General features: G+C 39.3%; 5 protein-coding genes across 13 annotated transcripts; 2 read left to right on the top strand and 3 right to left on the bottom strand.

Moving 5' to 3' along the window:
* Positions 1-10,768: 10,768 nt before the first annotated feature.
* tlx1 (T cell leukemia homeobox 1) lies at positions 10,769-14,018 on the top strand. The gene is made up of 3 exons (XM_077613440.1): positions 10,769-11,192; positions 11,739-11,940; positions 13,352-14,018. Exons 1-3 carry the CDS (start codon positions 10,769-10,771, stop codon positions 13,566-13,568), a joined length of 843 nt encoding a protein of 280 aa, XP_077469566.1. The 3' UTR covers positions 13,569-14,018.
* Positions 14,019-24,730: 10,712 nt separating this feature from the next.
* cep68 (centrosomal protein 68) lies at positions 24,731-40,458 on the top strand. Of its 9 annotated transcripts, none has more exons than XM_077614193.1 (12): positions 24,732-25,075; positions 27,768-27,874; positions 27,972-28,153; positions 29,169-29,287; positions 29,362-29,452; positions 29,685-29,771; positions 30,180-31,142; positions 31,295-31,469; positions 36,204-36,334; positions 39,522-39,644; positions 39,715-39,811; positions 39,887-40,458. In XM_077614193.1, the coding sequence occupies exons 6-12, from the start codon at positions 29,766-29,768 to the stop codon at positions 39,967-39,969; spliced, it is 1,578 nt and encodes a 525-aa protein (XP_077470319.1). In that variant the 5' UTR covers positions 24,732-25,075; positions 27,768-27,874; positions 27,972-28,153; positions 29,169-29,287; positions 29,362-29,452; positions 29,685-29,765; the 3' UTR covers positions 39,970-40,458. The 9 variants fall into 9 exon arrangements, with proteins under 9 accessions (XP_077470311.1, XP_077470313.1, XP_077470319.1 ...); XM_077614192.1 differs by having other exon boundaries at positions 29,169-29,291; XM_077614194.1 differs by having other exon boundaries at positions 24,733-25,075; positions 29,169-29,291; positions 29,685-29,832.
* Positions 40,421-54,612, bottom strand: LOC144085147 (ras-related protein ORAB-1-like). Its single transcript, XM_077614195.1, has 6 exons — positions 54,236-54,612; positions 50,803-50,875; positions 50,325-50,420; positions 48,337-48,432; positions 46,526-46,657; positions 40,421-41,789 (listed from the first exon to the last, which is right to left on the bottom strand). The coding sequence occupies exons 1-6, from the start codon at positions 54,247-54,249 to the stop codon at positions 41,589-41,591; spliced, it is 612 nt and encodes a 203-aa protein (XP_077470321.1). The 5' UTR covers positions 54,250-54,612; the 3' UTR covers positions 40,421-41,588.
* A 2,542-nt stretch (positions 54,613-57,154) lies between these two features.
* LOC144085014 (calcium homeostasis modulator protein 2-like) lies at positions 57,155-63,073 on the bottom strand. The gene is made up of 3 exons (XM_077613950.1): positions 62,874-63,073; positions 62,093-62,678; positions 57,155-61,869 (listed from the first exon to the last, which is right to left on the bottom strand). Exons 2-3 carry the CDS (start codon positions 62,642-62,644, stop codon positions 61,441-61,443), a joined length of 981 nt encoding a protein of 326 aa, XP_077470076.1. The 5' UTR covers positions 62,645-62,678; positions 62,874-63,073; the 3' UTR covers positions 57,155-61,440.
* Positions 63,074-67,684: 4,611 nt separating this feature from the next.
* Positions 67,685-70,272, bottom strand: calhm3 (calcium homeostasis modulator 3). The gene is made up of 4 exons (XM_077613632.1): positions 69,986-70,272; positions 69,703-69,830; positions 69,502-69,629; positions 67,685-68,119 (listed from the first exon to the last, which is right to left on the bottom strand). Exons 1-4 carry the CDS (start codon positions 70,270-70,272, stop codon positions 67,685-67,687), a joined length of 978 nt encoding a protein of 325 aa, XP_077469758.1.
* Positions 70,273-72,089: the final 1,817 nt, after the last annotated feature.

Raw genomic sequence — 72,089 nt, 5'->3', positions numbered from 1 at the left:
TAATAAAAATGTTGTTATTTCTGCCCAATGTTGCATATGATAGGCTCCAGCAACCCCATGACCCTTGTGAGGATAAACGGAACAGAAAATTTATGAATGCAATATTATCTAAAGTCCACACTTTTGCACGCAACTTTCCTACCTTTATTTTTTTAATCCTCGATAAAAATTTTATTAGAAATTAATCCACATAGTATCTCTTGTCTTTTTTATTTTAGAAAAGGTACTTATTACATTGACAAAGAACTTGTGAAAATAAATTATCAATTCCTTAAATTCATGTTCATATAGTATTGTAGGTACCTGTGGCAGGGAAGGCAGTTCTACTATTAAATGAGTCCTGCTGGCCTCTTTCTATCTGATTTATCTTCCGCTCACTTTTCCTTCAGTATCTCCCCCTCCGCAACTCTCCATGGTGTTCCCGAGTAAAAATAAATATAATTATATCAAGATTGCACTGCTACGTTTATAAGTAACGTGTGGGTCTTCATCTTCTTCTGCTTAGCCGAGGTCAGTCCCTTCATCCAGCTCTGCCGGGAGGATTCCAAGGTGTTCCCAGGCCAGCCGGGAGACATTGTCTCCCCAGTGTGACCTGGGTCGGACCCGTGGCCTCCTCCCGGTGGGACATGATTGGAACCCCTCACCAGGGAGGCATCCATGTGGCATCCACATCAGATGCCCAAGCCGATTGATCTGGCTCCTCTCGATCAGGAGGAGCAACGACTCTACTCCGACAAACCTGGATGGCCGATCTTCTCTCTTATAGAGAATCCGCACACACTGCAGAACACGGTGAGGAGATGAAAAATGGCGTAGGTCAGGGCACTGCCACCCAACTCAGCACCAAAGAAGCGAAATTTCACCATAGAAGAAGAATAACGCGCCAAATAATATAAAAGGCAGAGAAGGAGGAAGACGATGCCTTGCCTTTTCCTCTTTTGTTCGGATTGGATTTTGCATCATTCACATCACCTTGTGGACAAAGACTACACGATCCTATTCCATCTTTCTTTGTATTATGAATCACCCCTGAAAAGACCTCCCAAGCGTCCTGTGCCATCTAAAGCATCCAAAGAGCCCAAGAAAAAAACAAAACATGATGACAGTGACCGAAAAAGTGATGTTGCTAGATATGGTGAAAGCAGGCAGTAAGTATGCCCATGTAGCATGCCATTATGGCATAAATGAATCTATCTTGCGTTACATCAAGAAAGAAGAAGCGAACATTTGTAAAACGACAACAATATCCTTTACCAAGGACAGCAAGCGAGTGGTGACCACTAGGAATGAAAACATATTTAAGATTGAGAATGCCTTATCGGTCATGATCTCAAACTATACATTTTTGGCCGCAAAAAAAAATTTAACCAGCAGTATGAGGGATTTAAGGCGTAGATAAAGCTGTGAAGATGGCTCGGTTAATCTATAATCCTTATAAAGCATTACTTATCGGTGTGTGTGTGTGTGTGTGTGTGTGTGTGTGTGTGTGTGTGTGTGTGTGTGTGTGTGCGTGCGTGCGTGCGTGCGTGCGTGCGCGCGCGTGCGTACGTGCGTGCGTGTGTGTGTGTGTGTGTGTGTGTGCGCGCGCGCGCGCGCGTGCGTGCGTGCGCGTGTGTGCGCGTGTGCGCGTGTGCGTGTGTGCGTGTGTGCGTGTGTGCGTGTGTGCGTGTGTGCGTGTGTGCGTGTGTGCGTGTGTGCGTGTGTGTGTGTGTGTGTGTGTTTGTGCGTGCGTGCGTGCGTGTGTGCGTGTGTGTGTGTTAAGATTCTCTCACTACTTTCATCAAATTGATAATTGTAGACCCTAACTGTTGACTCGCCTAGATGGTGTTCATGATAACCAACACTTGCCCAGGACTGCAAAGCATTTCTGTTTTTTCTATTACTCTATCTAATTATCAACATGGTTTGCACTGCAGCAATGCTTCCATTAAAATTTAACGTCGGTAACTTGACCAATGTGAATCATTTTAAACAAATGAAATATTGATAATCTAATGCTTCCTGCTAAGTAATTAAGTCCCAGTGGCTGTTTGAGAAAGATATGATCAATGGATCACTTATATTTTATGTAGTTTTTGTGGTGTTGATCTTTTAATTTCTTGGTATTATTGGCACCTATTGAAATTAAAAATATTACTAATACTAATATTATAGGAAGTGCAATGAAGCAGAAATTATTTCTGTTAAAATGAATATCCATTTAATAGAAAGGCACACTTCATCATTGTTTACATTCATTAATATTAACACAACACTTACTAATGTATGCTCATGGTTTATTTCAACTGGAGAAACATTCCATGAAACAAAAACATTTGCATATTCAACCCACAATAACAAAATTTTAAAAAGCATTCATATCACTGCAATTCCTCTGAACATGAATTATTGATAGAAGCTGCTCCATAAAACAACCTCAGAAGCATCAGTCATTTTGCAGAGATTCACATTGTTGATTTTGCCCTTTGTATATCAGTTCAGTAATAGATTGGAATTATAATAACCAATACAAAGATATGTCCAAATAAACTTCACATCTGTTGAATAACTGATTCATAAGGTAAACTAGTATTTCCCATTCTTTGAAAAAAATAAAATATAATCAATCTCTTATTATTTCAAGTTTTTATATTTTACAAGCAGGTCCCACCTGAATGTTTAGAATTGTTGCGCTATTAAAGAAATTCTCTTTTGAAAAATGGATGTTCAACAAATAAAAGATTGAGTTTACACACTTAGAGAAGGTGAAGAAATTCAATTACTAGTCTATTAGGATCCGTTCACTGTGAAGTACCCTCTCGCACTACCTCCTTGTTTTTGCCTTCTCTGACCTTCGACCTCTTGTTTTTGCCCTAGGACCACAATTATAATCTTGACCACGATTACGACCATGACAACGTTTCTCGCCTCACGGATCCTGTACCTCTGTCTTGGACCTTTCCCACGGACTCCATGGCTCTCGACCCTTGCACCAACCTCCCCGACCTGCCCACTCTATTGCCCTTGTGCCTTCACTCTGTCAGGGTGAATTGCAATAAAGAGACATCACCATCAGTAAAGCTATCTTTATGCCTGCTTCGGGGCCCTACGTCTAAAACCAGAACACGTTCTGTCTCCCTACCAGAGAAAAAGTCCCATCCTCTCACAATCATGGGTCTGAGTCAAAAAGTAAATCCCATCTTCCATCCTGCTCCACGACAAAATTACTCACATGCCACTCCTGTTATTTTTCTTTTGGTGTGATGAGTAAGTAAAGTTAACCTTAAACCTTAAAGTTTTCAAATTGGCCCTAAAAAAGTAATTGCCTTTTACCTCAAATTGATGTGTACTTCTTTATCTGTGCACAATTATGACGGCTCTCTTTCATTGTAAAAAGGCAACACGGAATTTTGTAGGTAAGGCGGCTCTGTCGTACTTAGTCGATGATCATTTGGAAGCTTGGAAGCAGTTGTTGTACTTTTTCCTTCCCCAATCAGTCGTAGGGCACACAGAGAGACAAGCAACCATCCGCCCTCCCAATCATACCGCCACCAGCGGGAATCGAGCCCGTGAGTGAACCTCTACACAACAAGGCGGCCTGGCGGTTGAGTGGTTAGCACGTTGGCCTCACAGTGGGGGTCCTGGATTCAAATCCAGGTCGGTCCACCTGTGTGGAGTTTGGATGTTCTCCCGGAGCCTGCGTGGTTTTTCTCCGGGTAGTCCGGTTTCCTCCCACATTCCAAAGACACGTGTGTGCGTGAATGGTTGAATGGTGGGACTCCATTCACCAGCGCCAGCTTCTGCTCCTCATTCGACAGCGCCTGCCCCGTCGTCTCGCCAAGCCTCGGTCGAGTCAGCTCCGACGTCCCCAGCCAGTGCTGAAAGTTTTTTTATTTCGAAAGTATTCATTGGGTCACTATACCAATTTTGGAGGCCACATGCCTGAATTTTTCTCCAAGGGCATTGACCGAAATGGAAAAAGCATCCAGATGTGTGAGAGTTTGGAAAATGCTTTTGTATACTACTTATTGCAGCCTTTTCAAAATCAACAGTTATAGAACTAGGCTCCATAACACGGCTTTCTTTAATCTTAGAAGATATCATATCATATGTTCTTTGAGTTTTAGATTTTGTGATGCAGTATACCAGTGGAACAGTATGATTTTCTCAAAGGAGAGCATGGATGGTATATAGTTGATGGTTGGCAGGTGCACTATCGAACGTACCGTCACAAAACCAGTGCATACTTTTTGCCAATAAGTCGAGATTGGTGTCAGTTGCCATTAAAACAAAATCTACCTATTCGACTAAAACAAATCTCTCCCCTCTTAACGAAACCCTTAGTTCGTCTGTTATTTCGTTGCCATTTGTGAATGCCCTTTGCCTTTAATCATTCTGCCAAGACTTTCATTTTGGGGAAGAGATCCACTTGACACTTGAAAATTAGATGTGCAATTCTGAATTATACTACTCGTAATCTCTTCAGTATTGGAGGCCCGTGGAACACCTTGTAGAACATAATTCACTGTCTTAAGTCTCCCTCCACATCTTCCTCTTTCTTTGCATCTCCAATAGGTAATGCCTTCCTTCTTTTTGTCAACTGTATAAGCATACCCATTGTGGAGCAGCTTTGTTCCACCACGTTTAGTGACAGTGAACTCCATGGCCTGTAAGAAAATATACATTTTATAAAAAGAAAGCCTATATATATATATATATATATATATATATATATATATATATATATATATATATATATATATATATATATATTTATGTTGCACTTACACTTACTAAAAGCTTTACTGGGTATTAAGAAAATCTCCCGTGTTCGACAATGCAGTTTCTTTACTTTTCTGTATTGCCTGGAAGAGAAAATATGTTCACCCAATTAGCATGCAAAATTATATATATATATATATATATATATATATATATATATATATATATATATATATATATATATATATATATATATATATATATATATATATATATGTATACAGACGCTCCCCTACTTACGAACATTCAACTTACGAACAACGGTACATACGAACATGTCTGCAAATTGCGTTTAAGTCCAAAAATGTTCGCAAGTCCAATTTTGTATTTCGCGTCTTTTTCGGAGTAGTACTTCTTTCCGCCGCTAATACCGACGCCTGGCGCTGTGAGAGCTCAGCTCACCCAGCATCTACCTTCTTCTTCGTTGCAATGCGGAAGTGCGTGAATGTATCTCCAGTGTGCAAAGAACCTTTTTCATTTGTATCATTAAATATCTCATGCATCCAATATTGAATATGGTTGGTAAAAAGCTAAAGGCTTCTATTGAGGGAGTTGCAAGGAAGAGGCAAGCCATTTCATTTGAAACGAGTGGCAATAATAACGAAGCTTGATGCGCGTGAGAGTGGTGAGCGTTGCACATTCAGTACCATTTATAAACAGAAAGATCGAGCAGCAGGACCCAAATATTGAACGTTGCACAAAGTTTGCAAATCAATTGAATGATGCCATACAGTGCTACTGCATCATTTATGATGAAAAAAAGAAGAAAACTGTGCAATCGTCATTAGGTCGCTTCTTTTGGCCAGTTTCTAATACAGAAATCTATCTCTCTCTCTACAGTACTGTACATATTCTCTTCATTTTATTAAATGTTTTTTTTTCAGTACAAACCAATGCGTGTTACTTATACAAGCCTTAAACATACAAATGCACTTATATAAACCTTCAATATACTTATATAGGCCTTAAACATAAATTATAATACAAAATATAGCACTAAATCAACTTACCAACAAATTCAACTTATCAACAATCTATCAACAATCGCTCGGAACCAATTGCGTTCGTAAGTTGAGGAGTGTCTGTTTATGTACATTATATATATATATATATATATATATATATATATATATATATATATATATATATATGTATATATGTACATTATATATATATATATATATATATATATATATATATATATATATGTATATATGTACATTATATATATATATATATATATGTATATATGTACATTATATATATATATATATATATATATATTGCACTTACTAAAAGCTTTACTGTGGTATTAAGAAAATCTCCCGTGTTCGACAATGCAGCTTCTGTTCAGCATTGCCTGGAAGAGAAAATATGTTCAACCAATTAGCATGCAAAAATTTTCATATTCATTGAGTAAATAGGGTTAGGGTTAAACAAATGAAAGTCTCGTGACTCAGTTTAAACTTTTAGCGAGCCAGGCGGGCGCACGCGGCCGTTTCGATACCCCCCGGTCGTCGCTCGTAAAGATATTAACAAATAATTTATTTATTTAATATTTATTATATTAATAACACATTTTAAAAAATCCAAAATGGTGACGTTCGCGCGGGAGCCAGTGGGAGTAGCTCTGTACACTCTTATGTTTTTCGTGTTTTACAGCCCTTCTATCTTTTTTTGATTACATTTTAATATTTCGTAATACATCCCTTTTTACTTTACTTTGTAGTTTATACTTTTTACTTTAATGTTTTTACAACTTTCCTTGTTCTGTTAGCCTGGCTTCTTTCGGCTACTTCTTTTTTTGGAACCATTCAGCCATGCCTACGCTGTCACACACATGGGACTAGCTGTTACAATACGCAGCAGAAGGAGCAACACCTCGGTGCCGCCGGTGTTTCGGAGCTGGACAAAAGTGCCGGGAGGAGAGGCAATGCTTCTGACCAACCATTCCATCATGGGATAAGATGAAAGAGCTGTCGGCGCTTACCAGCAACGGAGTCGAGGAGTTCTGCCCTGCTGCTGTTTTCCGCAGCTCCAGACTACTGAGGAACTGTGTGGATAAGCTTGGAAGAGTGACTCTGCATATTCTCTACCTCGGTCACAGTCTGCATAAGTTCCCCATCTCGTGGAAGACTTCCTGTGTGTGGTTCCAGTTTTTGTCCAACTTTACGTCTTTTTGAGTCTATCCGTTTTTTCTACCGAAACTCGTAGCTCGTTTTGTGTTTTTGCTGCTTTTCTGTCTTAATGATTTGGTGATTTTTAATGATCCCATTGACTTTGATTTGCTTTGTACTTTGTGCTTTTTGCTTTTGCTTTGTTGTTCTGTGGCCTTTGACTGTACTGTCTAACTTATAACTATGCCTTTTCTTGCTACTGTCACAATGAAATTTCCCAAATACGGGATGAATAAAGTTATCCAATCCAATCCAAATATGTTCACCCAAATAGCATGCAAAATTTGTCATATACATTGAGTGAATAGAGTTAGGGTTAAACAAATGAAAGTCTTGTGACTCAGTTTAAACTTTTAGCGAGCCAGGCGCGCGTGCGGCCGTTTCGATACCCCCCGGTCGTCGTCGTCGCTCGTAAAGATATTAACAAATATGTTCACCCAATTAGCATGCAAATTTTTTCATATACATTGAGTGAATAGGGTTAGGGTTAAACAAATGAAAGTCTTGTGACTCAGTTTAAACGTTTAGCGAGCCAGGCGCGCGTGCGCGGCCGTTTCGATACCCCCCGGTCGTCGTCGTCGCTCGTAAAAAAATTAACAATTATGTCACACCGGCTAAATAGCCCCTGGGACTATTATGTACTACATAGACACTGCCATATTATTTGCTTCCAGAATGCAGCATGCAGCAGTTCAGAAAAACATTTTAGCTAGCAGCGTTTCAGTATAATGGCGACGCCAGGCACGACGGACACTTTGTCTTGGTCGTCGCCGAACGCTGCCATTATTTCCAGAATGCAGCATTACTGATATTAAGACAATCTCCCGTGTTATTTACAATTGGCTTCGAGAATGCAGCTTTGCTGGTATTAAGAAATTGAGCCACCGTTGTGATGAGTTATTCTCCGTGTCCGCACGCGGTTCAAAATGTAGATGCCCCCGCGGTAACCTGGCTGTAGATCTGGTGTGATACCCGGATGTCCGGTGGAAACATCCAATTGAAGAATCCCCACTTTTATTTGTTTAATAAAATAATAAATTAAACACTATTTTTTTCACACACACACAGTTTATGAGAAATTACAATTAATATATGTTGGATGAAATTATGATATGTTAGAGAAAAGACCTTGCTCTTAATGAACGGTTGAAAAAGCTCACGGATGACTACCATCTGGTAGGCAAACTTTTTGACTTGTGGGCCAGAATGGATACTAAAATTTGAAAGCATTTGGACACGCAATGTAATTTATCAAAGCTGGGGATTGAAATATAAGAAAAAAGACACAACTGAAGGTGAAAAATTATTTTCAAATTTACTTTCAACATTAAGAACATATTATTATTCAACGAAAGAGAGCAGTGTTTAAATTGAGAGTGATGAGCGGTAAGGGAAATGAATGAGGTCATTAATTTTTACTATAACTTGGACAACGCCGGCGGCGGGCCGGATTAAAAATCCTAACGGGGCGTACATGGCCCGCGGGCCGAGGTTGAAAAACTTGTACACACGATCTGGGGGCGGGGAAATGTCTGTTCGGCGAACTGTCCGGTCGCCTAAACGTACGTTCGGCGAACTGTCCGTCGCCCAAACGTCCGTCGACCAAACGTCTTTCGGCGAATCGTCCGGTCACGCTTCACAAAGAAGCCTATCCCAGCTAACTATAGGCACCAGATGCAAGACACACTAAATCAGTGGCCAGCCAATCGCCGGCAACAAGGAGACGGAAAACTATTCACGCTCACACTCATACGTAGGGCAATGTAGAGTGCTCAACCTCGCTATCATGCATATTTTTGGGATGTCGTAGTACCTAGAGAATCCCCACGCAAAGGCAAACTCAACTTAGTGAGGATAATAATATTAATAATAATAATTTATTTTAATTAGTGAATAATACTCCATTTTAATAGGTATGACATGCTAAAAAAACGGTCTAAGAAGAATAAGTTTTCATGTTTTTGGGGGGTTGGTGGTTGGGTGTTTTTTTCCTTGTGTGTACTATCCGCGTGACTGTTCATGAGTGTCACCTGCTGTGTCTTTTCTAGAACTCCTTCCCTTGAGTGACCCAGGTTTTCTTTATTGTGTTTGTGTGTCGGTGTGTAAGTATTTTCTCTCTTTCGTTAAGTCGCCCTTCGTCCATGTGCATCTCCCTTGTTTTTGTCACGTTTTCTTTGGGAGTTTGGTGGAGGTGTGTATGTGCGTGTTTTCCTCTGTGTGCTCTCTGGGTGATGTGTGTCCCTCTGGGCTCCCCTTCCTTATGTGACCAGGTGTGCTTGATTCGTAATTATCCCTTGTGTGTTTATTTATACGTTGCGTCCTGGTATGTTTTGCTGTTGGATTATTGCTTGCGTTTGGTCATGTCGTCTCCCTGTCAGTGTGTGTATGTCCTTTGCCTGTTAGGTTTGTTTCTTTATCTGATTTTTACTCATTCCTAAGTTTGTATGGCTTTTTCTGATCATTCCTATTATAGCCTTTAGTTTTGTGCACCAGCACTCATGTCTCGTTTTACCTCCTGCATCTTTGGGTCCGACTCCGCCGCACACCCAAGGTGCATTTATAACAGCTTTCCTCCTCCCTGGTTAAGTTTGTATTTTTTCCCAGTTTTATTGTTTGTTTAATTATTTTTGTACTTATTTTTTCCATTAAAACCTTAAATTGTGCACCAGCACTTCCCTTTGTTACCTACTTCCTTCTCCTGGGTTCCACTCTGCTCCGCACCCGAAGCGAGTCATAACATAAGTAGACTATCCAAATTATTTGAGTGTATTAGTGATACATCTCATCTCATCTCATTTTCTGAACCGCTTCATCCTCATTAGGGTCGCAGGAGGTTCTGTAGCCTATCCCAGCTGACTCCGGCTCCAGAGGCGGGTGACACCCTGAATCGGTGGCCAGCCGATCGCAGGGCACAAGGTGACGGACAACCATGGACTCTCACACCCATACCTAGGGGCCATTTAGAATGTCCAATCAGCCTACCATGCATGGTTTTGGAATGTGGGAGGAAACCCATGCAGGAGAACATGCAAACTCCTCACAGGTGGACGTGACCTGGATTTGAACCCAGAGCCCCTGAACCCCTGAGCTGTGAGGCCGACACGCTAACCACTCACTCCAACGGGCCGCCATGACATTTAGGTCATATTTAAAAAATAAAATTGGGTAAATTTTACCTAATCAAAATGTGTATCTCAATTTTATTGACTGAAATCTGTGGGATGATTTTTTTAAAATAGTGTACAATTGGCTGGCGACCAGTCCAAGCCACCTGCATGGCCCGAAGTCTGCTGGGAGAGGCTTCAGCTCACCTTCTCACATGCAATTAAGGACGACCAGCATACAAGTCCACAAATGGATTTTTGTTTTCTTTTTATGAACGTCTCAGAGGGTGTTTGTCAACATGTAAATTGGGATGTCTTATATTTCTGAGGCACTGTTATTTAGTCTCGCTGGAAGAGATGTTGTTTGCGGGGTTGGAGTGCACGCACACTTTTGCCACCTTGATATCTTCAAGCAGCTCCAAAGCGGAGAGGATGAATCGGGATGGGTTGGGGGTGCGCCGGAGGGTCGGCCCGATGCTCATGCATGCTTGGATGTTGCATTCGCACATATACAAACACACACACACGCACACGCACACGCACACACGCACACACGCACACATACACACACGCGCACACACACAAATACCCGCACGCACACGAACGCACACGTACACGCACTTCCATGCGCGCGCTCGAGCTCACTTGATCGAAGCAGGAGCGCCGGGCTGACTTTTGGAATTCGGTCGGATCGACGCGTGTTGTCCGCGCCCATGCGCGGAGGCCATGGAGCACATTGGTGGACTAGTGGGGGCACGTCTGCAACAACACATGCACGCGCAGGAGTCCATCAATTTCGGAATCGACCAGATTCTAGGCACCGTGGAGCAGAGTTGCATGCTGAGCACGAGGATGCACGAGTCGAATTATGGGCACTCGCTTTACAATTGTAACGCCAACACCGGCTTTTCATGCGGAAACGGCGGATATAACTGTAACGGGGCTTCGCTTGGCGGAACTTACCAAATGAACGTGGAAGTCAATGGGACTAATGGCGCCTCCGCCGGGGTCATACGCGTACCTGCGCACCGACCGGTGAGCGGGGGGAACCCTTGTATGACGCCCGTGACGGGAAGCATCAATAACCTGAATGCTTTCACCTTCCCCTGGATGGAGAGCAACAGACGATATACTAAAGACAGGTTCACAGGTATGACGCTGCACAGGTATGGCACAGCAGAATAGAATATTTAGACATATTTATGTTGAGGACCTAAAGTTACTGTAATAAAACTGACTTGGATGATAATGATTCTATTGAGCCATAAAAAACACAATCGCACAGCCAATGACATTTGCTGTGCATTTGCATTTTTTCCTTTCTTTAATACTGATTTTTGTTTAATTGCATTTTTCTAGGTTAAATAAGGGTCTTTGTTTAATTCATTTATGCATTACGGATTCTTTCAACCCACCTTCTTCTCCCAAATGTGACTATTTGGACAAATATTTTAAGGCTTTGGTTAAAATAACTGCCTAAAAAATGTCAAGTCATGGCCCCAAATGATGAACAAATCCCAAAGGGCTTCCAAGACAGACACACTTACAGTTCGCATTAAATTGTGAAAGAAAGAACTACGAGTAAATGACATAATTAATCATTATTACTGTTTCTTCTTTCACTTCTCTGTCTTGTCGTTCTTATTCTGGATTCTTCCAGTGTCTCTCTCACCCCTCACTGTAACACGTCGTGTAGGACACCCCTATCTTAACCGGACGCCGCCGAAGAAGAAGAAGCCGCGGACGTCGTTCACGCGACTACAAATCTGCGAGCTGGAGAAGCGCTTCCATCGCCAAAAGTACCTGGCTTCAGCCGAGCGGGCCAGCCTTGCCAAAGCTCTTAAAATGACAGACGCCCAGGTCAAAACCTGGTTCCAAAATAGACGGACTAAATGGAGGTGACGCATTCATTTTTTTCGTGTGCTTGTGTTTACGTGAGAGCGCAACACTTAATTGGTGAAGTGCTGAATACATTGGCCTAACTCAGTCCGTGTACTTCCTAATTTAGGCCTAAAACAATATTGGTCATGAGCCCTACCTCCAGGACGTGATTTAATTAGATTTTTTATGCACTCATCCAAATTTTTTCCATTGTGTTATTTTGTTACTTTTTGTCTGACAATTTACCAGTTTTTATATGAAATGTCAAATAGAGAAAATAGGTCTGTCCGCGTTTAAAAGATCTATTAGGTATAACGAAATTACTTGTAACTCAGTTTTTGCAGACACGTTTCCTGTATTAAGCGCAAAATATTTAGCTCTGTATCATCAATTTAAAGAAAAAAACTCATTTGCAGTATAATGACAAAAATAAATAACTACCACATGGGTTAAATAAATCCAAGTAGTTTCATTGGGTCAGAAAAGTAGTGACAACCACTCGAGGTGCATTTACCCAAATAGTTAAACTAACATTTTTTTAAATAAAACCCCGGGGTTGTTATTCCCATTTTCAAGATGGGTTATTTTTATATTCGTAATGTATATTTAATCTGAAAAGTATTATATTATTAATATTATACAATTTAACTTTTGCAAAGAATATTTCCTTTGATATATTAATTCATCCATTCATTTATTCGTTCGTTCATTCATTCATTCGTTCATTCATTCATCCATGCCGCGCATCCTCGAAAGCGGTGCGGGGGTTGCTGGAGCCTAACCCATCTGACTTTGGGCGAAAGGCAGACAACACCCTAGACTGGTCGCCAGTCAGCGATAGGGCACACAGAGAGACAAACGTCTATAGGCACTCACAATCATGCCGCCACCAGCGGGAATCGAGCCCGCGCATTCCCGTACCAAAGTGGGGCGAGTGAACCTCTATAATTTTTAAAGTATTATTCTTAAACATTATAACTATTGTTTTAATTATTTATTTTTATTGAAGCATAACAGTTTGGCAATTCGAGTATTATTGTTCTGCTTTGCAAAGGAGGTAACACTTAAAAACAATCGAAACCCTGATGATAAATACACAAAGTCCATAATGATTATCGAAATCTTGAATATTGTTATTAATTTGAGAGAAATTATATAACCCTTCAAAATGCAAATTGAATGGTCGCGATAACAAAGTTATATTGTAGTAAAATATATTTTTAAAACTGTTTATTCAAAAATATAAAAAGATTTGGGGAATTAACATTTTCTGTTATCCATCTTAACACAATCATTGTTATGCATGATTTAAAAAATAATAATAATAAATAAAAATAAACATTGACACCTGAACATTTGAAGACTAACACACGTTTAACGTGACACCGTGTCATTCAAATACGTATACGTATTGGCGTTTTTGTGCAGGCGGCAGACAGCAGAGGAGCGAGAGGCAGAGAGACAGCAAGCGAATCGGATCCTCATGCAATTGCAGCAGGAAGCTTTCCAGAAGTCCATCAACCAGACAGTGACGCCGGATCCGCTATGCTTACAGAACAGCTCTTTGTTCGCCCTGCAGAACTTGCAACCATGGACTGAGAACACCGCTAAGATCAGCAGCGTGTCCGCCTGTGAGTCGCTGTAGAGTTTCCGGGGAACCAGCGACATGCTTTTGGCGTGCTGGAGACTGTTTATCTCCCTTCGTGTTTCTGTGCCCGTGGCGTGTTATCTCTCACCTTTTGCCCGAGTGAGCGTGCCTCTGGACGGGACTTCATGCACAAAATCCATGCGTCATGAGGAAATGCATTTAGAAAGGCATCGAAGGCATCGTTCTCCTTGATGGACTTTAAATCCGATCAACTTTTTATCTGATTTACCAATACAGATACAAAGCACATGCAAACAAAATACGTATATAAATCTTACTTCGTTCATTGGAGAATTTACATGGGGCTAGAGGCCAACAAGCCTATTGTTTTTATTGAACCATACCAACCAGTATTTTCCATTGATATGCCTGCCATGTCTTTACTCGTAAACCCGCACGATTCTCCAAATTTGTTGAAGTGCACAAATAAAGATATTTTATACGGTGTGCTTTATGTTCCTTTTTACTTATAATGCAATCGCATTTTGTGTATCGTGAGTCGGTAACACTTGGTAACATTAGCGTGGGGAACACTACTGCTATTTCTTGTGCGTCAATGTTATATAAAACACAATTTACATATGTGTTTTGATTTGAATGCTTTTTACACCAAAGTATTGAGAGCATGTCTCCTGTAAACGACAAATTCTGTACGATTTTTTAAAAAACGTTTTTGGGGAAAATATATGAGTACGTGAAGATATTACTATTTTTCACGTTTCTTATACGTGTAAATATTCTGTGAAAATTAAAAAGGCTCAATTCATTTATGTTTTTGCAGTTAGTGAAAAAGGAATGGTCCACTTATACGATGCTTCAATCCAATCGCTTGAATTGTATCAATTCCACCTATATTATAACAAAGTGCAATTAGATAGCTTGATTGTTGAAGAGATGTTTAGAACATTTTCCGATGATGGGTCAACATTTCATTCAAAAATATTGCAATTCATGAAAAGTTATTGTGTGTGCATGTCAATGTGTGGAATCACTGGAATGTGATATTACCCAGGACTGTTTTCTTGAAGGTTAAAGACGAAATTCACTCTCTCGAAACTCTTTGTACCCGAAACACACACGGACACAAACGCATTCGCACAAAGGGATGGGGATCAAAAGTGGTGATAAAGAGATGAAAGATAGGCACTACTCGGAAATTAATGGTTTTCCCAGTGCCTACATTCTTTTGTAAACCAGAATTCTTAATTCAAGCAAAGAAAACAGTGCTCAAAATGTAAAAAGCTGACCTAAAGATAATGACAAAATTACATAATAGTGCTTTTATAGTGATGCATTTTATCATTTAAGCAGATCCCCCATTTGTGTGGTGGCTGGTAACTGCAGGAAACTGGTTTAAAACAAAAACAAATAATTCTGATAAAATACACAGAGGCGGTGCTGGTTAATTTGACGCTCGTCGGCAGGTATCACACATCCACATTTTTAGCAAAAAAAATATTTTAACCTAATAGAACTGTACAAATGTGCCAACATAGAAACACCAAAATAAATTGCACAAACATTGAATCATGAAAATGGAATAGAATATATTTAAATGAAACCTTTCATTAATCTGAATTCAGCGCATACAGTACTAGAGCAGATGTTTTAATATATTTTGCCCTTTTTACAAACATGACACTAACATTTACCGATGTAAAATGTTTAGAATAAACATTTAATTTTTAAGATTTAAGATTTGCGTCATATCAAAAGGGTTGGATGACAGGCAGGTGGCTGTTGTAAACAGGCCAGCGCCTATGTGATGGGCCATGGATCTCAAAGAAAAAAAGAGATAAATAACTGAGGGGAAGAGAAGATTCAACTTTTGTTGCACCGAATAATTTGCCTTGCTTGCTCTGTAGCGAGAAGTTGTCAAATAACAAAAGGAAAGTAATGTGGAACACCTGACCACACTTACAGCACTCCAGTGTGCTGCTGTACAGTGGTTGGGAAACACTACTCACTACAGGTCGCACTGCAGGGAAAATAAACATTTAATGATTAAGGGTCATTATGTATATTTGTAGACAACGTGGTCATTTTGATAGTAGGATAATATAGCTAATTCATAATAAGATGTATATAAGGCTTTTAATTTTCTACGGCTACAGACATTTGTTTTTTTGTTTTTTTGTTTTTTTGGGTCCAATGTAGCTCTTTTCACATTTTGGGTTGTCGACCCCTGGTCTAGACAGCTGAGAGTTCAACCCCAGGTTCGGACCTTCCTCTGTGGAGTTTGAATGTTTTCCCTGGGCTTGCGTGGGCTTTCTTTGGGTAATCCGGTTTCCTCCCACCCCCAAAAAACATGAATGGTAGGCTGGATGAACACTTTCAATTGCCCCTTGCGTGAATTGTTGTCCGCCTACTTGTATACTGCGATTGGCTGAGCCATGACCTCTGGTCGAGAGAATTGATTATATATTTTTAATTTTTTTAATGAGGGCTCTTGTTCATTTCACTACAGTACATGCATTCAAACAAAACATTTCTCTAAAGAAATGTCCAAAGATAATTGTAATTACGACGGATATTTCAATGTGAGACTGGAAGGATCTTTAACATGCTTCCTCAAAATGGATTGGAGGTTTAGAACTGAAATATGAGCATTCACTGTTAGTCTTCCCAATCGAAATGAACTGGACGTGTACTTCACTTCCTTTAGATGTTGCGGTTACAAGTTCTATACCTGTTGATAACGGGTCATTTGTCTCATTTCATCTCATCACATTTTTTTAACCGCTTTATCCTCATTAGGGTCGTGGGGGTGCTGGAGCTTATCCCAGCTGACTCCGGGCCAGAGGCGGGGACACCCTGTATTGGTGGCCAGCCGATCGCAGGGCACAAGGAAACGGAAAACCATGCACACTCACACCCATACCTAGGGGCAATTTAGAGTGTCCAATCAGCCTACCATGCATGTTTTTGGAATGTGGGAGGAAACCGGAGCATCCGGAAGAAACCCACGCAGGCCCAGAGAGAACATGCAAACTCCACACAGGTGGACGTGACCTGGATTTGAACACAGCACCCCAGAGCTGTGAGGCCGACGCGCTAACCACTCGCTCAACCGAGCCGCCCTTTTGTGAAAATGTGATTTTTCAAAATGTTTTTGAAAATAAATGACAATGGTATTCTCATAAAATCTGCGTTTTTTCAAATCGGGACAGTGTTCTGGCAGACATCCCTGCATGCAAATAAGCAGTGGCGGGCCGTCAGGGCCTTCAAGGCCTTCTCTGCTGGCCTAAGAAATATCTGAATCATATTATATTTTGTCCATCAATACTTATTATTCCAAATGGTCTGTTAGCTTCCTTTCATTGCTTTTCCCCCTGGTTGCACTGCTTCCAGATGTGTGTTTTCATATTGGAGCATTTAACCAATCACAATTCAGCCATTATTTGTTGCCAGATCAGATCTGCCTCAAAGCATTCACAATCAGTTCTGCGGGGTCTGCTGCATTAAACAAGACTGTTGCTTTTAACCAATCAGATTTCGAGTTGGCAACCCCACAAAGATTTTTCGTAGGCGTTGGCATTTTGCTGGCTGGGATACGTCATTGCTTTCACCAACTATGATTGGCTAGTAGGCGGGCCAAAGCCATAGTGAGGCAGGCAGAGATCGCAAACTCCACCCACAATGGCCGACAGATTTGGTTGCAGATTTGCTCACAAAGCTATTTTCCAGACGGACTTTTCCAGAAAAAAATGGACATCATTAAGAAAGGGTGGTCAACTCCGAAGCTAGCAAGCCTGTTACAGCCGGGAAAATGGTGTGTGTGCCACTTTCATTGCGCTAACTTAGCTGCACAAGCAAATATATTGTTGTGTTTTTTATTTAAAGCAATTTTCAAGACGGACTATGCCGGAAATATGACAGGACAGGCTCGACTTTCATCATTAGCTTCGATGGCGATAGAAAAGAAGGAATAAAGAAAGGAGGATGGGTATTGTGTACAGTTAAAAAGAATTTTTGGTGAGTATAATATGGCTAAATTCCTAAATAATATTTCAATTGTGGGCCCGGTTCTGATATGTGAAAAGCTCCAGTGTTTGTATTTAATCACTAAATGCTGCTAGGATGTGGATTTTACCCCAGTTTAATTTTTGCTGTTTCGCCATTGACGTCCATCGCTGTCTTTTCCCGAGGAAATCACCCCCCTGGCCTGGTTGTAATGTCTCAAAAGCTCCAGTATTTGTATTCAATCAATAAATGCTGCTAGGAAGTGGATTTTACCTAATTTTAGTGCATTTTTTGTCATTTCACATATGGACGTATCGACGTTCATCGCTGTCTTTTTACCGGGGAAATGATACTCCGGGCCCGGTTCTGATGTCTAAAAAGCTCCAGTATTTGTATCTAATCAATAAATGCTGTTTTCGCTTGGATTTTACCCCATTTTCGGGCAATGTTTGCCCGTACGCCATTGACGTTCATCGCTGTCTTTTCCCGGGAAAATCGCCCCCCTGGCCTGGTTTTAATGTCTGAAAAGCTCCAGTATTTGTATTTAATCATGAACTGCTGCTAGGAAGTGGATTTTACCCCATTTTTGTGCATTGATTTATTGATTATTTTTATGTGTCGCAGCTCTAGCTGCAGTAGAGGTTTTATAGCCATAAAATAGTTTTCGAGGGTTGGATTGATACGTTGAAGGCGCTACGAGAAAATGCACCGACCGCCACCGGAAAAAAATGCAATCTACTTCTTTGTTATTCCTTGCTGAGATCTTATTCTTAGCAAATTTATAGGAAATAGTGGATATTATTTTCTCGAAAAAAATATGCAAGGCTTTGCCATTTCTACCGAATCTCGGAAAATAAAACGCAATTTAGGAAACATAAACGCCATTCAAAATGGCTTGATCTGCTCTGCAAAACTGGAGTAACGGAAGAACTCTATTAACACCTAGTGGTGAAATATTACACGACAGGGGCGCAGTAATCATCCGTCGCAAAATTATGACGTTGGTGACATGTCTTGTGCAACAACAGGGAAGCGCCGAATCGTGGCTAAGGTTAACAGATGTCTCGTTTACCGCTTTGTATTTCCAACTCTAAATATTTTCGTACAAACAGTCTAATCTTGGAATCGCCATTGTTGGGTATGTATGTTACTCTTTTCATTCCTGATACCATTTTATGTCAGGTGTTGTTAACAAATACGAAAGCTGTAGTTTAACCTTTAGCTGTCTATACTTCAATGGTTGCCTGAGACCAAGACTGCTCAAGCCTGTTTCCTCAAGATCCACTTTTCAGGGAGTCAATCTTATCATCTTGCCTTTTCCCCTGGTTCAGCGTTGTTTATGTTTTCATCACTGCATAAGCCCGAGCTACTACGCGGTTGCATTGTAGTGTTTTAAGATATATTCATAAAAATGGAAACAAATATTAATTTCACCCAAGTGGACGTTTTAGATTTTTGCAACGTCTTCATAACATTTGCATAAAACGGGGAAACTCCTTGATATCAAGTAAGAAAAGAATTACAGGCTGTCCTCAAATGAGTAGAGTGGTTTAAAATGGGTTAAAGAAATTTTCAATTAGGCTGGTGTTTAAAAAAATCCCTTCCCGTGTCTTTGTTTAGAAGAGGGTATGATGTGGAGGGCTGCTGAGGTTCATTCAATCGTGTTATCTATCAGTTTGCATCAAAGTGCGTTCATAAGTATGAGATAAAGTACATAATAGGGAGACTTCACTTGGATCTTTTTTAATGGGAAGGCTCTGTTTGGCTTTATTATAGTCATTTCACTTTCATGCTCTGTGTGCGCTGCTCTATTGCTAACCATGCTAATTAATTTTTGGTGTTTTGTTTGTGTAATTTCAGTCTATATTTATTGACTTTTATCAAAAGTTTTATTTTTATTCTTGACAAAAATTATTTGGCAATAATTTCCATTATCGTTTTATCGCCCAGGTCTAATGGAAAGCATAACTCATAGGCTTAAGGCACATGACAGGTTCTACTTTCTCACCCTACTGAATGATGAATTCTCTAAAAATCTTCTTCACGGCTGTGGAAAAGAAGCTACTACTACCAGCTCAACATAGTGTCTCAAAACCTTTGACATCAGGTGTACACACTTATGTTTACTCACAGAAGACTCGCTGGATTTGACCCGCAAACACTGGATCCACATGCTGCCGATGTGACGAGCATGGATCAAACTATAGTCATTCCATGTACCAATAGTACCTTGACAATCGCCTAGTAGATCGCGATTGATGTTGACCACCAATGCATTAGACCAGCGTTTGTCAACCTTTTTTGAGCTGTCGCACACTTTTTACATTGAAAAAATCTCAAGGCACACCACCATCTGAAAATATTGTTATTTTAAACTATGTTTCCTATATTAACAATATAAAGTATTTCTCATCAAAGTGTCATTTAACAGGAATCATATAAACCCCAAAAGTTATTCCAAAATCGGAATGTTCACACTGACCTAATGTCATCAATAGTTGATGTCTGTGGACCCCAAACAACTTCCGGTTTGAGTGATGTAAAAATAAGTACAGTGGTACCTCGAGATACGAGCTTAATTCGTTCCGGGACTGAGCTCGTATGTCAATATTCTTGTAACTCAAACAAACGTTTCCCATTGAAATGAACTAAAAACAAATTCATTCGTTACAACCCTCTGAAAAAACACCAAAAACAGGATATTGGATTGGAAAAAATGTTTTATTTCTTCTAATTTGCCATCTATTCACAAAATAACACATAAGTGATTTAATAGTAATAAAATGTGTTTAATAGTATATTAAAATTGGACAGATTTCGCAGAGGGGAGAGAGACAGAGAGAGGAAGGGTGAGGGGGAGACTTTCCACAGCAACGCACTCGTAACATAATCGAGACACACAGACTTTAGGTCGCCAAAAGTTGATGCCGTTGAAGCCAAACAACTTCCGTAACATTACGACTTTTTTTACTCCCAATATTACTTCAATTTCCTAACATCATGAAAAGAGCAGTTTGGTGCTCACGCTTAACATAGACAAAAGTTGAAGCGTGTGTAGCCAAACAACTTCCGGTTCACGTTACAGAAAAATAAGCAACAAAATGACTGTTTTAATGATGTGAAACTTTTAATACTATTATCTATTATTTAATGGTCATCATATTTTGATTTTAACCTCATAATAGTTAAATTTTAATCTTGGAATATTAAGATTTTTGTCTCAGATATTACGATCTATGACTTATTGTTATTTCCCGCGGCACACTTGACCATTGCTCACGGCACACCAATGTGCCGCGGGACAGTGGTTGGGAAATTCTACCTTAGACTGTATGAGAACAGGTGAAGTTCTTGTGTGCTTGCTCGATGAAGCTGAATTTTTTTAGAGTTATCATTCCTAATACTTTGTCTGTTTTGGGTCTTACTCAGGATGGTTCCGCCACGCCAGCGGTGCAGTGAAGGATCGAGAGCCGCTGAAGAAAGCTACGACTCCACAAGGGCGCTTTGACAAGGATGATGAGAAAACTAAGGATGCTCTAGAAAGTGAGAATGTCTTTTTTCCCTGTTATCTTTTTTTTCAATGGTGGAAATAATTTATACAACAAAATATCCTAGCAATCTCCAATGAATGCATCTATATTGAAGATTTACCGTATTTACTCGCTTAGAAGCCGCTTTTGTCGGACAAAAACATGACTGAATCAAGAGTAAAAACATACACGAAACTGCAAGTTGACAAAGCCACGACACGATGATGTCATGACGCAATGTCGCAGTGACGTCATGACGCAATGGCGCAGTGCCGTCATGACGCAAGACATTGCGGCCTATATCGTCATTTATTTCAAAATATAGAAAAGATAAACAGATAAAACGCTAAACAAAATTAATTTTGACGTCGATTAATGAAATTCTTGCATAAAACGTGAAAAAACTCACGTTCAGGATGCTGCCGCCTAACCCTAGCTAAACGTGCTCTGACTGGCCAGATGCGAGTAGCCTTGATTTTGAAATAAGACAAAATTCGATTTTGATTTTTTTTTCGTTTTATTTCTTGTTCGAAAGTGACAACTATCGGAGTAATATGAACCATCGAAAGAATTGAGATATTTTGACATTAGAAGCAATATGGCTGCCACAACATCCTAAACTTCTGGAAAGAAAATTTTAATTTCTGTTATTAAAAAGCATCAGGTTCTCATAAGATAAACTATTTATTTTTTCAAATTGAATAATTTGAAATTTTGCATTTACAAAGACAGGCATATTAACTTCCTTCTGGTATTGACCCTAATGGTTTTTCTTAAGATTTTCCTTTCAAACTAACACATGTGTACTCCCTATTAAAACCATGACTATGGAGGTGAAAATTGGGAATCAGGGTGCAGCTTATATGCGAGCAATTGTAAAATTCAACAATTTTCAGGCAATTTTAAGGGTTTGGCTTATACGCGTGGGCGTCTTATATGCGAGTAAATACGGTAAATAAAACATATATGAAACATTCTATCCCTTCATTCTCTCTTTTGAGCGAAAAGTTAATGCTAATGAAAATATTTATTCATTCATTTCACAAACCGCTTATCATCACAACGGTTGCAGGGGGTATTAAAGTCTATCCCAGCTAACTGTGGTCACCTTGAACCGGTGGGTTGTCAGTCGCAGCGCACAAGGGGTCAGACAACCTTTTGTGCTCACACTCACCTAGGAGCAATTTAGAGTGTTCAACCAGCCTACCATTGTTGTTTTTGGGATATAGGAGGAAACCAGAGTACCTGGAGAAAACCCACACCCACCAATTTCGTTAGACGCAGCTGTGTATAATGACAATAAAGGCTTTTGATTTGACACAAGCCCGGGGAGAACATGCAAACTCCCCCACAGGTCGATGTGATCGAACCCTTGATCTGAGAACTGTGGGGCCAACACGCTAACCACTCGCGACCGAGCGTAATGCAAATATACTTTTTCATCCCTCAGGGTTTCCCGATAATGTGAATCCTGTGACAAAGGAAAAGGGGGGTCCTCGAGGTCCAGAGCCCACCCGTTATGGAGACTGGGAGAGAAAAGGTCGCTGTGTGGACTTTTAGTTGACTGACTGTGTAATTTGTTACAGTATTGTACCTGGATCATGTACCATGAATATTTTTAATTTTCTGTGTCTGCAATGTGGCGTGCCATCCTTTCTTGCTTTTTTTCCGCGTCTAAATGAAAATATATAATACTATAGCCATACTTGACATAGACTTCCCCTTGCACTGGTTGACTTCCTGTGACGTCTTTGTGGTAACCGCACGAGATAAACCAATGTTAATAAAGAGCCTCAACTCCAAAACCTATTCAGTATGTCTATCTGGCTTAGACTACAACCCAATTTGTGAAAGGTAAGTTTGAGCTATTTTTCTACTAGTCCTAAGATTTTAATCAGGAATGTAATGTGGATAACTACATGGTTTTAAAACTTGCATCTTTATCACAACACAATTTCTCAGATGTCTCAAGTCATGACAGGAATAAGCATGGCTGTTTCATGTGATTTACTGTATTTTTCTCAATTTCCCTGAAGAGTTGCAAAAACTACACATTTTTTAAATTGCCTCATATTTTGTGAGTCTTAGACATTGAGTAATTATGTTGTCCTATACGTATAAGAATTCTTAGTCATTGCCATTTGCCAGCAATACCTATTGGTCCTCAAAGTATTTTGAGTATTTTATCTGTGAGTCGGAAGAGAGGGAAACCATACTTTACTGCTGGACATTGAGCATTCAGCTGTTGACAAAGACAAAAATGCACAAAGAAAAACAACATCATATATTGTGCTTTACAACAATACCCAACTGTACTCAGAATTTCATTATCTTACCTGTGGATGCAATATCAAAGTGTTTAGTGTTTGTACCACTTTTAGTCATCTTCCATGATTGACAAAAACATTTTGATTCTCCTGTCACTTCTACTGCCTCTCATTATTATGGAAACCCAAATATAGAAATGCTATCTATACTAAAGAGCGCTGATTGTTTCGCCGCATCACCCAGCCCACACCTTTCGATCAATTCTCAGTCCTAATTGCCACAATCGCGCAAAATACGAAAAACTTAAAATAACCTCAATTTCACCCAAATTGTCATATTTTAAATAAAAACGGAAACATTCAAAATGTGTTTTCTTCCAATTTACCTCACAAAATGAAACTGACCCAACATATTTTTTTTTCCAAAATTGTGCCGTTCCACCAAAAATTGAAAACTTTATTTTCAATGGACCTATTCCTATCCAATGCCACTGACAACACGCACTTAAGTCCTTAAATTTTTTTCCATTTATTCGTTATTTTTATTTTATGGAGCCTATCCCAGCTGTCTTCAGGCCATAGGCGGGGGACACCCTGAATCGGTGGCCAGCTAATCGCATGGCACAAGGAGACGGACAACCATTCACACTCGCACTCATACGTAGGTGCAATTTAGAGAGTCCAATCAGCCTACCATGCATATTTTTGGAATATGGAGGAAACTGAAGTTCCAGGAGAAAACCCACGCAGGCCCAGGGAGAACATCCAAACTGCACAAAGGTGGACCAACCTGGATATGCCTGTATGTATGTATATATATGGAAATGTATGTGTGTGTGTGTGTGTGTGTGTATATATATATATATATATATATATATATAAATATTTATATATATATATATATATATATATATATATATATATATATATATATATATATATTTATATATATATATAAATATTTATATATTTATATATATATATATATATATATATATATATATATATATATATATATATATATATATATATATATAAAATAATGAGCTGCTGACTTAAGTCAGCCACGGTTAATCAATAAAAAGCGTAGTCAAATAGGTATTTAAATATCTTGAATTCCTGGTGTCATTGAGGGTACCCGAGTTAAAGACTAATATCTGATTGGTAGAGAAGCATGAAAGCTGCACTAGATGCATAGAAATCACATGTGTTTAGAAGTAGACGGAAAAGACTATTTGGCGGCGTTTGTAATCGGCGGCCATCTTAAAACTCTAGATTAGTGATTTTTCTCCTACTAAACCGCTTCGGTAAATGCCAAACTCTATTCAAGTGTTTCAGGGTGGATGTTGGGATTTTTTGTTTAAAAAAAGTAGTCATACTATGTAGGCCACCTGATGGTGTAGTGGTTTACTCGCCTGACTTCGGTGCGCCCTCGCACTCAATCATATCACCACCAGCGGGAATCGAGTGTTGCGAGCAGTAATATAAAGTAGTTTAGATGAATTGTAATGGGACATTTGCATTTACTTTTTAATCCCAGAATGTAAAATTTGATCAAACTTTTCAATATTTAATGACACTGAAAACGAACGTATTTTCATATTTAAGAGTGGTGACAATTCAGCACGATACAGTTGGACGCGAACGCAACACGATTTGGGGAAGACTGCTAACGCAGTGACAATGGCAAAAGCTCGTCTCTACAAATCGACAACGAAGGCAAAAATACTAAACTAATTTATAGGTAAGTGACTGGACCAGATCTTTGTTCGTCTTCAGCCAGGAGGTTTGTTTAAACAAATTTATCATTTTGGTGACGGATTTATGCAACCGGTGTCTGGGGGACACAACAATCCTCATACGTATGTATAATCAGGCCTCATAGTATTGCAGATAATAATACGTCAGAAAGGCATGTTTATTTCAACAGCTCAGTTTTTCGTGTATTTTTTTATATACGTCTACTCAGTTTGACACAGCCAAAATGTTGAGTTTTCATTCCTTAGAGCAGACGTCTCGTGGGCCGCTGTGGGTGCGGATTTTTGTTCCACACAAACAGTTTAACCAATGAGGTTTCTGCTGAAAAAAGAAGCACCTGGCTGCAATCCACTGATTGCACTTCTAGGATACCAGATTGGTGGAAAGGTTTCCTCTTATAGGTTGGAAGTTGGAACGACAACCCGCACCCACTGCGGCCCTTTCTGGGATAGTTTGGGGGCCACTACCTTAGAGTCTAAGGCTTAGACTCTAAGGCAGTGGCCCCCAAACTATCCCAGAAAGGGCTGCAGTGGGTGCGGGTTTTCGAACCGATTCCGCCGAGGGCAGCAGTGGGTCCTGGTCTTTGTTCCAACCGATCCAGTGCTGACATTTTAACCAAGCAGGTGTCTTCTAAAATAAGTAGCACCTGACTTTAATTTACTGATTACACTTTCAAAAGGTATCCTCTTGTTGAGTTGGAATGAAAACATGCACCCACTGCGGCCCTTTGAGGACCGGTTGGACACCCCTGGTCTAAGGCTTAGACTCTAAGTCAGGGGTGCCCAAGTCCATTCCTCGAGAGACCCTATCTAGTCTGTTTTCCATATCTTCCTCCTCTACCACAGCTAAATCAAATTATCAACTCATCAGCAAACTGTCCAGAAGCTTGATACCGATCCAGATTATTTGATTCAGGTGTGTTGGTGGAGGGAGGACGGTACTTGGCCACCCCTGCTCTAAGAGATTTTTTGGGCCCCGGCACACTATTTGCATTGAAAAAATCTCATCAAGGGACACCACCATGTGATTTTTTTAAAATTTAAAACTATATTAGCCTATATTAACAATAGTCACACTGACCTAATGTCACCCAAAGTTGATGTCTGTGGACCCTGAACAACTTCCTGTTCGATTGATGTAAAAATAAATTATGTAATGTTTTTAATCGCATAATTTTATGACTTCTCTCCAAATATCACTTAAAGCTCCTAATATTTTAAAAAATGCGCTCATCTGACTTTACTTTGGCAAAAGTTGATGCCCTAGAAACCAAACAACTTCCGGTCCATGTTAGAGAAAACTAAGCAACAAAATGACCGCTTTACAATTTGAATCTTGTAATAGTATAATCTGTAATTTAACATTCATCATATATATATTTTAACCTTGTAATAGTTCAATTTTAATCTCGTTTTATTCATATAAATTTTTCTCTGTGAATATTACATTGTATGACTTGCAATTTCCCGCGGCACACCTGACCATTGCTTATGGCACACCAGTGTGCCGCGGCACAGTGGTTGGGAAACACTGTGTTAGAGTACATGTCTTTGGGATGCGGGAGGGAACAGTAAAACCCGAAGAAAACCCACACGAGTCCAAGGAGAACATGCTAACTCCAAACAGAATGGACGGACCCTTGGGATTGAAACCTCGATTTTTATATACAGATACTAACTATATCAGATTTTGATACTGGGGTCAAGCCCGTGGACGTTCGTGTTTTCGTGGTCAAATGAGCGTACTCTAAGCATTGCGGGAAAGCCACTTTAAACATCCCAGGCGAGTGACAAGGAAGTTGACTTCCGTGTGGTCGTAGCACCTTTAACTAAGATTATTTCATAAATTGTGGCCATGGTTGCTTAATAATAGCAGAAGACCTCTCTCACTTCTCACCTTACTCTCTCAAAATTATCAACGGAAGATTATACTGCGGTCAAGCCATCGGACGTTTGTGTTTTTGTGGTCAAATGAGCAGACGCTAAAAATGTCCTATTGCAGATTTGTGTCTTATTACTGAATACGACTTTCATCCAGACTGCATGGCATCTTTCCATATAATCTTTTTCATTACTGTTTAAATATTAATGATGTATTTTGCTTGTGTTTTCTGTATAATATAGTTTAATGATGTATGTTGACTCTAGTTTCATTATACTGTAATCCTTCTTCACTTTGCGGCCTCACTACATCGCAGATTTTTTTCTGAGGTGTATAATAAAAAGTTCATTAAAAATGTCTAAATTTATGCTGAAACATCTCTCAGTGCCGAAGAAAGAATTTGCAATATAGGAGAATGGGGACGCCAAATAGACAGTGACTATATGCATTAGTCTTGCCATTTCCTGTTACGTTGCGAGTGAATTTTGCAACGCGGACCTGTGGAAAAAGACTTTTTGTCGCCGTTGAAAATGCCTCCTAAATATTGACGTTCCTCGATATGCTAAATCCATAGCACGCCATTGCGGCTTAAATGGCATTCTTTTGTATGTAATTCAGCTGACGGGAATCATGTTAATGGGGTCCGCTGTGCGGTTAAAAGTGGGACACAGCAAGTGAACGCATTTCCCCTTTGGTGATGCACGCATGTTGTGGCGATCTGTATGCTGGGAATAAATATAAATAAATTATCGTGAGGTGAAGATGTCCGAGATGTAGCGGCTTGTCTCTCCTCCCAGGTTGCCGTGCTGCACGTTGCAGCGACTGTTCTTCTTGATGAGCGCGGCTGCTTTCTCTTGGCCACTGGCGCGCCGCTGTTCACCGCCTGGAGCTCGCGTCTTCCGAGGTGTGGAATTGCAAATTCTCATGTGGACTAAGAGATCCCGCCTCCATCTCCGAGGAATAAAACAATGAACCAGCATTTTGATGGGTTTATGCCGTAGATACGGCCTTGAAGCTGGCATGACGATAGGACGTCAACACACTGCATGGAGCCACTTGGAAGGAGACTGATGATAACGTGGTCCCAGCCATTGAATTTGGCAATCGTCTTAACAATGTCAAGACAATAACAACTGCAATTTTTTTTACCATTTAAATCAAGCGGAGAGGAACTATTTTTATTGTAAGTACAGTACTTTTTTAATTTATAGATTATATTTAGATATTAATACATTATAGTCTTTTCATATGCCTGTAACTGTGATATTTAATAAATGTTCTTGATAGTTGTACTTGTGAACTTGTATTTTAGTATGGGCGCAAAAACATGGAGTATGGTATGTAGTAATGGGGTGCCCCTACTTCGCGGTTTTTCGATTATCGTGGTCATGTCTGGTCTAAATTATCCGCGAAAAACAAGGGATCAGTGTACTTGTTCCTTGCATCTAAGACATGTAAATCAGCGAACAAAGGTGAATTTCGCCCCATCCGTGGTAGGCAAATTAAGGGATGTCGACAAAAGTCTCGTCAAATATAAAACAAGCGGTTATCATAGTTTTGAAACCTCATCTGCCACTTCTGCCGAAAATATTTGTGCGTCACTGTATGCCGCTATGTGATTGCGGTAAGTTAAAAAAAAGAAAAAAGAAAAAATATATATATATATATATATATATATATATATATATATATATATATATATATATATATATATATATATATATATATATATATATATATATATATATATATATATATATTATATATATATATATTATATATATATATATATATATATATATATATATATATATATATATTATATATATATATATAAATATATTATATATATATATAAATATATGAATAAAGAATGTCCGGTCAGAAATGGAAGAGAGACAACATCATATAACAAGCCCCCCCACTGCCCCACTCCCCTCCCAATGTAGCAATGTAGCTTATAAATGCCTAGATGAAATACCGTCTGGTTCAATAGAAGGTAGGGTGGACTGCCCACCTCTTGGTGTGGGCAGTCACCCTGCTGGGAACTCCCTGGAATCCCACACTGGCCCCTGGGGTGTCTTACTATCTTGTAAAGTCAGATAGCACATCAATGTGAATAGTTTTAAACTTATTTAAAGAGATAACTATAGAAGTAACCGGGTAAGATAAAAATGTTATATTCATGTATTTACCAGGATCTTCATCAATGACATTTCATCCAATGGACACCACTCAATGCAGCCATTTATGGAAGATGCTGGTTCCAGATACATCTAATCAACACGGCACAAGACTGACCCTTGCAGAAGACTTTGCAAGTAACAAAAGAGAACTAAAATGGGAGAAAGAACAGCCCCCTAAAACTGTTACCATGGCGCCCACTTCTAGGTTCCTGACCAAAAGACAGTATGTGATGAGAAAGCCTATTTTCCCTATTGAACAGCCATCTATTTTAAAGAAGACTCTTCATCAACAGTGGGCAAGTACCTTATTTATGTTATGATTCTCCATATATGATTTTTAGGTACAGTGACATCATATATCCAATAACTAACCACACCAAACAAGAGCATGTTTTCTCATATTTCTGGTCTACATTCTTGTTTTCTATTGCATGTTTTTCTGAGACTATTGCCTGAATCTTTATACCATTTATTGGCATGTTAATAATAAGTCAATTTATTAATTAAAATCTATTTTTTTAATGTTAGGTTGTTGGCAATCATTGGAAAATGTCCCTGTAAAAAACACGCACCCCCAAAAAAGTAGTGGTTAATGGGTGGGATTGTGTAATGACTGTAAGTGACACCTTTTATTTATTTTACTTCATGCTGTCTGCTGCCAACATCTTTGGACACAGTAAGCATGCTGACCTTTCCTTGTCTCCCACTATTGTCACGGTGAAACAAGCGCTTGATAATTTATTCTTTGTCATATTTCCTAGTCTTAGATTTTTTGAGCCTTCACGTTTATCATTGTCTGCACCTTTCTTTTCCCCCTACCATACATTTTTCATTTTCTCTCTTGGTGTTTTTTTTCAATGCAGCTCACCTTCCACTAAGTACAATTGTAATGAATGTGCCATGCAAGAAAATATTCTGATGCCTAGCTCTAGTCGAGATCAATTCATTCATTGTATGCTTACCATTCTGTGATCACAAAACTTTGGACCCCTGAAATGTGATTTTCTTTTCTATTTTTTACAGGAGATGGATGCCAGTGTCAGCAACGTAAATGAAAGTCAGCATCCCACTAACAATTCGCTGACAATGTTAGACAAAAATCCAGTGAGCTACAACTTGACTCCTAATGATACAGCATCTTTACATGTGTGTGGTTCACCACTGTGTTCTATGGACATGACCAGTGGGCTACAAGATGAAGAACATTTGTTTAGACCTACTTTGACCAGAAGAAAATTGGTTCAATATGACCCCTACAGCTCCATTGTGGAGTTCCAGGAAAAAGACCTTTCTGTAAGGCCTCAGCTAACATCGACTATTCTATATTCTAACAGTACTCCAAAAATCGGGCAACAAGATGTGAAAAACAAACAAATTTGCTCTTTAGCTAGGCAGTCAAGAAGAAGAAATATGTCATACTATGAAGCAAACTACTGGGAATGTGTCATTCCGAAGACTTTGCGCAAATCCACAAATGGGCAGAATGCAGCCTTGGATCCAAACAGAGAATACCAAGATTTGCTCGACTACACTTATCCTCTAAGAGCAGAGCACATAGACAATGAGTGGGACAGTATAGGAGACTCTTGCCAACAACAAGGCCTCAACACACAGGATTCTGGTATTGAACTAGATAGCCTTTGTACTATCATCCCGAATGGGTTAGACTCAAACCTAGGCAACAGAATAGAGTCTAAAGCATTGAACGATGTGGATCCAAAAAGCAATTCCACCGATCGGATCGCTTCTCTTCTTTTCTTCAAGACAAAGTCTAATGATTTGTTATTGGACTATGTAGACTTTATTGACAATGATGTTGTGAGTTGCCCCCATGATATTCAGAGCCATCATCAAAGTGAACAACTCTCCTCAGTCTCTTTAATCTCTAGAACAAGTCTTATTTCTCAGTCCCAATATGTGGACATTGACAAGGAATTCTGGGCACTACCTGACCACCTCGAGGAGGGGCAACTCCTTACCAGACAGGTCAGTGTTGTATAACTTGCATTTACGTTAAACATTGCTTTATGCCTCTTGGGTAAGGACCAAGTTTCACCACTTATAGTACTGATTTTTATGGATGGATGGATTATTTTTTGATTACCTGTATGATAGAAACTGTTAATCTGTGGTTGCAGGTTACAGAAGTGACAACCAGGCTGAACTGCCCAGTAACAGCCTTTTGTGAACGTATGAGCTCTATCCTACCCACTATATCGCATAACGAGAAGGTCATAGATGCTGATGCCAATCAGGAAGGTCAAAAATATAATGGAAACACAACCACCAATAAGAAGAGTGCTGTTAAATCAGGTGCGTATATCAATGAACTATAGGAATCCTTGTGAATGTAATTGTAGACATGTTATTTTGGGTTTAGAGTAGGCCTGAACGATATATTGTTTGAAGGTCGCCATCATGATGTGTGCATGGACGATTTTCTTTTTTGAATAACGCGGATAATATAGACCAGACATGGCCGCGATAATCGAAAAACCACGAAGTAAGATCACCACTATTATTAGTCCCATGTATGTATAACATGTTTTCGCACCAATACAAAAATACAAGTACAATTATGTATTTCTTAAATATTACATTTATATGAATATGAAGACTATAATGTAATCATTTCTAAATATAATCTATAAATAAAAAAATGTAAATACAGTAATCCCTCAAATTGCGCAGATAATGTAGAGACATGGCCGCGATAATGCTGAAACCCGCATGCGGAAGACAGATGAAAAATGGTGGGCCAGAGCACCGCTTCTTTTTGGGCGCTGAAATGGTTCTCACTTAGCGCCAAAGAAGAAACGATAAGCGAGATGGACTGCGTCTTGCCATTTCCTGTTTTGTTGCGAGTGAATTTCGCATTGCGCACATCACCTGTGGAGGAAGACTATTTTTTTGAGTCGCCGTTGAAAATGCCTCCTAAATATTGATATTCCTTGATATGCTAGAGGCGTAGCACGCCTTTGCGGCATAAATGAATCTGTACTGTGGCGTTCTTTTTTACATAATTCAGCTGGTAGGAACCATGTTAATGTTAATGGATTCCACCATGCAGTTAAGCGTGAGACACACAGGAAGTGAATGCTCTTCCCCTCTGGAAATGCACGCCTGTTGTGGCAATCTGTATGCTGCGAATTAATAAAAATAAATTCTCGTGAGGTCCACCAGTCTGGTGAAGAGGTCCAAGCTATAGCAGCTGGTCTCTCTCCCCAGGTTGCTGTGCTGCACGTTGCAGCAACCGTTCTTCCGCTGTTCACCCCTCAAACCTCGCATCTTCCAAGGTGTAGAAATGCAAATTCTCTTGTGGACTACAATACCCGCCTCCAACTCCGAGGAATAAAACAATGAACCAGCATTATGGGGGATTCGCGCCATAGATACGGTCATGAACCTAGCATAACCATAGGAGGTCAACACACTGCATGGGGCCACTCAGAAGGAGACTGATGACAACATGGTCAGGTCATTAAGACAACAACAACATTTGTAAAAGAAAAATGCCTCTCATATCTAACAAAGAGGACTTGGAGTAAACCTATAATAAGCTGTTTTCTTAATTATTTAAATCAAGCGGAGGAACTATTTTCATTGTCAGTACAGTACTTAAAGTATTTACATTTTTTAAATGTATAGATTATATTTAAATATTAATACATTACAGTCTTTTCATATGCCTGTACAGTAATCTCTCGATTATCGCGAATTCACTACTTCGCGATTTTTGTCCGCTATTAATATATATTTTTTTAAGTTCATAAAAATGTGAAAATCCATGCGCGGAATCCAAGCGGAAGCCACTCTACTAGGACTCAGTACTGAAGAAAGAAAAAAAAGTTATAATAGGGGTGACCCTACTTCACGATTTTTCGATTATCGTGGCCATGTCTTGTCTACATTAACCGCGATATTCAAGGGATTACTGTAACTGTGGTATTTAATAATAATACAAGTACACAAGTACAATTATCAAGAAGTGTATTTATTAAATTCTACAGTTATAGCCATATGAAAACACTGATTACAGTGTTTTCATATGCCTATATATAAGTGGCGGGCCGTCAGGGCCTTCAAGGCCTTCTCTGCTGGCCTAAGAAATATCTGAATCATATATTATATTTTGTCCATCAATACTTATTAAATAATTCCAAAATGTCTGTTAGCTTCCTTTCATTGCTTTTCCCCCTGGTTGCACTGCTTCCAGATGTGTGTTTTCATATTGAAGCATTCAACCAATCACATTTCAGCCATTATTTGTTGCCAGGGTCAGAAATCTGCCTCAAGGCCTTCACAATCAGTTCTGCAGGCTGTGCTGCATTAAACAAGCGTCGATAAGACTGTTGATTTAACCAATCAGATTTCGAGTTGGCAACACCACAATGCATTGTCACAGGTGTAGGGATACGTCATTGCCTTCTCGCAGGCGTAGGTATACGTCATCACTTTCACCCACTATGATTGGCTGGTGATAGTGGATTAGCCAGAGCTACCAAACTGTATCTGGAGCGAGCTGCACAAGCAAATATATTGTTGTGTTGATTTAAAGCCATTTACAAGACGGACTTTTCAAGAAAAAAAAGCTGGACGTCATTAATAAAGGTCTGACAACTCCAAAGCAAGCAAATCTGTCACAGACGGGAACGAACATTTTCTGCACTAACTCGAATAAAAACGTATGCCAGAAATACGACAGGACAGGCTCGACTTTCAGCATTAGCTTCGATGGCGATAGAAAAGAAGGAAGAAAGAAAGGAGGATGGATATTGTGTACAGTTAAAAAGGATTTTTGGTGAGTAAAATATGGCTATATTCCTAAATAATATTTCAATTGTATGAGGTTATTATTGATTATTTCTTGTGTCGCAGCTGTAGCTGCAGTAGAGGTTTTATAGCCATAAAATAGTTTTTTAGGGTTGGTTTGATTTGCTGAAGGCGTCGCTAGAAAATGCACGGAATGCAATATTAAAAAATGGTTATTGGGAGCTTTAGTCCAAGTCTTTTTCGACAGATTTGAGAGGCATTGGATCATCAATGGAATCTTCAGGAGGAGCCGTAGGGGAGCTTTTGCGAGAGGTTTTCGGTGCACAAGGAACATGGCGACCACCTTTTCTTTTCGTGTACAAATACGCTTTTGTAGAAGGACATGACACTGTCAAGACGATTGCCGAATTCAATGTTCCATGTTTTGATCAATCTCCTGGACCCGTTGTTGCAAACTGTGTGGCATTATTGAAGATCTGCTGATATCTTAAAGGAAGATCACGTTCTTCATCCTCATCTTCGTCGTTATTCGCTGCCTCTTCTTCCTCACTCCCCGATGGGATCATTTCGACGATGTCATCAGTTAGGAGGCTGAGTGGCTCTCGAGCAGTGTGTTGATGTCCTCTCGTCATGCCAGCTTCATGTCCTTATCTACGGCATAAATCCCCCATAATGCTGGTTCATTTTTTATTTTTAGTGGTTACCACTCGCTTGGTGTCCTTGGAAAAATATTTTGTTGCTGTTTTCCGAATGTCCGCTTCTTCTTTCTTGGTATTATGCACGGTAGATTTATTTATGCTGCCATGGCATGGTGTGTATATATATGTATGTGTGTATGTGTGTATGTATATATATACATACACACACACACACACACACACAGGTGGCCATGGCATTTTTTTTTGCATATCTTTCGTGTATAACAATATTTACGAGCACCGGATGAGCTATTCAGACCAGGAAACGCACAACGCGCATGCGCAGGGAAAAGAGGGCTTTCTGGGTAATGAAGTATACTCGTGCTCGCAACAGCATCCCCGGTAGCAACTCTATCATATGCGCCGTTCGAGGGGATGCGAACACAGATGCTACAAGCTAAAAGGAGCCGCTAGCCAGCGCCCCCGAAGCTCCCATGAGCAGCGGGGCGATCGCTGATAAAAGACTCTGCTCGTTGGCTGCTCATAAGAACATCGGGGGCACTGGCTCGCAACAGCATCCCCGGTAGCAACTCTATCATAGGCGCCGTTCGAGGGGATGCGAACACAGATGCTACAAGCTAAAAGGAGCCGCTAGCCAGCGCCCCCGAAGCTCCCATGAGCAGCGGTGCGATCGCTGATAAGACTGCTGCTCGTTGGCAAGTGGTCGTGCGTTCTCCGATTGTGAGGACATTTGTGTGCATCATTTTCGGAATATTTTGAAGGGAATAGTACGACAGCAAACAGCCCATCGATAGCGAACGTGAGGGTGGAGTGTTTGTTCTGTTTACGATTGCGTTGTGTGAAAAAAAAAAACGAAGCCCCCCGCCCCTTTTGTGCCCCTCTCCCCTCGGCGAAATCCGCCCAATTTTAGTTAGATTAAACACTTTATTTCTATTAAACCACTAGTTATGTGTTACTTTGTTAATAGATGGGGAATTAGAAGAAATAAAACATTTTTCCAATCCAATATCCTGTTTTGGTGTTTTTTCAGAGGGCTGGAACGAATTAATTTTTTTTCCATTCATTTCAATGGGAAACGTCCGCTCGAGTTACGAGAACCTTGACATACAATCTCAGTCTCGGAACGGATTACACTCGTATGTCGAGGTACCACTATATATATATATATATATATGTGTGTATATATGTGTATATGTGTGTATATGTGTATATGTGTATATATGTGTATATATGTGTATATATGTGTATATATGTGTATATATGTGTATATATGTGTATATATGTGTATATATGTGTATATATGTGTATATGTGTATATGTGTGTATATGTGTATATATGTGTATATATGTGTATATATGTGTATATATGTGTATATATGTGTATATATGTGTATATATGTGTATATATGTGTATATATGTGTATATATGTGTATATATGTGTATATATGTGTATATATGTGTATATATGTATATATGTATATATGTATATCTATATATATGTATATATATGTATATATGTATAAAATTTGGACAACGTCGGCGGGCCGGATATGGCCCGTGGGCCTTAGTTTGCCCATGTCTGTTCTAGTTCATGGAAAGAATCTGTCGGTGCAGGATTGATTGATGGCAGTCTCAAGGAAGTTGAGATCTTGATGGAGCAGCTTGATGGTCTACATCTGAGTAACAATCAGAAGCTCAACCTAGAGGACTACCACCAAAATTACTCTCTGACGCAACATACACACGTAAGTAGAGACCACCATATACAGTGGGGCAAGTAAGTATTTAGTCAATCACCAATTGTGCAAGTTCTCCTACTAAGATTAGAGAAGCCTGTAATTGTGAACATGGGTAAACCTCAACAATGAGAGACAGAATGTGGGAAAAAAACTGAAAATCTCATTGTTTGATTTTTAAAGAATTTATTTCCAAATTAGAGTGGAAAATAATATTTGGTCACCTACAATCAGCAAGATTTCAGGCTGTCAAAGAGGTCTAACTTCTTCTAACGAGGTCTCCACTCGTTACCTGTTTCTGTTTTAACTCATTATCAGTATAAAAGACACCTGTCCACAACCTCAGTCTCTCACACTCCAAACTCCACTATCGCCAACACCAAAGAGACACAGTAAGCGGCTAGATCCAAGATGGCGGCGCGCAGGGGTGAGGCGGCTCTTTGCTCTCCAGTTTGGTGCTTTGTTTCCTCAGTCTTATTGTTATTTACGAACATCTGCGAGGCAAACGTTTTCTACAGTCGCCAGGATTTAATTACTCTGTAGGAGATGCGATATATCCATTACAACAGATTACCAACAAACCTACAATATCCCTGAGCACATCTCGAGACCACCGGCATCTCCGTCGATAGTCATTTGTGTGTACATACACAACGACTGGTGCTGCAACAGTAGGATCATTAACACTCACTGTTCTCCTGATTTAGAGCTCTTAGCTATTCTGTGCAGGCCTTTCTATCTACTAAGGGAGCTAACGGTAGTCATTGTAATGCAGTGGCGGGCCGTCGGGGCCTTCAAGGCCTTCTCTGCTGGCCTAAGAAATCATCATGCTGGATTAAACAAGCGTCGATAAGTCTTGCTTTAGCGTTACCTGACCCAATTGCAATGAATAAATTTGTCCACCGGATAGAAGAGTTCTGCCGATTCAAAGCAGGGGTATGTTCGTTACAAATTGTGGTAGTTTAGAAACTGTCCATGTCGGTTCTGGTTGGTAGTTTTACTCGGGAATTGTGTCCCATGTGTGGGTAGATGTATTATTGACTAATTTGTGTAAAAATATTGGTCCAATACTCCTCCTCCATCATCTCCTTAAGCATCGAGTACATCTTCCAAAAGTAAGTTCAACTTCATTTTATTTATCTTATTACGTACATCTACATACTGTGTGTTACTTATACAAGCCTCAAACATACTTATATAAACATTCAATATACTAATATAGGCCTTAAACATAAATTATAATACAAAATATAGCACTGAAGCAACTTACGAACAAATTAACCTTACGAACAATCGCTCGGAACGTAACTCGTTCGTAAGTAGGGGAGCGTCTGTACGTACTACAACGTGCTGCCAATTTTGTATATGTTTTATTTTATCCTTGCGTTTAAAGTAGAACCCATTTGGACACGCAATGTAATTTATCAAAGCTGGGGATTGATGTCTGACACTGAGAAAAAACAACACTAGAAGACTTATGTGAAATTCTAAGTGCCTTGGACAGACTAGAGGGATTAGAGAACAATACCTGAAAATGCCATGGAACACACTTTTACTTAAAGTTTAATTTTAAATAATTTCCCATTATTTTAGGAAATATATATTCAAAATTATTAGCTGAGAACCTTAATTCAAAGATTAATCTCAACGTTTTCTATGATGGTGTAAATTTTCTGGAGTAGGATTTCTGGATTTACAATTTCATTACAGTAGTACTTACTGTTACTACTACTTTATTTTCTCTATTTCTTCTGTCACGTACTGTTCTGAGTGATCTCCAATTGGATTCTTTTGGTACTAAACTTCAGTAATAAATACCGGTGTTCGATGGTTAGCATGCGGGTTAGCTACCCTCGTTGAAAGGTCATACCTTGCTTTAGCAAATCCCGGTTTCTAATTTGCGATGATAAATTATTGGATTTTCAAACCCAGGTTTTTAGAGTAAAGGGTCGTAAATATAAGATGTTTACAATTTAAAAGATCCTATGTGAATAAAGACCCCAGATGCTTCCGTGTCAAGACTTACTACAGTCATACCTCTACTAACGAAATTAATTGGTTCCAGAACTTTTTTCGTAACTTGAAAAAGAGATAGGTCTCTCATTCGTTCCACGGTCCTCACACATCTGCCAACTAAACCCTTTAGAATTGGTCAATATGTCCCAATTTTGTAAGAAATATGTGAGAAACACACACAAATGAGAGAAGATGATCATAAAATTATTTACTAATGTCACAAAATGAATAACAAGTATACGTATATACAAACCTGTGTTAAAACGCATGGGAACAAGAGAAAGCTACCGGGATGCAACAAAGATAGCACACAAACATGAACGCACATTTAATAAACACATCATTAAGAATTTTAAACAACAACAAGCATTAACGTGATTTCTTTGAAATGTAATTTTACACCCATTTTATAAGTCACTACTGGTTCTTACCTACTTCTGCAGTGCCGGATGACGAACATTTTGGATAAAAAAATACAAAGAAGATTGCCTTTTAGGACTTTTAATAATGTTTCTAAAATGCACAAGACAAACGTCGTCAAAGTGGGCACGACTGGTGAACACTTTTTCCGGAAGTTTTTTCCGCGCAGTCAGAAAGTTCATTTCTCCTCCGTTTTTTTTTTTCTTCTGATTTGTGCAGTTGCAATGGTGGCTCTGCCTCCTCATTGAATTCCTCGTGTATTGCCAAGCGTTGCAATTAGACATGCGTCCGTTTTGGTGCACATCGACCAACTAACTCGTAAACATCCTTATTACTGACAACACGGCTCATCGCCTGCAATTTAACCCACCGAAGGGTGCCGTTCAGGTCGAGGCAATCGGCTAAAGCTTCCCCAAGCATAAATAAGTTTAAGCAGACAACCCTCGTGTAATGTCTCTACGAGCACTGGGCGGAGTGTTGCATTTTTTTCTGTGTCCCCCCCCCCCATTAGTCAGTACAGAATAGTGGAGCTCGCTTTTTTTCAGTGTTGGAACAAATTAATTTGTTTTTAGTTCATTTCTATGGGAAATGTTGATTTGCGATACAAGTAAATCATATGAGCTCAGTCATTAAGCTCGTATCTCAAGGTACCACTGTACTATCAAACCCTCAACCCCCAAATGGGAGGCTGGCGCACTAACCACTCTACTGTTAGGCCGCCATGACTGGCAAGTGTTATAAACTAAAAATTGTGTTCCAGATGTTTTGTTCAGGTTTGAAGCAATACATCAGCTGGCTCTACACATTTTCTGAAAAGATGAATATCCTGGCTAGACCTACTGCAGAAAATGACAACATAAGAAGCTCACTTGCAGAGTATGAGGTACCGTTCAAACTCAGGGATTTATAACTAAGGTATCAATCAGACTATTGAGTGCTGGTTCTGTTCTTAGAAATTTCAACAAGAGGTGAGGAGCCAACAGTATCTGACCTCCCATGTTTTGGACACCGGTGACCTGCTCCTAAAATGCATAAACAGCACGTCTCCTTGTAAGGTTCTACCTCCTTATTGTTGAATTAAAAGGCAATAAGAATGCAGATTCATAGATGTTCTCTTCCTTGCAGTGTTAGCAAGAACGCTGCAGTTAATTGAAAGGCAGTCAAAAGCTATGGAAAAGCTCACTGATCACTTTTTCACCTCCATCTGATCGACAAAGACCCGATTTGTTCCAGTTCAGAAGAACATGTTGGAAAACAGGCTTTAATAATCTATTTTTAATGCTTTCACTTGAGTGCTGCTTGTTAGGGTGTACTATTGATAATCATTGTCACACTGATCCATACAGTAGTTTTGTAAAACTTGAGAATAGGAAGAAAGTGGCCTGTGTCATCTTAATGTGATCCGGTCAAGTCTTCTAAATGTGATTCTCTTGGATTTTTCCAGATGCTTTGTGAAGAATATCAGATTAGTTACATTATTTTCAAGTATTCTATTTGCTTTTTGAAATGTAATTTTTATTTACTGATTCTTAAAGCTGACATGTTTTGGTGCTTTGTTCTAAAGGATGTCCAAAATACACAATTCATTGACTTAATAGTTATTGATCATTTGGTGCTTCCTTAAATTAGACCTGCATTTACTGTAAAAAAAATTAAAAAAACAATTATCACCTTTATTAAAATATTGTACATTTGTATCCTTAGTGTTTTTCAAATTGAATCCAGTTGCCTTTACAACAACAACAAAAGAGTACATTATATGCATTTCTGGACTTAGATTACCACAATATACTAAAATTTACAAACAAATGTAAACTGTCAGCTCCCCAAAATGTAGAATGAATTATTGTTTGGGGTTTGAAAATGCATCGCAGGAAGAATCACACAAAGATCTTTCATTTTACACAACTTGGGACTACAGTATTTATTTTCAGTTTATGTATTACGTGTTGAATCATGACAACCCTAAGAATGCAACGAGGACCACAGCACATACATGAGATCTGACACACCAAGTCTGTATACAAAAAAAGTCCCTCACTTCTTGTGAAATGGTGGAAGGGATTCTTCAGGCTGAGGTCCTCCCCGAGAGAGTGGTGTTTCAGTGTTCTCAGTCAAAAATCTGAGGTCTTGTTTTCTGGTACTATGACTATTAAAAGAAAAAGCTAGATATTGTGCAATACTCTCAATTTCCCAACACCCCTGCTGTTAGAGGACCCAAGTTGAGGAAGAGATACACACATGCATATATAAATATGTGTATATATACATATTTATACATACATATATACATTTACACACTTAGTACTGTTAAGATGCTGGAATTGTGAGTCATGTCCGACCGGTAATTTTATAAAATGAAACTAAGACTTTATATTAAACAAATAAAATAAGCAACAGAATTATTTAAAAATGCCAAAACAGAGTTAACAGGGCAATACAGACAAAACAGCCTTCATAGAAAAGATTAAGTTACCAAACTCAAAATGGAATTCTGTAATGCACACCAACAGCCATACACAATGCTTTCATAAGCAGGTCGTCTCAGTTAAACTGAGATGAAATTTGTTAGGGTTATCTGGGTCAGATGAAATAATCACCCTTCGGGACAATTTGTCATCTAACACCATGGCAGAGTGGCAAGACGAATGCATTATTTGTTTTTGGTAGTGTGCTACATTATTGTACAAATACAGTCAACTTCATCTTGTTCTCACATACTCATGTGACTCATGTCGTCCCTAACCTGTCAGATTATGGTAGCGTTTGGAGGAAGATGGCAGCCAGCTATACAGGCCTGAAGAGTAGAGGGTCATAGTTTTTGCTTTCAGCAGCAGCCCCCTGATGAGGGCTTGACAGACGTGCCAGGGGTCAGCTTCATGTGAGGCTTGTCACCACCGCCAGTGGCGGCCCCGGGGCCCATCCTCTTTTTTATTTCTGCAGCCATGGTCATAAAGGCCTGCTCCACATTAGTAGCATTCTTGGCACTGGTTTCCAAGAATGGGATACCCAGAGAATCAGCAAACTCCTGGATACAATAAAAGGAAAGACCAGCATGGGAAAGGTTGAAAAAAAAATTGTAAGTGTACAGCAAAGAAGAGAAATACATTACAAATACAGTGGTCCCTCGACATACGAATGGCCCGACATACGAGCAATTCGAGATTCGACTAAAATTTCGGGCAAATTTTTATCTTGAGATACGAGACAAATTTTGATATACGAGCAGACAGCGGACGCGAGAGGCTGCTCATAAGAACATCATGGGCACTGTCTCTCTCCCCGCAACTCCCTCGTGTAATGTCTGGTACCAACTCCCTCTTTGTATGTCTGCGAGCACTGGGCGGAGCATTGCATTTTTTTCAGTGTTTTTCCCCCCTTAGTCAATGCGAATGGCGTATATACTACTTCTCGTTGGCAAGTGGTCGTCCGTTATCCTATTGTGAGGACATTGGTGTGCATCATTTTGGGAATATTTTGAAGGAAATACAAAATCAATTAACCCTCGATATTGACTGAAAGTCAGTGTGGAGGTGGGGCAAAAAGAGCCAACCCAGGAGAAGAAAGGCATAAAAATGTCAAACTAAAGTAGAATTAATTTTAGTGTTAGGTTCGATTAAACTTATTTGAGTGTGTATGCATCTTAATCCAAGTTCATTTAAATTTGTTTGTTAGGGTTAGGGTTAAAAAAACGTCTGTATACGACCATTCGCCAAACAGCTCAAAATGTGTTTAATGATTAAATACAAATACAGTGGTACCTCGAGATACTGTTCGGGGTGACTTTCTCCACGGCAACATTGCACTCTTAAACGAACAAACAAATTTAAATTAACTTGGATAACTAAAAAAACAGACACTCAACCTTTAATGTAACTTCAAACAAAACTAAATTCTAAATTAGTAGTAATCTTTTTTACCTTACTTAGTTCTACGGGTTGACACCACCTGGCCGCTCCGCCGAAGTCTTCAAAACAAACGCATCAAGCGTTGTTTGTTTTTGTCTACCCTTCAAAATATTTCGATAATGTCGACTACAAATGTCATCATAATACGATGATGCGCGACCACTTGCCAGTTTGTCAGGGTGAGTCTTTTCAATAAAATCCGAAACCTCTTGCCACTTCGCGAGCATGTTTTTGATATCTTTTGTAGCCGCCTCTTCCACCGCCTCCTCGCTACTAAGTTCCGGCAACAAATGTTCACGCTCCTGTAGGTCGATTAAATCCTGTCCGCCTGGGCATTTTTTTCCAAAAAAGACCAGTTTCATCGCAGTTGAAAACTTGCTGGGGGGTGTAATTTTCCTGGGCGATAATCAAGGCAAATGTCTTAATAAATTCCACCGCAGCTTTCGAATTGCAACTCGCCGCTTCTCCGTGTCGGATTACAGAGTGTATTCCAGATCGTTTTTTAAATTTTTCGAACCAGCCATGACTCGCTTTAAATGTTTGTGAAGTTGTTGAAGGCTCTCCTTTCGTTGATATCAAATCTATGTAAATTCGGCTGGCTTTTTCACAAATGGTAGACTCGGCCAGGCTATCTCCTGCTAATTGTTTATCTTTTAACCACAATAAAAGAAGGTTCTCCATCTCGTCGTGAATGTCACTGCGCCGGTGGGAAATGATAGATAGTCCTTTGGTCGGCCTCTTCTCCTTAATTGCGTCCCTCTGCTTAAGGATGGAGGATATGGTTGACGTATTCCTCTCGTATTGCCGAGCGAGCTCGGTAACACGTACCCCACGCTCATGTTTTTCAATTATTTCGCGTTTCATGTCCATTGTCAACGGTCGCCTTTTCTTAGCAAAACTTTGCCGATCCATTGTAATACGTATTGTTTACCTGGTATGTAAATGTAGACCAAGTGGGGGGAAAACGGGTGTGGAAATGCAAAGTCCGCCCACCAGTGCTCGTAGACATATTTTTTACACGAAAGAGATGCAAAAACAAAAAAATGCCATGGCGACCTGGCTTGGTCGCATCATGAAATTTTGACCGCATCACGGGCGAATTATTCGATCGAAATTTCCCCCGTAAGACGAGCATTCCGTATGACGAACGGTCGTATGACGAGGTACCACTGTACTAGTATTGTATAGACAAATACTAGTATTTGTATTTAATCATTAAACGCTGTTTTCGGCTGGATTTGACCGAATTTGAGAGCATTTTGAGCCGTTTGGCGAATGGCCCTGTTCTTAAAATGGCCGACAAGCGACGACGTCTAGCTCCGTTGCCTCACAACGCGCATCGGACATCTAGTCTGTATACACGATACCTATGGGAATACCAAGCAAAAAAAAAAGGAAAACGACGAAGAATGTGAATTTCCTTTGTCTTCTTTTAAATAAAATACTAGTATAAAATACAATACTAGTATTGTATATACAAATACTAGTATTTGTATTTAATCATTAAACGCTGTTTTCGGCTGGATTTGACCGAATTCGAGAGCATTTTGACCCGTTTGGGGAATGGTCATATATAGACGTTTTTTGCCTTATCGCGACATCATCGCGACATTTTACCGAGGAATTCACTTCCCTGGGCTCGGTTCTAATGTCCAAAGAGCTCCAGTATTTGTATTTGATCATTAAATGCTGTTTTAGGATGTATTTAACCTGATTGCTGTCATTTCACGGCTCGGTTCTGCTACATCTGCCTGCCCGCGCGAATCCCGTTTCCGCGAAACCTCCGTTCGGCCGAATGACCGTTTGGTGGAACGTCCATTCGGCGACCTGTCCATCTGTCAAACGTCCGTCGGCGAAACGTCTTTAGGCGAATCATCCGAGTACCTATTGCACAGCAACTTTTGGTTTAAGGCAGATTTATAAAATAAAGACGGCGGCAGTCATAACTTCTGCAGGTTTTTTTTCATAGTGTAATGAGGTAGTTGTTTTCTGTATTGCATAACAAAAATACTTCTTTTTTTTTTTAAAACACTAGACAGTGGTACCTCGACATACGATCGTAATCCATTCCGAAACTGAGATCATATGTCGAGCTTTTCGTTCCTCGAGCGAACTTTTCACATTGAAATGAACTGAAAACAAATTAATTTGTTCCAACCCTCTGAAAAAAACACAAAAAACAGGATGTAGGATTGGAAAAAATGTTTTATTTCTTCTAATTCGCCATATATTGACAAAGTAATAAATAACGAGTGGTTTAATAGTAATAAAATGTGTTTAATAGAAGTAAAATTAGACGCATTTCACGGAGGGTAGATACAGCGACATACACGGAGGCGGAGGGGGTGTGTGTTCGGGGGGACTTTATCCACGGCACTTGTAAACGAACAAACAAATTTAAATTAACTTGGATAAATATATACTCAACGTTTAATGTAACTTCACACATAACTGAATTCTAATTTTGTTTTAATCATTTTTACCTTAGTTCTACGGGTTGACCCCACCCGGATGTTCAGCCGGGGTCTTCAAAACGAACGCATCAAGAGTTGTTTGTTTTTGCCTTCCCTTCAAAATATTTCGATAATGATGCACACAAATGTCATCACAATATGACAACGCGTCTTTTCTATAAAATCTGAAACCTCTTGCCACTTCGTGAGCATGTCTTTGATCTTTTGTAGCCAGGGGCCCTGCCTCTTCCACCGCCTCCTCACTACTGAGTTCCGGCAACAAATGTTCACCAAATGTATTCCAGTTTTTTTTTCTTCGAACCAGCCATGACTCACTTTAAAGGGTTCTGAAGGTGTGGAAGGCTCTCTTTTCGTTGTTATCAAATCCATGTAAATTCCGCTGGCTTTTTCACATATGGTTGACTTGGTCACACTATCTCCTGCTAACTGTTTTGTCTTTTATCCACAATAAAAGAAGGCGCTCCATCTCGTCGTGAAGGTCACTGCGCCGGTGGGAAATTATAGTTAGTCATTTGGAAGGCCTCTTCTCCTTAATTGCGTCCTTCTGCTTAAGGATGGTGGATATGGTTGACGGATTCCTCTCGTATTGCCGAGCAAGCTCGGTAACACATATCCCACTCTCATATTTTTCAATTATTTCGCGCTTCATGTCGATTATCAACGGTCGCCTTTTCTTTGCAAAACTCTGCGCGATCCATTGTTGTTTACCTTGTATGTAAATGTAGACCAACGTGGGGGGAAAAAACGGGTGGAGAAATGCAAAGTCCGCCCAGTGCTCGTAGATATATTTTATACAGGAAAGAGATGCAAAAAAGACAGTGCCATGGCCACCCGGCTTGGTCGCATCTCGAAATTTTGATCGTATCTTGGGCGAATTATCCGAGCGAATTTTTCGTCGTACGACGAGCTGATCGTTGGTCGAGGTACCACTGTAATCTCTTCGGTTTAAAAGGTACCGTAGATAACTTCATAATTGAATAATCCATTCAAATTTGAAAGAAAACAAGATGTTATAGTTGTCGTGATAATTATTGATAGACTGATCTTTTTTTATCGTGATAACAATTTTTGGCCTATCGACAGCACTGAAAGAGTTGAAAGAATGTTCAAGAAAATTGCTAATGTTTGTTTTATTTCATAATTATTGTTTAAATTCTAAAGGTTTTACTTTAATTCTTACTAACTTTTCCAATACACTAATGAACATGAAGCTTTTCAAGGGCCTATTCCATCAAGATGACTTCTAGGTCTGCTCAACACAAGATTCTTTGAGATAACTTCTGTTGTTTAGATAAACATGGCAGTTCATTGTCCAGTCAAGAGTAATAGTAAAATGAGTTTCTAGCTGTATTGGGTGTATAGCACAGTTGTTGCTGCCTTACCTTTGCTGTTGTGTAATCCACCACCTTTTTAGTCGTCAGGTCACATTTGTTCCCCACCAACAACTTGTTGACATTTTCACTGGCATAGCGGTCAATCTCCTGCAGCCATTGTTTAACATTGTTGAAGGATTCCTGTGACAACAGATAGAGATGAGAAGGCACCTAAATACAGAATAGTATATGACTTTATTGAACTGTGAAACTGAAACGTTTAGAGTTGATCAGGGGTCGAGAACCTATGGCTCGCGAGCCAGACATGTCTTTTTTGATGGGTGCATCTGGGCTCTGCTGACCAGTAAGCTAAAATGTGAAACCCACTGGTGAGAGAGTTGAGTCCCAAAGGCACCAATAAGAACCTCGTGTTGGCACATCACTGTGGCGCTGACACTAACCCTAGCGCTGCTACATGGACCAATGACCGAGCCTCGTGTTGGCACCTTCAAGTTGCGGCGACACTAACCCTAGCCTAGCCTCAATTCTCCCTTGCGATTTTTTTTAAATGCCTCGTAAATAGTACCTGCGCACAAAGAGCAGCCTTATTGAAAATGTCCTTAACCCACTATCCTCATTTGAGGACATCCTATAATATTTTTCTGTCTTGATATGAAGGTGTTTCTCCATTCTATATGAATATTCTGAAAACGTTGCAAAAATCTAAAACTTGTTATCTTGGGTTAAATTCATCCAACTTTTTCATTTTATTATTTTGTAAATGGCCATATTTGATGTAAATTTACACGGTTTCTTTTTGTGAGGCTGAAAATAGTCTGCTTGCCAATGGTGATGTCTTCAGTTGATTATTTTATTTATTTCATATTGCACAGCAACTTTTGGTTTGCAGGAAAATTTATAAAAATAAAAATGCCTGACAATTTCTGCAGGTTTTATTCTTTACTTTTCATAATGCACGGATGGAATTGTCTTCTTTATTGCACAACAGAACAACAAAAATACTTTACTCTTTTAACATAGTTACTTTCATAATTGAATGAGGAAAATAATTTGTAATTATTCACAGAAGTTTGAAGTTTCAAATAGGTGATAGTTAGTAATATTTATCGATAGACTGATTTAAAAAAAAAATGTGATAATTTTTGTCACATCTCCTAGGTCTAATCAGGGGTGCCCAAACTTTTTATATGACTGTAACTACAGGCATTGCTTTTGCAGGAGCACACTCACTTTGTTACTGCTCAACGTGTCCTCAAGTTTGTCGACAATGCCCCGCAGCGCTAAGTCTCATTGGCCATAATTTGCGCATTGTGTACTATGAAATATTTTTAAAATACACGGACGTTTCTGCACAAAGCAAACGAGCTTTCAGTAGCTGAAGGGCACGCACTCGCTCACAAAATCCCAAACACTTCTGCCTTTGCATTGCCAAACACAAACGCAAAGTGTGAATCAAAAACACTTCCAACACTTGCATTAAAAGTAAAAGCTTGGGATTCTGCATGTACTGTATGAATGAACTAAACAGGGGTGGCCAACTCCGGTCCTCGAGAGCCAGTCTGTTTTCTATATCTCCCTCCACCAACACACATCAATCAAATAATCGGGATCGGTATCAAGCTTCTGGACAGCTTGCTGATGAGTTGACCATTTGATTCAGGTGTGGTCTAGCGGCTCGAGGACGGGAGTTGGCAACCTCTGAACTAAAACATGGCTGAACAATCCCTTGGGTTGGATTGGACCTCCTGACCTTCGTGCCTGTAAACTGGATGTATGTCACTTTACATTAGATTGCTCAATCACAAAATAAAATGAATACAATGAGTTTTGCAAATCAGAAAATGTTGGGTTACACTAACCTGATCTGTGACATCATACACGACAATGATACCATGAGCACCTCGGTAGTAACTTGAAGTGATTGTACGAAACCTTTCTTGACCTGCCGTGTCCCACTGTAAAAGGTGAAGAAAATGTAGTCTCAAACAGTTGAAGGTTCATAAACAATCCCCATATCCCCACTGTTTTGTGATTACAAAGTAAATGTTCCAAGTGCACTAAATGGTGTCACCACAGACAACATGACATTAATGGGTGAGGTCTAGAGTGGCTCATCAAGCTTCTCTGCCTGTTCTGAAAACAAATAGAACTGTCATTCCTGCGCTTAACACCACTACTAGTTAATACTAGTAATTCTTCACTGGTTTTTATTTGTATTACCATAGTCGTCTGTATTTTGTCCATGCATCAGTGACAAATGAATTTGAATGAATAAAGGACTATTTATAACCATATTCATAAATACAGTAATCTATCGAATATCGTGGTTAATGTACGCCAGACATGGCCGCGATAAACAAAAAAACGTGAAGTGGGATCACCCCCATTATAACTACCACAATACATGTTTTTGTGCCTATACAGAAATACAAGTACACAAGTACAATTATCAAAAAGTGTATACAGTCGTGCCTTGAGATATGAGCTTAATGTGTTCCAGGACTGAGCTCCTATATCGATTTACTTGCAACTCAAATCAACGTTTCCCATAGAAATGAACTAAATACAAATTAGTTTGTTTTACCACCCTCAGGAAAAAAAACATCAAAAACCAGGATATTACAATGGAAGTATTTTTATTGGTTGTAATTCACCATCTAATAACAGAGTAACAAATAACTAGTGGTTATGATGTTTAATAATACAATGAGGCCTTATTTTCTACAACGGGGAAATTTAACTTAAATCAACTTAGATTCCTATACACACACACAAAGTTTTAATCTTACGTTACACTAAATTTAAAGCTTGTGCCATAACCAAGGCAAAGAAGTTCATGTATTCCACCGCGGCTTTCGGGGCGAACTTTCTGCTTCTCCATATGTATTAACGAGCCAGCTCAGTCACACGTATACTATACTCATGTTTTTCGATTATTTCGTGCTTAATATCGATTGTCATCATACGTCTTTTCTTCACACTACCCTTCATTGCACCAGCTTGCTATATGGATCCATTGTTCCCCTTAATTCTGCACTGACTAATGCAAAAAATAAAAAATAAAATAAAAACGGGAAAAATGCAATGCTCCGCCCAGTGCTCGTAGAGATCTTTGCACGGGGGAAATGCGGCGAGAGAGACAGTGTGGTGAAATCATAAAGCAGGCCTGGCCAACTGGCTGTCTCAAATGCTCGTATCTCAAGGTAAATATTTGCTCTGAATTTTAGTTGTATCTCAAATTCCGCGTATGTCGGGGGGCACTTGTATGTCGAGATATTACTGTATTAAATATTACAGCGATAAGTATGTCAAAAGACTAATGTATTAATATCTAAATATAACTAAATATTGCACTCACTGTGAAAATAGTTCCGCTCCGCTTGATATATATAATGAAAAAAAAAACAGGTAAATGGGAGTTTTATTCCAAATCCATAGTCTTCTTGTGGCTATGGGTCCATTGTCCACAATTTTCGTGGGATTACTACACTCGCCTGACTAAACATGCCAGGTAACAAAACAAATTAAAAAACACCATTGTCTGTTATAAACGGACCTGTCAGAACATAGGCTTTGTTTTTTAAACCATGAAGCAAATTGCCCCTAGGTATGAGTGTGAGCGTGAATGGTTGTTTGTCTCCTTGTGCCCTGCGGTTTGCTGGCCACCTATTCAGGGTGCCTGCCCCAGGCATCATCTATTTTGCCACAGATATTTGGTGTGGCATTTTTTTAGCATAGCATGGTTCAATAAGCATTGATTATTATATAAGCAAAATTATTTTTTTAAACAAGTGACAGTGTGAAAATTGAGCACTTTCAAGTCATGAAAAAATTGTGCATTACTTACAATCTGAAGTTTAATAGTTTTTCCATCTAGTTCAATCGTCCGTATTTTGAAGTCCACACCAATTGTGCTGATGTAACTTTCTGTATATGTATCATCCTACAGAGGGACAAAAGTCACTTTTAGTTTCATTCCACATTTTGACCACATAAAAGACAAAGTCATATATTTTTAGAATCCATATGCGCTTTTCTTAACTATTTCAAATTATTTATATTTTGTTAGTCCATGACATAAATATATATAATATAATATACATAAATATAATACAATTGCTAAACTTTTACAAGTACAATAACATCAGTTTAGTTTAGGTTTTTGAAGTACAAATGCTTATACACAATAATACCTCATTAAGTTAAAAGACTTTTCAGATATAGTACAAAACAACCAAACTGATTTTGTTTAAGTTCTAAATTGATTAAAAGTTATCACAAGTAAGTCTGCCGGTATTTTTAGCAAAAATAAATAAGTAACTTACTGCAAATCGTAGCAGGAGACAAGATTTTCCAACACCAGAGTCACCAATCAGGAGCAGTTTAAATAAATAGTCACTGTCAAAGACAGAACATGTGTTGATGAATAAAGACCAACTAGTGGTCGCCATTTTCCCCTTTGAATTTTATTTCATTTGATGTGTAGAAAAATCCAAACAATGGAAACAAAATAAGAAATAACTGTGGTTAAGAATTACACTTTAAAATCGCAATTGACAGTTAATAACGCACACATTTCATTTTGAAAAATACTGTTGGCGATTAGGCCAGAGGGGGTAAATTTTTCAGAATAGAATAGCAGCAGTAAATGCTTCTTTTAACCCTTTGGCTGCCCGATTCTATCAGGATATACAGTGCTGACACCTTCCTGATTTCTGTTTTTTGCACATTTATCAAACACATCTGAATGATTTTATTTACCAAAGCAGAAAACATTAAAAACTTGTTTGGCCCTCTGTGAACAAGTAATTGCCTCCCTTTGTCAAATCACAAAATAACTGACAAATCACAATTGTGGGAAAGCTGAGTTCAATTTCACAGGCCACGCCCAGACCTGATTACCACCAAATGTGTCGAATCAAGAAAACACTTAAATAGAATGTGTCAGACAAAGTGAAGTATGTTACAAGACCAGACCATCATGACACGTTCCAAAGAAATTCAAGAAGAAATGCAAAAAAAGTGATGGAAATCTATCAGTCTGGAAAAGTTTACAAAACCATTTCCAAGGCTTTGGGGCTCCAGTGAACTGTGAACAGTGGCAAACCTTCCCCGGATTGGTGCTAAAAGTACCGAAGAAGAGTCCAACGACGACTCATCCACGAGGTCACAAAAGAACCTAAAAAAACATCAAAAGAACTGCAGGCCTCGCTGGCCTCACTTAAGGTCAATGTTCATGACTCTACTACAAGGAAAACACTGGCCTAAGTTGGCATCCATGGCATAGGTTCAAGGCGAAAACCATTGTTGTCCATAAAGAATATAAAGGTGTGAATTAGGCAGTCAAAGGGTTAACAACACTGCTCATTGTCAATAATTGAAACACTCGACCCAGAACTACAGATATACGTCATTACATACCTGTCAACCTCTGCCGATAACTGCCCTTATAAATGATTATGATTCCCCTTACAAACCCCCAAAAAAACCTTACAAACACCGTACGAGTCGTACGGTGTTTGTAAGGTTTTTGGGGGGTTTGTAAGGGGAATCATAATCATTTATAAGGGCAGTTATCAGCAGAGGTTGACAGGTATGCGTCAACAAAATACAAATAAAAATGGAAAACTATATAAATTCTTCAACATGGCAAGAATGAAAAAGATTATTATGGCTCACAAAATAAACATATGGCAGCTCCTCTTTCAGGCAGAGGACACACCATTTGAAACACCAATTCTTTGAAATGGGCAACATTTGTGTGTAAAATGTACAACGCTATAAGGGTATTATTTGGCGATTTACAACATTGTTAAGGAGCATCTAAGGGTCACGATGCAAGTGACCGACCGGTTGGCATCAAATTTAAAATTAGAATCATTTGGTCGCATAGCAGTTTTGGCTTCATCATTGAAAAAACGGTTGATAACTTTGTTGCCCTTCATCTTTTCTTCCTTGATTATATAGCATCTGTATTCAATGCACAAAAATAGGCTTCAGTATTCCTGAAAGAGCTGTTCCACTGCCAGGCATCATGTAACTGCTAACTGCTTTAGGATGTAATAGTAGAAAGATGCTTTTGATGTTACTGTTCCTGTTTTGTTGTAAAATGCTGTATGGATATTCATATTGTTTTTATGCTCCGTGTATTGCGTTTAAATTGATTGTCATTGGTTTGTCATACTGTGGTTTCTGTTCCTAATATTGAACATGAGGATTTTGTGCTGATTGAATTGGATATACTGTAGGCCACATGTGACAAAGTGGCGGCTCGGGGGCCAAATCTGGCCCGCTGCATCATATTGTGTGGCCCGGGGAAAGTAAATCATGAGTGCCGACTTTGTTTTAGGATCAAATTTAAAAAAAGATTATAGATGTAGTATATTATATTTCCTGATTTTCTCCCTTTTAAATCAATAATTGAATTTTTTAAATCCATATTCTTTGTTTTTTAGTTCAAAAATCATTTTGTAAAATCTAAAAATATATAAAAATATTTTCAGTTTTCCACTTTAATATGGAACATAATAAAAAAATGGTTTCCTTTTGAAATGAAAACCAATTATTAAATAAATGATTTTCTCTTAATAAGAAAAAAAGCTCAAATAAACATTGATTTAGATCTATAAAATTTGAATATTTAGGGATTTTAATCCAGTTCTTTTAATCAATTTATTTTAAAAAATCTAAATATTATATCTAAAATGGTCCGGCCCACATGAAACCGAGTAGACGTTAATGAGGCCCGCGAACCAACCCGAGTCTGACAGCCTTGCTGTAGGCTCACTGAAAACATAAGCATACGTACAATGTAATAACTATTATGCCCCCCTTCTCATGTATTATATTTCACTCTAGAATAATGTTTGTTCAATGGACGGTGTGTAGATTTAGTTTACAGAATATGGGCTATTTTTTGTTTTAAAAAAACGCTGAATACAATATGTATTACAAGCGTCAGAAAAAAAATAACAGCAACAAATTCCTCACTCTGCTGTTGTGGAATTAGAGGCATGTTGGTGGCATGTGATCTTCTCATGACTGGATACAATTAAAGGTCTATTTCAACACTCCTGCCATGACTAAAATGTTACAATACTTATTATATCACTGTAAACCAAAACTTTACTACATGCATCGTGACATTTATATATTGCTCAATACATAAATTGACAGAATATTCCTAACATTGATACTATTGTTTGATGATGTTTGACAAAGAAACTTGGCAAAGAGACAAATTAGTCAACGAGCAAAAAAATCTATAAGCCTGTACCACCTGTTTCCCAAGCGTAACTACATTGGTCACATGAATAATTCATATTTGGGGTTCACGAGCTTTGTTTTCAGTGGGTCATTGGAGTACAGCCACCTTTACAGTTACGATTCATTTCAGCGTAGTCAGGCTTAACATAGTCGATGTTTGGGCTTTTCCCAACGATAACATAGAATAGTTCGATACATGCCTAATGTCGATGTCAAGGCTGTCATGATGTTGACCAATTTAAGTCTATATCACCTCCAACTATAATTCTAAGGCCAGTAAGCCATTGAAAACGTTAGGAAACAAGCAGCTAACATGATTGAAAAACTACAACAATAATATTACGACAATTAAATTAAGAGTGTTCGTCCGAGACGTCAGTGCCAGTTCCGGTGGACAGACTCTGTCAGCTGATGTTAGCCGCTAATGCTAATTTCCCTATTGTAAAATCCCCCACTGGCTCAAACCCAGGACGTAATACTAATAGTACTCACTATTCAGGATTCATTGTAGACTCGTTGAAACGTGTCTTGTCGTCTCGTGAGAAGACGTGATATGCTGTGTGAAAAAGGGAACAGCGGCTAGCTAGCTTTGACAGCCCCCACAAGAACGGCCGGCTGGATGTTTCTCAGTTTAAAAAAAAAAATCCAAAATGGCTGCGACACTGACTAGAAATGGTCCACAGAAGCTTACTCAACTAAAGGGTTGCCAAAATTAAAAGTAGAAAAACAGTTGCTAACCTATTATTTGACAGCGGTATGAGACCATTAACATAAGCAAAGACATTTGTGTATTAAAGATGTAGTGTCCAGCTAGAAGTTCGTTCCTGCTTCAGCAAACTTTCAGATTGAAACCATGACGTCATTTAGTGAAACGTGGCAAGCGATGGAACCGTGTCAAGCAACGTGTAGTCCAATGTCTTTGAAACATAACGTCATCGTAAATTTCTAAATCATAATAGTGAGATAGATAGTAATTTGTCGAGAGAACATGAATAGATTGTGGTTGTCATTTTTTGTCATTCCCTTTTGTCATACATCATGATAGTTTTGTTTATTTTAATTACTTGTTGCATAATTTCAATAAAAGATAGATTACTGCATTGCGGTAGAAGAATCCTACAAAACTATCCCGGAAGGTTTTGTAATAGCTCATATGAGTCATGCTGGGTTTGGGTACAAATGCTATATTTTTCGGGAAGTCATGCTTATTAGTTTAAACAAAATAACTGTCGCAACGGGTCTGTTAAAGGTACACTTGAATTCCATTTGTTTCAGCTAATGCTTCATTTATCAAAAGGTAAGAGAGTATTCGGTCCAAACAAAGAAAGAAAAATGGGACTACGAAAGAAAAAAAAAGATTAAATTCATAATCTTACATGAAGTAAACAATGTTTACTTCATGTAAGATTATGACTGTAATCTTTTTTTTTCTCTTGTTATATTATAATGTTTACTAAACATTATAATATAACAAGATTAACTCTTTCACGGCGGCCCGGCGGCTGAGTGGTTAGCACGTTGGCCTCACAGTGGGGGCCCTGTGTTCAAATCCAGGTCAGTCCACCTGTGTGGAGTTTGTGTGAGGATAAAGCGGTTCAGAAGATAAGATGAGAGAACTCTTTCACTACCATTGACAGTTATATATATATCTCATCTTGTCTCCTTTTCTGAACTGCTTTATCCTCATTATGGTCGCGGGGGGGTGCTGGAGCCAATCCTAGCTGTCTCCAGGCCAGAGATGGGGGACAACCTGAATCGGTGGCCAGCCGATCGCAGGGCACGAAGAGACGGACAACCATGCACACTCGCACCCATACCTAGGGGCAATTTAGAGTGTCCAGTCAGCCTACCATGCATGTTTTTGGAATGTGGGAGGAAGCCAGAGTACCCGGAGGAAACCCACGCAGGCAGAACATGCAAACTCCACACAGGTGGACGTGACCTGGATTTTAACCCAGGCCACGGCCACAGAGCTGTGAGGCTGACGCACAAACTACTCGCTATCATTGAGTGGTCATATTTCACTGCCATTGGCACCAATCGAATAATAGCTTTCAGCCCTCCCAAAAATATATACAGACGCTCCCCTACTTACGAACGAGTTAGGTTCCGAGCGATTGTTCATAAGTTGAATTTGTTCGTAAGTTGATTCAGTGCCATATTTTGTATTATAATTTATGTTTAAGGCCTAAATAAGTATATTGAAGGTTTATATAAGTGCATTTGTATGTTTAAGGCTTGTATAAGTAACCTGCATTGGTTTGTACTAAAAAAAACATTTAACGAACGATCGTCGAACGATTCAAGTTGTATGCCCGTGCAACGCTCACCATTTTCTCACCCGCATCAAGCTTCTTTATTATTGCCACTTTCATTTCAAATGAAATGTTCCTTGCACTACCACCCTCACTAGAAGCCTTTCGCTTTTCACCAACCATATTGAATAATGGATGCACGAGATATTTAATGATAAAAATGTTCTTTGCGCACTGGAGATACGTTCACGCACTTACGCACTGCAACGAACTGGGCAGAGGAAGGTGGATGCTGGGTGAGCTCTCACAGCGCCAGGCGTCGGTATTAGCGGCGGAAAGAAGCACTACAAGAAGTAGCCGAAAGAAGCCAGGCTCACAGAACAAAGAAAGTTGTAAAAACATTAAAGTAAAAAGTATAAAGTACAAAGTAAAGTAAAGAGGAATGTATTAAGAAATATTAAAATGTAATTTAAAAAAAGATATAAGGGCTGTAAAACATGAAAAACATAAGAATATACAGAGCTACTGTCACTGGCTTCCGCGTGACGGCACCATCTTGGGGAAAAAAAGGAAAAAAAAAACATTGCGCAGACATGTTCGTATGTACCGTTGTTCGTAACTCGAATGTTCGTAAGTAGGGGAGCGTCTGTATTGTTTTTTTTTTACTTTTCATAGTTGTTCCACTCAAAACAATGCATCAGGAAACTTATACTTTTTTCAGCAATTCTGTTTGTGACATCACAACCAGAATTGATGAAAATTTCTAGCACTCGAGTTCTTATGTACCATATTAACTCACATATAAGCCGCGCTTACGCCACCGTGTCCCCGATAAATAAGAAAAAAATGACTGTCAGAATGGTGGCCTCTGAAACCAGTGAATTGTAATATGTAACGTCAAAAGTAGCCATTTTTCAATGAATCCACTCAATTCAATTTTTTCCTTCTCAGTCTCCGAAAATAGGACAAGTGGGTGGGAAAATCTACCACTTATGGCTACACTGATATAATGTCACCTTGCCTACCCACTTTTCATTTTGTACTTGCGGGCCGAGGCTCAGTAATTTGGCCTTATTGGCAAGATATTTTTTTTCAAATATACATGCAAGAAGCCCACCCTACCACCTGACACAAAGCAAATATTTACACAGACAAAATCACTCATGATTTGCCTTTATTAAAATGAAAAAAGCAACACTCATCATATTCTACTTACATTACATTTACATTTTCTCCATTATAAGAGGTAGTGTCAGCAGTTTGCAATTTGCCTACAGTGGTACGAAACCCTTTGTGATATGCATGTTCCAATATAGGAAAACAAGATCCAAGTTACAAAATCCCCAAAAGCGTAAACACATTTCCTCTATCTATTATTTTATTTTGAAATTGTCGCAGTAGCGTTGCATTCTTCTTGACAATCTCCCTTCATTCTGCAACAACAATAACTCTGTTGACCACTGTTTGTCATCACAGAGTTCTATAAGGGTTTTGTTTTGGAGTGTGGTTAAAGCAACTTTGTTCTTTATTTAAAACAAGCTTCTTGTTTAGAACCAAAAGGCAATTGTTGCTCTATTAAAAAAAATCTCTTTTGAAAAATGGTTGTTTAACAAATAAAAGATTGAGTTTACACACCCACAGACACACACACACTCACACCTACACCCACTATGATAATTTTTAAAGAATTTAGTTCAGGGGTGGGCAAACTGGTTGCACTTCCAAGATACGGGATTGCTGGAAAGGTTTTCTATTGAGTTTGAGTATGAGTTTGATTTATTTAATAAGGGACAGCACATATTAATGAACATATTCATATTCATGTTAATGAACACATATGTAAGATTATAGGTTGGAACAAATCCCACACCCACTACGGCCCATTGTCGAATAGTTTGCCGACCTCTGGTTTAGTTGACAGTTTTTATTGAGGACCATGGAACAAATTACAGAATTTTCATATAAAGTACGGTTGTACTTACAATAATCCAAGTTATGAAACAAGTTGTGGAACCAATTCATTTCCTAACTAGAGGTACCAATGTATTCCACCAGATCCTTTTTGTATTTTACCCTAAACAATTGCTATACATTGACCAGTTTAGGTTGTAGTACAACTTTCACCCAATGTTATCTGGGATCGGCTGCAGCAGTTATCGACCCGGAGAAAAATATGCTGTTTGAAAGTGGATGGATGGAAATGCTATTACACATTGGAATAAAACATACTGCTGGATGCACTGGTTTTTGAACATTGCAAGAAAACTTTAAATTTTTGTAAAGTCACAGGCAAAACAAATAGGGCATCCCGGAAATGTGACGTCACACAATGTGGATGGCCCGGCAGCTGACAGCAACACCAGGCCGGACTCAAATATGACATCGCAAATCAGCGGATATAGTTCTTGCAAGACATCAGTCTTTTGGGGGATGTTTGCATAGGGACGATGCGAGCGCTGTTGCTGTTCAGCGAGAGGAGTTTAGGGTCGAAATACTGCTTGCCGCAGACAGGATTTAGACTCTTGGTAGGTGAAGACATTTTACATCTTAATTGAAGCCAAGGCAAAATTATTTGAATAGCACAATTCACCAAAGTATTTCACACCACATAAAGGTCGCAAGATACAGTTAAAAACATAAAATAAAATGGAAATACCGAAAAATAAATGGAGAAAAACCACAAGTCATATGTTGAGTATTTCAATAATAAGGGATTAGCTGGCCACCAAATCAGGGTGCCGCCCGCCTGGTGGCCATAGTTGGCTAGGATAAGCTCCAACACACCTTTGTGAGGATAAGTAGTACGGAAAATGAATGAATGAACAAATGGGCAGTTCAGAAAACACTATAGTAACCAGTAATGTTTTCGGCCCTGATTTCAAGGACTGAAATCCATTTCTTCATTTATGTCTGTCAAGTAGAATTATACATATGATCAGAGTGAGATGCCTTTGGCAGCAGTCGGGTTTTGCAACATATCTCCTATAACACTATGGACTTAGTGAGTGTACACAGGTATTGAACTGATATGTTTATCTTTGCACCTAAGAGAACATTCCTATGTCAGGTAAGCTGAATAGTATCATAATATGGTGGTAAGGGGACCGAGAGTTGTAGATTTCCAGCTAATAGAATGTAGCCGATAACAATATAACAGTAGAGTGGTAGTACCTCTACTTACGAAAGCACTTCGTTCATAAGTGGTTTCATAACTTGGATTTTTCTTAGTAGACATATTTTACATTGAATTAGCACAAACCTGCATGTTTTTTTCCGGGCCTGCGTGGGGCTTTCTCGGGGTACTCGGTTTCCTCCCACATTCCAAAGACATGCATGATAGGCTGATTGGACACTCTAAATTGCCCCTAGGTATGCGTGTGAGTGCGACTGGTTGTCCGTCTGGTTGGCCCTGCGATCGGCTGGCCACCAATACAGGGTGTACCCCGCCTCTGACCCGAAGTCAGCTGGGATCGGCTCCAGCACCCCTGCGACCCTAGTGAGGATAAAGCAGTTCAGAAAATGAATGAATGAATAATATAAACCTCCTCAACCCCCTAAAAATTCAGAAAATGTACCAATTTTGTATGAAATATGTATTTCTTTTTTCAAATTGAATAATTTGATATTTTGAATTTACAAAGACAGGCATATTAACTTCCTTGAGATTTTTCCCCTAATAATGTGCTTTGGATTCATACAGCGTCTCAGAATTACCATGTGTGATTTTCCCTTCAAAGTAACACATTTATACTCCCTATTAAAACCATGAATATGGAGGTGAAAATTGTGAATCAGTGGGGCGGCTTATACATGAGAAATTGTAAAATTCGACATTTTTAAGGCAATTTTAAGGGTGCGGCTTATACTTGCGGGCAGCTTATATGCGAGTAAATACGATATGTAAGCAAAATAAAGGAAAAGGATAAGAAAATTATTTGTTAAGCTATTAAAATGAATAAGAAATGCAAAGACATTATCCAATGGGGTGGAATTGCAAAAGGCAGCTGAGTAGACATACTTACACATGCACTTAAAAACACAATTTAACAGCTCAAAATTATGCTACACACACTCAAAATCTCAAAAAAACAACAACTCTGTGGTGAATGAGGGTTGAAGGGACACGGTTTAAGAACTCACCGCCGGCCGGAATAATTTCTACTTGATGTTGTCTTGCTCTTTCAAACACTGCAACGACTCATCGTCAACAACCAATCAAAGTGAAGTTTCACTTAAAACACTTTATATTTGATACACTCAGCCAAATATGAATGGAAATCTGACTGTAGGTATAAGCAAGCTGAAGTAGCTTAAAAAAGACAATCTGGGCTTTTTCACTCCAGATTGTCTTGCATACCTGATATAAAGAATAATATTTTTAACAAATGGAAGGTCACCATAAAAAAACAGGAAGCATTATTTTAATTCTAAGGGGTATTTTAGTGCTATCAATCTGACTTTCGTTTCTTATGTTATTTTTGGCTGCCAGCGTGACACAACATCACGTATGCAAAATGTGAGATTATGCATGACACTATCAAGTATGCATGCACAGAAGGGACATGGAATAGCTTTTCAGTTTTTTCACAATAATTCTCTTGATAAGTCCTGAATGTCTCAGGTTAACAAGGCGGCCTGGTGAATGAGTGGGCCTCACAGTTTTGCGGTGGAGGGTTGGATCCCAGGTCTGTACTGTGTGGAGTTTGCATCACTGTTCTCCCCGAGCTTGCATAGGTTTTCTCCGGGTACTTTGGTTTCCTCCCACATTCGTAAAAAAATGTATGATGGGCTGTTTGAGCACTCTAAATTCCTTATAGTTTTGAGTATGAGCAACAAAGGTTGCCCTTCTCCTTGTGCCCTGTGAATGGCTGGCAAACCAATTCAGGTTGTCCCCCGCCTGGTGCCTGAAGTCAGCTGGGATAGGCTCTAGCACCCACCCTGAATTGGTGGCCAGCCAATCGCTGGGCTCAAGGAGACGGACAACCATTCACACTCACACTCATACCTAGGGCCAATGTAGAGTCTTTAACCAGCCCACACATCACAACACAGCGAGGACTGACCTGGGATCGAACCCTCAACCCTAGAAATGCGAGGCCGATGCGCTAACCACTCGTTCGTTGGGCTGCCTAAAATATAAAATCAAATTTAAAATTCTCTTCTGAAATCCAGAAGGCACAACATTAAATAAACATAGACCTGAGGAATGCATTCCCAATGTTTTAAGCAATGCACAATTATCAAATATGAATTGTAGAATGTCTAAAAAGCACAACTCAGTTTCAATCACACCTCAGAGATTGGCAGCCTAAATATTGGTCAAAGGATTCAACTAAGTGAATTGCTGGCCAATTGACTTTGCTTTTTTTAAGTCTGAGAAACACGTCAACAAAGGCCGCCATTTCTGAAATGAAAAACATTACCCACAGTGGCTGGATTGCTCTAAGTAATAAAACTGTCAAATACATCCATTTCTTTATCAAAACCATCTACATTGTTCTCAGCGCTGTATGTGGCCCATTTATTGAGTCTACTGTATAGAGGGACTCCATTTTTCTCTCGGTAAAGGTATACACCAGTCACTCTGTCCCACTCTTTGCTGCAGATGGGACTGGCTGCAGCCTTGTGTTCCACAATATGTTCCTTCTCATCCCTCTCCAAAGCCACAAAACCGAAGAAGCTCTCTACATACTTTGCAGCCATGACTTGGGCATGGACAGCGGCTGTTCGATGAAAGAGGGTCTTTTCATTCGATCGATATTTGGACCAGTATTCCTCTTGCTGGTAGCCAAGAGGTGAGGAACAATGTCTCATGCACATTACCATGAAGACCACCAGAGACGTTCCAGCCACCACCAGCCATCCTATAAGCTGAAAACAAATATTTCAATTAAAAATACATACGTTGGGTATGGCATTTTTGTGTGCTTAGAGCTGGTCAATTGCAGCATCCGATCTTGTAAAATTGAGTGATATCTGGTTTATTCTTACGACACAAAGCAAAGTTTTTGGTATTCATTAAATAACATAGAAGTTGTTTTATTTTTTTTAAAGGCAAAGTTGAGCGTACTGGTAAAGCATTGTTTTCCTCTACCTGTGACTCATATTTCAGACGCCGGTCAATTTCTGCCCAAAAGCCTTGGAGCTCTGCTCTGACACTCTCCTTGCAAGGGAACATTGCCATGTCCTCTATTTTAGAATCTGGTGGTAAGCCCCACAAACTGCTGGGATCAATAAACTCACTTAAAGCACATGTGTATGCCAGACCCTGAAGCAGAGATATTACAGTCCAAGTCAGAGGGGCCACCACGGCTCGACCTATGACACTTCCCAATACTGCAAATGCTGCTGCAGTTGATAGTTTCCGGAACCTCCTAAGGCGACATTCCGAGACTAGGTCCCAAGTTCGCTTATTTAACATTACTCCGACAATAAAAAATGCCAAAGCAGGCGCCCCAATGGCAGCTAACCCGTAGTAGTAATTCCTTCCAGGGGAACATGGACATTCAAAGGCAAAAACGTTGTACGCAGTCTGGCTTGCCACAGTCCCCAGAGCAATCATTCCATTAAAGATCATCACATCTTTACTCTTGAAAAAGAGTGATGCAAACTTAAAGTTCTCAGTGACAAGGGCATACGCAGCCATCTTTGGGATGTTGGGGTAAGATCCAAGGGTCAAGCTACAAAAGAGAAAAAAAGAGAGAAGAAAAAAAGGAAGATGAAGACATTAAGAATAATGAATGAAATATTCTTCTAAAATCACATCCGATCCAGCATGTAGAAGAATAAAATGAATTAAAATCATACAATAACTCATATGTTGTAAAGCCCATGAATTGAAAAGTCAACAATCAAAGTCAGTTATGCTAACTTACAGACTTCCTGTGTCCTCAAACAGATCTCATGACTGAGCTTTTATAATCCGTTCAGCGATGCTCTCTGTAACAAGGTTATCACAAGAAAAACTAGGCACTATGTACTTTTCCAAACAGAAAGAAAAGTCTTTATTCTCAGTCTAAGGTTGTGTGAGCTTTGTGGGCGCCAGTGATGACTCACACCAAGGACCTGCCCCTTGGTTTCTTTCCCTCCCCAGTGGAGAGAAAAAAATAGGTCTACAAGTGAAAACGTGTACACGCACACCCCATAAAGGAACTGGAAAAACTTGCTCGGTTATTGCGGAAATTTAAAATGATGATGAGTCAACCACAATATTTTATATGCAAAACACTGCATATGTAAAAGAAAATGTGTTCATTATCATCATTTAATGGAAAAAAACTCAAGGCATATATATTGAAAGAACATATTCCTAAACGGATCATATGGAGATTTAATATACTATGTACACGGTACATTAAATTGGAATTCTAGCCCTGCTAGGTATACATTTGGCAGCTAGTTGTTGGATAAAATGCAAGTCTCCTGCTTCTTCATGCCACGTGTCCTCTAACCCCCACCCCCACCCCCCAAACACACACTATTTGGTCTCCCTCCCTATTTCGTCTCCCCTTGCATGCCTGAATCTGTGAGATCTTTCGCTGCGGTGTGCTTGACCAAAGATGCGCAAAAGAGTATCAGTTAAATTCCCAATAGAGCCCTTATGATAAATATAATTTCCCAAAGACTGTCCTCTGTATTTTTTTAACACTTGCTACATCTGTCGGTGCTTAAGTATGTTTTTCTCCATTCTGATGTGGGGTTTCCTCTCTCATTTGTTCATATGCACTCCCAAACATCCATGTAAAGTGAATTTAACCACTCAAAGGTGTAGCCTGGTTTTGGGCTCAAAGTAGCAATATATCTTATGTTTACTTTATATTGTAACCCTGCACTGATACTTAGGACATTATTTTGTAGACTATAATTTGGACCATGAGACAGGCACAACCGTCGAATTAGGATTAAGTGTCATGCATTATTTATGAAAACCTACGGGTCGAAGCCTAACCTCTGCAGGATGGTAATACAGCACCTTCACCTGGTTGAAGCATTTTATGGTATGATCTGTTCCTTTCAGGATAGACTTACTTGCAAGTCAACAGTAGCAGGATACAGCAATTAGAATGTTGAATATATGGTGCTTAAAACAGAACTATTTGTAACTACTTTATACTTTAGATAACCTACGCAAGCCCGGGGAGAACAATGATGATATATCTATATCTATATATTATATATACAGACGCTCCCCTACTTACGAACATTCAACTTACGAACAACGGTACATACGAACATGTCTGCAAATTGCGTTTAAGTCCAAAAATGTTCGCAAGTTCAATTTTGTATTTCGCCCCTTTTTCGGAGTAGTACTTCTTTCCGCCGCTAATACCGACGCCTGGCGCTGTGAGAGCTCAGCTCACCCAGCATCTACCTTCTTCTTCGTTGCAATGCGAAAGTGCGTGAATGTATCTCCAGTGTGCAAAGAACCTTTTTCATTTGTATCATTAAATATCTCATGCATCCAATATTGAATATGGTTGGTAAAAAGCTAAAGGCTTCTATTGAGGGAGTTGCAAGGAAGAGGCAAGCCATTTCATTTGAAACGAGTGGCAATAATAACGAAGCTTGATGCGCGTGAGAGTGGTGAGCGTTGCACATTCAGTACCATTTATAAACAGAAAGATGGAGCAGCAGGACCCAAATATTGAACGTTGCACAAAGTTTGCAAATCAATGGAATGATGCCATACAGTGCTACCTCATTATTTATGATGAAAAAAAGAAGAAAACTGTGCAATCGTCATTAGGTCGCTTCTTTTGGCCAGTTTCTAATACATAAATCTCTCTCTCTACAGTACTGTACATATTCTCTCCATTTTATTAAATGTTTTTTTTTCAGTACAAACCAATGCGTGTTTCTTATACAAGCCTTAAACATACAAATGCACTTGTATAAACCTTCAATATACTTATATCGGCCTTAAACATAAATTATAATACAAAATATAGCACTGAATCAACTTACAAACAAATTCAACTTATGAACAATCGCTCGGAACCAATTGCGTTCGTAAGTAGGGGAGCGTCTGTATACGGAACTATTTGTCACTACTTTTGTGTGTGTGTATGTGTGTATATATATACATATACACACATACACACGCACATACACACACATATACACACACATACACACACACACACATACACACACACACACACACACACACATATATATATATATATATATATATATATATATATATATATATATATATATATATATATATATATATATATATATACATATATACCTATATACATACATACACACAAAAGTAGTGACAAATAGTTCCCGTTTAAAGCACCATATACTCAACAGAACTACTATACATAACAGTCCAGGGATTTTCTTTTGGCCACTGGTGGGAGCCAAACAACCAAAATGTCTTTGAGTTCAATGTTTGTGCAAATGCCTTTGAGATAGTAAGCCAGTGTTTTTTTTTTGTTTAGGGCCACCCCTGACTTATTGAAAAAACAGAAAACAAAACGAAGATAACTGTTATGTAAAGTGTTTGAAAAGAATTGGTAATAAAAACAACCCATAGGGAGGCATAAAATACAGACACATTTCATTCCTCACTTTTTCAACAACCAAAAGATCTTGATGTCCAAACCGCTTTCATTTTCATTCTCACTGATTTGACCATCACCTGCATCTTTTTTTTTTATCTCGTTATCCTCTGATTCCTACAGTGGTACCTTTACTTACGAACTTAATTGGTTCTAGAAGTTTTTCATAACTTGTATTTTTCATTAGTAAAGACATATTTTACATTGAATTGGCATAATTCGTTACACAATCTTTAATATTACCCTATAAACCCTTTAAACATTATAAAAGTATAAATGTTTTGTCTGAAATATGTACAGTAATTCGTTGACATACCAGTGTCCCCACATTTGAAATTTGAGATACGAGGAAAATCCTTACCAAATTTTGGCCTTGAGATACGAGACACATTTGAGATACAATCATATGAGTTGGCTACCGATGCGGCCGTCCGGGTGGCCGAGTATGCGAGAGGCTGCTGATGAGAACTGCATCGCTCTGTCTTTCTCGCCGCATCCCCGTCACGTAAAGATATCTACGAGCACCAGGCCGGACAGGTTCCATTTTTCACTGGAGATAGCGTGACCGAGTCGACAATCTGCGAAAAAGCCAGCGGAATCTACATGGACTTGAAAGAAAAGCAAGCATCTGAAAAAGACACCAGCTGAACGCTACAAAGCGAGTCGTGGCTGGTTCGATAATTTTCAAAAACGAACCTCACTCTCTCTCTCTCACCCTCCCTCCCTTACCCTCTCTGTCACCCTTTCTCCTTCCCTTACCCTCTTTCTTACTCTCACCATTTCTCCTTCCCTCCCCGTCATTCTATCTCTCACCCTTTCTCTCTCTCTCTCTCACCATCTCCTTCCCTCTCTCCCTCTTCCTCCCTCTCAGTCTCTCCCTCCCTTTCTTTCCTACCTCTCCCCCTAACCCCTTCTTTCCCTCTCTCCGTCTCCCTCTTCCTCCCTCAGTCTTTCCTTCCCCCCTTTTCCTCCCTCTCTCCTCTCATTTTCAATAAAGCTGTTCTTTGCATAAGTATCAAATAGTAAGAAAACGTCGAAAATAATTCACTTGGATCTTTTAGTGGATTGAATGTGTTTTCCTGCATCTCATAATCACTCATTTTGGACGTGTTATTGTCCTTTTGCGTTCATGCTTTGTGTAGCCTCTACTGCTAACCCAAAACAAGCTCCTTATCATCCTCTTCTTGTCCTTAGCGTTGGTCTGAAACTAGCGTTCATCTCGCAACAGCACCCCCATTCTCTGTGATGGCCAGGTGGTGTAATTGCAGGTAAAATTATCAAATATTTATCGGAAGTTTTTATTTTGTTGACAAATGTTATTTCAACAAAATAATAAAAACATTCCAACGTTCGATAAAAATATTTCTCCCCCGATGAGTCGTCACCTTATCGTGGTGGTGGGGTTTGTGTGTCCCAGTGATCCTTGGAGCTATGTTGTCTGGGGCCTTGTGCCTAACTAGAAACAACAATTTACATAATGTTTTGTAACCTGAAAATGGGTGTGTTGAAGGATTCGTAAGTAGAGGTACCATTGTATTAGGCAAAATGGACTGAATTTATTGTCATTGGTCAAGAGAGCACAACATAATTGAAAGCCACACTCAGTTCGTGTCACTGAATTATACACTGGAGCCTATCCCAACCAACTATAGGGGACACCCTGAATTGGTTTGCCAGCCATTCACGGGGCACAAAGACACGGGCAACCATTATTGCTCACACTCATTACTAGAGGCAATTTAGAGTGATCAACCAGCCTACCATGCATGTTTTAAGGATGTGGGAGGAAACTGGAGTACCCATAACTGGAGAAAACCCAAGTAGGCCCAGGGAGACCATGCAAATTCCACACAGAACGCACCGAGGAGTGAACCTTTGATCTCAGAAGTGTGAGGCACTTGCTAACAGCAAGGTGTGATTTGTTACCGTGTGGAATGAGCGGAGTCTCGTTTCATCAAGAGATACTTTCCAAAAACAGTTGTGCATGTTGTTATTTTCATTTTCCAACCCACATTTAAGCGAGGCCCAAGGCCTCTAAAGCATGAAAATTAAAGTTATTGCACGATGGTCATGGCACACAGAACAATCTTAAATGTACCCAAAAAGAATCAGAGTTAAAGAATTCCTATTTTCTCCTTACATCTAGAACACAGCCTGGGCCTCTGGGTGGTTTTGGTGACATCCAATTCAGGTTTACTGAAGTACCATTTTTTAATCAGGTTGTCCACTTCCTCTTGCTTTGTAATTCCATAGAGTCTTTTCTGCTTTTCCTTTTCCCCCTTCACTGAGAAGTGTTCAATAATTTGAGGATGTGGGGAACAGAATTCAACATTCTTCCTCATGTCGTCAAAAAACTGCACAATACATGTCCGCGCAAAGTCTCGAGCATGGAGCACACAGGTCTCATCAAATAGTTTCTGCTCCATATCAAGGTAGTTGCTCCAATAACGTGTCTGCAAGAAAGTGGCATGATCCTCAAAACAAGGTTTGAAGAGCTGTCCCAGTGCTCCCAGTGCAATTAGGAAAAGAAGAATGGACCAGCCAACAGCCTAGAAATAAATTGAAGGTTAGTAAAAAAGCTGGAAAAAAAATATTTAATCAAATATTGGTTGAGTAATCCATGTAAGGCAGAAGTTTGAATAAAAGTTCGAGTAAGATTTTACAGAGTTCTGAGCTGAGATTTGATCCTGTTGATACTTATTAGTACTACTACAAATAATATCAGGGGAAAAAAGAAAATTCCCTCATTTCTCAAATGGCATGTTTTAAGGTTTCAATTATCAGAAATATATTTTTCTTCCATCAATCTTTTTTTTTGGACTGTTAAAGTTTGCCATGTCACCCAGTATACGGCTGGATATGTAAAGGCAGTGTCAACTGTTCAAGTAACCAGCGCCATTAAGGGACTTTAGCTTTTCACATGCTGAATCTTGATGAATTTACAGGCACCTTCTGTTTGTAATAAATCAGGTTAACATGGTTGTGATTTTAGCTGGATTTTGAGATTTTTTTTATTCAATATTTCAAAAATGTAAGACAAATTGCAGCATCTAACATTTATCATGAACAAGCCATTTGAAAATCTGTTGAGAAAACTAGTTTTTTTCAATGAAACCCCAGTTTAAAAGGCACACTATCACAGATTTTACACACCAATTAAATGATAGAATCTTGTCAAAGATTATTCAAAAATAATATTGTCAAAGATACAACAAAGAATCACACAAATCCACAAGTATTAAAATTGTCCCAAAAATTGTTATGAATCTACGAGCGAATGAGTAGAGTTGGGCCCAAACGCAGGTAATCAGGCGGTTACAAGCGAGTGCGGTGCACTAACGTAAAATTCAATGCAAGGTGGTTCACAAAATAAATATGTAATGAAATACAAAAAAACTGGGAAAAATTACCAACATAACAACAACTAAACTATATGGGGGAAAAACAAAGGGAAGAAGCACACCAACATTAACACGTCCAATGGAAACAATACACCGGCATAGATTCACAGAGACACAAGGTTTAAATACATCGACAGGGGTTGACAAGACAATTAGAAACACCTCGGTCACACGAGCAGGAGAGACACAGCAGGTGAAACTAATGGGTAATCACATTGACAGGATACACAAAGGGAAAACGCCCAAACCAACAAACAACAAAACATAAAAATAATTTATGCAACCTCTGTGTGTCAGCTTTCTTAAAAGCAATTCCCATCTATTCACATAACATCTAATGAACGGTAAATATCTTATCTTTATGACCGTCGACTTCACAACAAGCCTGGCGATTGAAAAGCTAATAGTTTATCAACTGAAATGAAACTTGGGATGTTTTTTCTTGACTACATTGTAGAACATTTGCAACAGATTCCTCATAGAAGGGCAGACAATAAACAATGCAAGTGTATATGCATGATTTCGATTACTTGTGAATAGCAGCGAACATAACGAGACACTGCTTTGTGGAACGATCCATTCCTAAAAATAATGTCCTCCTTGCAGGGCACTTTAGCCATGATTTTCATCACATCTAGTCCAGTGTTGTTTGGTATACCTGAGGGCAAAGCAGAAAAGAATATAGATTTCACGTGTGTACAGTATTTACGATACAAAGGGTTCAACCCTACCTGAGAATAGTATAGGATCGACACTGACACTGAAGGCACAGATTAATATTTTTCCATCCAGCAAGGTGACCAGGATCCACACCATTGGTGCAAGTAGGGCCCGTTGGATCATGGCTGAGAATAAGTACCTGCAGAAAGAGTCCCAGCTTTATCAGATGTGAAAATACAAAAGCCATTGGTCTATATTGTGTACAAGGGGTCACTTTTCCTGCAAAAAGGAGCCCTTACAGATCGGATATGCGTGCTGCATTTCAGTTAATCGTGAAAAGAAGGTTGGACTTACTTTACAACAGCTGGATTTTTTGACCGTTTTCCTACAGGTCTTATCCACTCATCTATCATGACCCCTGTATGTCGGTTGACCAGGATCCCCAGAAAGAAAAGGATAACAGGAGGAACAACCATCACTCCCAAAGAGTACAATTTGTTGTACTGAGGAAGGCATGGACAGTTAAAGTCAAAACTGGTGTAAAGCTTGACACTGACCAAAGCGAGGACAATACAAATTCCATTAGAGATTGATTCTGAATTGGATTGGAAATATTGCAAAATTAACTTTAGACGCTCCATAAATTCAAGGATATAAATTCAAACTATCTTGATTTACAACATTGGGAAAAGCTATGCTAAGATTTTCTAAATCTGAACACAAACCAGCAGGTTCAAGTGTGCAGTGTGGCAACCGAGTTTTTTTCTACAGAGTGCTAGGGAGAAGCACACCTGAAACCTGAGCCTTGTGACCACACCCTGCTGCATTTAAATAGGTCACAACAAAGATGCAAAATATTGCAACCCACATGCAGCGGATATAAAAAATATGCATGCAATTTGAATTTGAGGTTTTGTTGATGTTTCTGTTCAACTAATTTCAGTTGTGCAGGTTGTCTTTCATACGGGGAAACAAGTACTATTTTTTTCTTATCGCAAACAAAGGCATATTTTAACAGCCTCTCAAATTTTATATTTATGATAAACCGTCCATGGGTGTCAAATTAATTTGCAGTTGCAGGCCTTATCAGAGTTTCTTACCAAGGGCTATTACATGCATTTGAAAGAAAAAAAGGGCTTCATTTCAACTATTATATGTACAAATGTCCTATTGGTGATGATCTTTTGACAAATATAATTTGATCTGGTACAGAGAATAGCAAGATATAAATCTGTGGTAACTAACTAGTAATAACATACTAGTAACAATTATTTGTCAGTTTGTTAAAAGGTTTGAATAATGCATTTTATTTTACAATCCTGTAGTTAAAATATATGCACAGGGTTAAAATGACTATTGATTTCAGAGGCTTCCAGTTTAAAATGTTAATAGTCCCAGACGTCATAATAATAAATACGTCTGCTTGAATGCCCTCCAAAAGGCTTGGTATGTATTTTGTTGGAACCTTGCATTTAAAAATCACCAGTTTATGCCTTATTTCTTAAGATTGTGTGCCTGTTCCTTCCCATATAAGAACTCAAGCAAAGACCCACTCGTTCTCAGCCAACATAATTTATTAACCTAACAGGAGTCACAAACAGGGGCCGGTGGTGCGAGTGGTAAGCGTGTCGGGCTCACAGCTATAGGGGTCTGGTTTCAAATCCAGGTCACGTCCACCTGTGTGGAGTTTGCATATTCGCCCCGGCCCTGAGTGGGAGTACCTTTTCGGTACTCCGGTTTCCTCCAACATTCCAAAAACATGCATGATAGGCTGATTGGACACTCTAAATTGCCCCTAGATATGGTGAGTGTGCACGGTTGTCCGACTCCTTGTGCCCTGCGATTGGCTGGCCACCGATTCAGGGTGTCCCCCGCTTCTGGCCCAGAGTCAGCTGGGATAGGCTCCAGCACCCCCCGCGACCCTAATGAGGATAAAGCGGTTCAGAAAATGAGATGAGATGAGAGATGAGTCACAAACAGCGCGCTGGAGCAATCCCATACCATATAATAGTTTTAACTGAGATGTGATAGAACGCTGCTGTCCCTGTCTTGTAATCATTATTATACAAGTTTGAGGACAATGGAAGACCCATGCTCCTCCGTCCTGCTAGTCGTCAATAATCTCGCGCCCGTTTTCTCTGGGGTGTGCGGGCCCTGTTTTCCCCGATTGTGCATTCTTCTGAGACAATGGGGCAGTATATTGTTTCCTCCTTCTGGTAAGTCGTGATCGGCCTTTCTTGTGCTTGTCTTATTTTGCTCCCCTGATGGTCTTCCATCAGCGATTTGGCCAAGGTGTTTCCCTGCCTGAAAAAACAGCCTCTGCTCTTTTGGTAGTTACTATATTTTCACACCTATAGGGCGCACTCAAAAGTCTAAAATTTTCTTTAAAATGGTCGATGCGCCAATCGGTCGGTGTCTGTGCACTAAATTCAATTTTTGTATGGCACTGACCGCTCGA

This window comes from Stigmatopora argus, chromosome 11 (genome assembly GCF_051989625.1).
Source record: "Stigmatopora argus isolate UIUO_Sarg chromosome 11, RoL_Sarg_1.0, whole genome shotgun sequence".
In the NCBI taxonomy this organism is placed as follows: Eukaryota; Metazoa; Chordata; class Actinopteri; order Syngnathiformes; family Syngnathidae; genus Stigmatopora; species Stigmatopora argus.
This window is presented reverse-complemented; position numbering and strand designations above follow the sequence as displayed.

What these genes read in the sequence shown, in the direction of transcription:
- tlx1 (XM_077613440.1), top strand. Translation starts at nt 10,769, where the DNA reads ATGGAGCACATTGGTGGACTAGTGGGGGCACGTCTGCAACAACACATG. An exon ending in TACTAAAGACAGGTTCACAG is followed by an intron (nt 11,193 to 11,738) that starts GTATGACGCTGC and finishes CACGTCGTGTAG; the next exon opens with GACACCCCTATCTTAACCGG. An exon ending in AATAGACGGACTAAATGGAG is followed by an intron (nt 11,941 to 13,351) that starts GTGACGCATTCA and finishes GTTTTTGTGCAG; the next exon opens with GCGGCAGACAGCAGAGGAGC.
- cep68 (XM_077614187.1), top strand. Translation starts at nt 29,180, where the DNA reads ATGACATTTCATCCAATGGACACCACTCAATGCAGCCATTTATGGAAG. An exon ending in AGACTCTTCATCAACAGTGG is followed by an intron (nt 29,453 to 30,179) that starts GCAAGTACCTTA and finishes TATTTTTTACAG; the next exon opens with GAGATGGATGCCAGTGTCAG. An exon ending in CTCTGACGCAACATACACAC is followed by an intron (nt 36,335 to 39,521) that starts GTAAGTAGAGAC and finishes ATTGTGTTCCAG; the next exon opens with ATGTTTTGTTCAGGTTTGAA.
- LOC144085147 (XM_077614195.1), bottom strand. An exon ending in AAACTATTAAACTTCAGATT is followed by an intron (nt 48,433 to 50,324) that starts GTAAGTAATGCA and finishes CACCTTTTACAG; the next exon opens with TGGGACACGGCAGGTCAAGA. An exon ending in TGTATGATGTCACAGATCAG is followed by an intron (nt 46,658 to 48,336) that starts GTTAGTGTAACC and finishes CTGTTGTCACAG; the next exon opens with GAATCCTTCAACAATGTTAA.
- LOC144085014 (XM_077613950.1), bottom strand. Translation starts at nt 62,644, where the DNA reads ATGGCTGCGTATGCCCTTGTCACTGAGAACTTTAAGTTTGCATCACTC. An exon ending in GTCTGAAATATGAGTCACAG is followed by an intron (nt 61,870 to 62,092) that starts GTAGAGGAAAAC and finishes ATTTGTTTTCAG; the next exon opens with CTTATAGGATGGCTGGTGGT.
- calhm3 (XM_077613632.1), bottom strand. Translation starts at nt 70,272, where the DNA reads ATGGAGCGTCTAAAGTTAATTTTGCAATATTTCCAATCCAATTCAGAA. An exon ending in AAAAATCCAGCTGTTGTAAA is followed by an intron (nt 69,831 to 69,985) that starts GTAAGTCCAACC and finishes CTCTTTCTGCAG; the next exon opens with GTACTTATTCTCAGCCATGA. An exon ending in ATGTTCGCTGCTATTCACAA is followed by an intron (nt 68,120 to 69,501) that starts GTAATCGAAATC and finishes ATTTATTTCTAG; the next exon opens with GCTGTTGGCTGGTCCATTCT.